Consider the following 72,089-nt stretch of genomic DNA (forward strand, 5'->3'; position numbering starts at 1 on the left):
TTGGCGGGGTGGAAAGTGGAGTAGCAAATATAACACTCATCGAGAACTGAGACAGTCCTCCCCTGGCAGAGTGAGCTGCAAGATCCCACGGTGGCATTTCTGCATTCCCTGGTGTATGGGAGCCTCTCAGCGGGTCCAAAAACACCAGCACAAAGACCCACATTGCTGACTAAAAATGATATTTCCCACTTTTGGAGATTGTTTAAGTCATAAAAACCCCTTTACATCACGAAGGGGGAGGAGCATGGAGAGAAAAGAAAGGTCACAAGTATCCACCCACATCTCTGTACATTACTTACACATTTTCTGTTTCAATTTACTGCAGTACACTTACCCTGGAATATGAAAATTAAATTGATTACAAATAAGACCATCTGTCTTACGCTTTCTTCTTCCCAAAAATAAAATACCACGAATTTGCAGTGTGCTTCATATTATTTTTTTTTTTTTTCCTTTTCCCACTGAACTCACCACCTAACAAAACATGTCGAAAGAAACCCAGCTGACTACTTCCGAAGGAAAATGTTATTAGAGAGAGCCCTGCGCCGCCAGTAGCACGGCTCTCAGCGTTGTACAGAGGGCAGGTACCTACAAACCAAATCACAGCCACCTCCACTAGGAGCTTCCGAACACAAGTTGCTGCTCAAGATACACGGGTAATGTGACGAGCTCAGAAAAACCTCACTTTTCAAGACAGCGTCAAGTCTACTCTTCCCCTTGCGGCAAGCAGCATGTTTGTGGCAGCCCTGAGTATGGGAATCATTTCACACCCTCACGTGCTTGGGGAAGATGTAGGCCAGATGACAGAAAATACTCCGGAACAGCACAGGATTGGCAATCTCAATGTATTTACAGGCAAAGAAGCATATCGCACCGTGATTTAAAGTTATTGCTTCTCGTGGACAGGTGTGGGGTTCCTTGACTGAGACACAGGACTTGTTCGGTGTTTGTTTTCCCCTTCTGAAGGGCAAGGACTTGGGACCACTGTGAGGATGTTTTTAAAACGAAGGTGTTGCCTGTTATTTCAGCTACGTCTACAGCATGGTTGCCTCCAACTGGCCAACGCAGCCGGTGACAGAAAGCTTATGAAGGTGAATATCCACAGGCGTTTTCAAACCCAAGCACTGGTCTCATGCTTCCAGGGTCATTCCTGACTCGGTCTATATTACAGGTTTCGAGAGAAGAAAACCTACCGTAGCCTTTCAGAAGGAATTTAGAAATACCAACAATGCAAAACCGGCCCTGTATCAGTTCCTCAAACAAAGCAAAGTACTGCGGCTCCTGCCTGCAACACCCCGCGTCGACACGACCACGAGGGGACAGCAGCGAGAGCTGCGGGGTCTTTGCACCACCTCCTTGCATCCGAACGCAGGAAATCCAGCTGCCCAAAACAGCAGTGAATGAACTAGAAACATGAACTACCCAAACCAAGCTGAAGTTGTAAACAGGTTTATAATATTTATCTACCTAATCCCCCGGCCGAAGACTATCTATGACCTTGGAGCACAGGACACCAACACGCTAACCTACCCGCTCTACATATTACAGGTGAGTTTCTGTAGGCGTGAAGCCAACAGCAAACATCAGATCAACGTGAACGAGGAAGCTCTCCTCACGGAAAACAGCGGGAATATAAAACATTGGAAAAGTGGGCCTCCAGGCAACACCGCTGCTCGAGCACTACGGGTGCTGTAACCCCTCCTACCCCCCAGCCCCTGTGACAAGACGAGGCGACACAATGACTCTCGGCTACAAGGGAATCTGTACAGGGAACTACTGTACACGTGGTGTGACTACAGGATTGGGAGTTGTGACAAAACGGCTCTGCTCCCGCTGGAAAAGAGAATACAGCAGGGCCCCGCAGCTACAGGTTCAGCTGAAACCAGCGATGCAAGCCCAAAAACGTAGAAACTGCACCGTCAATTAGGGAAATGATCTAGTTTGGACTCCTTTAGATTTGCAGCATAACAATGGCATTTTACAGTGCAACGTCCAGGGAAAACTGTTATCCAGGAAAGAATTGCTCTGCAAGCGAGACAGGAGAGCCGAGTAACACGCACTGCACTCGTTCTCCTGGATAGCAGCAGTTGCTCCTGCTCTTTGCCCTTTTTGATATGAATCACAGTAGCAACAGAGAGAAATATGTATTTAAACAGAAGAAGAACAGCAGAATTATGTATGTACAAGAAAAACGTTTGAAGTGTGCAATTTATTTTTGCTACTGAAACCCACTAAAACTGCTGTCAGGAATAAATATTCATAAACTCTTCCCTGTACTGTGAAGTTCAGATACTACTAGGATTAATTCTTGATATAAAAAGTACTCTTCTAAGCCCTGATATCTGTTCCAGTTTTTTGTCTTTTTTTTTTTTTTTGTCTTTTTTTTTTTTTTTTGAACTGTAATACCTTACGGGAACTAATACTTAACCACAGTTTTACTTGGTGTACCCCCCAGAGACAACCGGTGTTTCATGGAGCCCTGGTTATTCTAATATAATACAGTAAAATAATAATAAATTAAACAAATGCAGGTGCCTTTAAAAAAAAAAAAAGAACAAAAAACCACACTGTCAAATGCTAGCCTCCACATGAAGAGACCAATGGTTTAGATGCAAAGTACTACAAATCCTGCCATCAGATAAAACATTCAAACAAGGAAACAAAGAAAAACTTGCACGTACGTGTTTTAAAAATTAAACACAATTCCCACCTCGATGTTATCTCACCCATGCCTATTAAAAAAACAACATTCTTGCTGTGCCCACATTTGTAGTTATTCATTTCCACCTCAGGAGGCAGCCTGGAGATGAGAGTAGTACAATAAAATAATTACCTGAAACATTTTTAAAAAAATACCCGTTAAACAAATTACCTTAACTGGCAGCACTTAAAATTGGTAATTCTTCTTTTTTCCTATTTAAAAAAAAGTTGCATAGCTGTAAGATTTTGCTTTGCTGCATTTTTTTTTTTGTTTTGTTTTTACTCACAAGCAGTAAAAGAGAAGTTTTAGTTACTTAAATAGCAATACGATGTGCAGATTTCAACAATCCCTATAGCTTGATCAATATAAATTAGTTACCTGTCCCAGTTTTACTCTTTGGACTGCATTGTGACAAAGGTTTAGTTACAAAATTTTGAAATATAGTATTCCTATGCAGAGAAGTTTGTTTTCTGTTCTTGTAAAAGTGAAGAACATAAAACAGGGTGTGAATTCAGTAAATAAGGTCACACTGTTAGATTACATTTAATTTGCCATTTACTCTTCTTCAGCCAACGAGAAGGTGAAAACGTTCCCATTTGAGAATGGGGCCACCCTCCTGCAAGGGTCTCAGAGAGCACGTATCGAACGTCTCGGCTTCCACTTGAGGCAGCAGGAAACGTGTCCAATAACCTGCTTCTTCACAGAACCAGAGGTTGGGCTGAAATTAGGAACTTTGGCCTTCAATACAAAAGAGTGTCAATAACGTCTGTGGGGAGTAGATTGTTACAGAATGTGCAGCATTTTCAAAATCCCTGTGTGTCCTTTGCATGAGTGTTTGGTATACTGAGCACTACTGGTGTCTGCAATGCTTTTTCCATGTCGCTGTCCATCTTTGCCTCTTTCAGCCACAAAGAACAGTTAAGTCTCAAGCCAGGCACGCTGTGTTCAGCAAGGGAACCGCAGATCTCCGATGTTTTCTGATCAGTGGAAGCAGCTGTTGAAAAAGCAGAAGACAAAGTATCAGCATTTCAGCTGCTTCAATATATAACACACAGAAACAGCATGAACACAAACACTGTGTTTTCCTTCCCCTTTTTCCTAAAACCCCCAATTATCACCATCTCTGCTGTGAAAAGAAAGGGTTTAACGTGAGACTCCACATCCATGAACATCTGAAGAGACAAACATGCTCATAAGCAGTATGTGGGCTTCTTTCACCATTCATTTGTTGGGGACAACACAGGAAATGGGTTTATTTATTTCAGCTAACATAGGTCCTGAGGTTAAAGTAATCATCCCTGTAGCAGGATATCTTCCCTCATGTTTTCTCTGCTACCCCTTCAATGATCGTAGTGCTGCAATGTGACCTGCAACACAGACTTGTGAAGCAAGGTGAAACAAGTGAACAGATAAATGCCAACAATGAGGTCTTCAAACTTTTTTTCCCCCCTACATCTCTAGCAGAATAACAAAAACAAACCTTAACTTGCTAACCAGAATTCCAGATATCCATTCCTTTAAGAATTATGATGAGTGTTGGTGTTTTGCAATGCTTGAGGGCAATAGTTTAATGCAAGATAAAGATTTAGAACTAGTCAACTGAAAGAATAAACCTATCCTTTAAACCTTTGACACTGATTGCAGATCTGAAATGATTAACACCAAACATACGCTGGAAAAATGTGAACCTCTCTGGGATGGGACGGATGGGAACATGTTAACTTTTTTTTTGTTGTTAAAAAAAAAAAAAAAAAAAAAAACATTCTGGAATGCATTAAAATGAAAGTGGTTTTGAAAATACCTAATTTCAACTTTTTTTTTTTTTTCTTTTATGATTCCAAAAGCTTTCCATCAGAAATAAATGCCAGTACTTGTGGAACAATCCAAAATTAAACGATTGTATTATTTTGATCTTGTTTCATTTCCATGGAAAAAATACTCTTTAGAAGTTAATGTTAAAACTTCATTGGCACTGACTTGCCACTTTCCAGTACTAAAAATGAAATACACCATTTCAGACCACACCATATAAGGATGCAGAAACCTTTTACATATCGTAATATACGTCATTACTTACTGATTAATGTTGCTGTTCTGAGACACGGTAGCAAATTGACAAATTAAGAAAATAGCATCGAGAGTTATTTCAGATAATCAAAATATTTGTTGTTGAAATGTACACGTCTGAAAAGAAATATTACCTAAAAACATGAATCTTCTCTTAATCTGATGGATGCTCAGGGCAAGATCTATTTACTTCAAACCATTCATCTATGCAGCTGTTGGATGCAAGACAAAAATGAAAACAATTGATGTGAATATCACAGTAACATTTAGCAGTAATAAATGCGTATTAATAGGTATTTCATGATTTACACAAATAGTAGAATTTTATATTAACACAATTACATGTATATACACACATCCATGTACACACTCTATGTATTCACAAACAAGGAATATATTTAAACGTTCCTTGAAAACTTAATAACCTTAACCACAGGTGTGCTTGGATATTAAACACTGTTGAATAGTTAAATATCTTAAGTGTTAAAATCTGCTAGGGAAGTATTTCACCAATTATTTAGTCAACCATCCAAAACTTTTTTTTTTTTTGTTTCAGTTCTCCAAATCTCCTGAACATTTTCAATTTGTCAACTAAAATGAGAAACTCTTTAATCACTTTGGGATTGCTCAGACTTAACCAGAAACCCAACTTTCTTTTATCTATCTATCTAGTTATTTATTTTGTGGGAAATGGACGTTTCCTTTTGAAATTACGAATTTGGTGTCCAGAACTGCATTGACAAAACATTTGAGCAAGCATTTGTGACTTAATTCTGCGGAGGATGCCTATGGCTAGGAGGTCTTGGTGAGGTGCCCACCTCATGGCAGGACTCCTCTGTCCCCAGAACGGGTCCCACTATTCACACTCAGCCCAGGCTCACGGTGCCACGGGCAGCTGGTTCTCTTCTCCCTGGCACAGACAGGGCAATGCTGCTGGGCTGTTTGTGTTGGCCCAGCAGCCAACCCACCCTGTGTGTAGCGGGGAGTTTGTACGTTCCCATGGCAAGTGGGTGAAGGTCAGCTTCAGCTGGGCAGGAGGTGTCACACCTCCTGCTGCACCTTCCCTGGGGCTGCTGCCAGCTTTGTGTCAGGTGGTGCCTGTAGAGATGAGGCCCTTCCTTGCCTGAAACCCGCAGAAAACCATGGGGAGCAGAAGAGTGTCTGGGATCACGGCGAGTCACTGACGTGTCCCGTGGGACTATCTGGAAATGGATACCCATCCTCAACCTCTTGCTTCTTACTGAAACGCATACGTGGCTCTGATGATGGCTTGTGGGCTTCCATCAGCCAGGCACTGGGACGGGTTGCCCAGGGAGGTGGTGGAGTCACCATCCCTGCGGGTGTTCAAGGCAAGGCTGGACGTGGTGCTCGGGGACATGCTTTAGTGGTGACATTGGTGGTAGGGGGATGGTTGGACCAGGTGATCTTGGAGGTCTTTTCCAACCTTCATGATTTGAAGGTTACTGCCTTACTTACATCATTCATTGACATCTTACTTCCCATAGTTACAGGCATTTGTGACAGTAAGTATGAAACAGGTTCAAAATGCACTCCCTCTCCCACCTTCATCTTTAGGGTTGTCGTTGTTCATTTTTTGCTTGTTTGAAGTGTAAAAGGCAATTAGGTTTCAGTGAAGTTACCCCATAAACGTGACCTTCTGGGATTTTATCTACACCGTGAGGAATACTTGAATACTTACCCTTTATGATATATGCAGAGGCAAGGCAGCCGTGCTATAGTATCTCCTTGCTGCAGCTCTTCCAGGCATATTGCACACTCCCCAGTATCTTTACTCAGCACATCCTCTGAAGAAAGAGCACAAGATTGAACAGTTAAAAAGCAGGCTACAACAAGCAAAGTGTTCTCTATTCATATTATCAAGGACAGCTATAGACGATATCCTTATCCTGCAGAAAGCCCTGTCAAGGTGAGGTTCATTCACACATGCCAGGCAACAGAAGATTCCTAATGGGAGACTTCTTAACAGCTTAAAATATGGTTATGATTCAGTTTCTTGCCTAAACACAGCTGTAGCTCAAAAAGAAGTCCTGTAGGAAGACAACCACATGGAGAAGAAGGGTAGCTATCATTGACAGCCAGTAATCCTTTGGCATTTATACTCTCTTAGCAGAGGGACATCCACACAGATTGCTCCGATCTGAGCTGGGAAACCTGAGCTCTGAACCCCACAGCTGCTGCATACACAAGCTGTGCTGCTGACCCCAAGAGCCAACACTGGAAGAAGTTGGTACCATCGCCCAGATGGCACCTGGTGCCTCCAGGGCTCTGAGGGTTCATTCTGGGTGGGTTTTGCTCAGCTGTCCCCTCCTCTCCATGTTCAGTTGTCATCACAGAAGTTAAATCCAAGCTCAAAGATAACGTTTCTCTAGGCTAGACACTAAAGCTAATTTACTGGGTACAGATTTTATTAATTTCCTCCCTCTAAACACAGCCTGTCATTTGCTTTCTTCTACTACCCCATTCTTCTCTCTTCTATAAATCCGGCTTTCTCTAACTTTTACCAGCTTCTCCAGCACTCCTATTTCACACCTTCAACCCCCTCCTTCTCACATCACATCAGCATGTTCTACTACATCGCATCTACCTTTTCCTCAGTGTAATTATCTGACTGCTGGCAACAGGAATGAAAGCTTTCCATCAGGGAAATATTGGTGCTAAAGACCCTGAATTCCAGGCAATACTCATTTCTTGCAGCATTACCAAGTCCCGAAAGAAATGAGGAAAAAGTAAGTTACTAGGAATGCATGAGAGCTGGCGTTCAAACAGAAGTTTCTGGGAAAATATTTTTAATAAAAACCTTCTCTCTTGGACGCTGCTCTCAGCCAGAAGGCGGGATGCACAATGCAGCCTTAGCACAACACAAGGCAGGAGGTCACGTAAGGCCTGGTTTGCCAGAGGCAGGTTAAAAGTCTTGGTTAGAAGCGACCTCACGTGGTGCACTGTTACCAAAAGGGGACCACGCAGCATCCAGGCAATCCCTGGCAGATCAGAACAGCGCACACTTGGCAAAGTAAGGGCCCTGTGTTTGAATTGCTGCAGCTTCTGGGGAAAAGTTTCCTGTTTTTAACCAAAAGGAGCTTAATGGGATCGTTTGTGGAGATTCTGATTCCCTGGCACGACCAAGAAACCATCAGCTCTAAGGTATGCTCTCCGGTGTCTCCAATATTTGTCACTGTGACTTTCCAAGCAGACAGAAGATGACAAGCACACAGCTAAAGAGCCATCACCGCCAGAATAAGTGAAATGAAGACACATGAAATCAGGTCTGCCTTGTTTCTCCAGGAACTGCACCACGCTGTCTTGCAGGTGCTCGGGTTTCTAAAAGGGTACTCGTTTTGGTCTCTGCTATATTTGTTGGTTATGCTAAAAATACTGTGTAATGCCACGTGTGTGGCATCTTCATGGGGATATGTGAAGAATATCTAACATGAGGTGAACTGTTATAAAGAAAAAATACCCCCTCAAAAAATAATATACACATACCACAATGAAGAAAATTAAAAAAAAATGTATTTTACACGTTAACATTATCTGTAGGCATTAAGAAATTGCTTCTTTTTTTTTCTATCAGAAGTTGTAAGCATCCATGAACCAAAGAAGAAAAGCAATTTAAAACAATGCAAAAGCTCTTAAAAACTTATCTGTTGTTAGAAAATCCTGGCACTAAGAACCTGCCCTGAAGAAGGTGCTACAGATAAATACTTTCTTGACTATTTTTTTTGTATGAAAAGATGTGAAAACATCTGACAGCAGGAGACAAAGACTGTACAGACAGTATTGTCCTGGTACAGAGATATTAATCTTTGCCCGAGGCTCTCAGACACTACCCTCTTAGACTGCCTGTTTGTTCAAATACTTTGCCAAAAGTCCTATAAGCACATCTACTCTTCCTACAGCCGGGTTACAGGAAGAAGTGCCATAAATAATTCAAACACTTACCATATACACAGAGCTCACTTAATAAAAATCATTTTTTCCAGAGTTACTTTATCAGCAATTGGTGCCCAAAACAAAACGGCACTAAGACACCTCCAGTGAATTAATCCTCAGGCTCCTCTCCTCAGCGCTCTCAAGAGGGAAGCATTTAGACAAGCTTTGATGACAAAAATTAAAACGCTGTCCAGTAATAATACAACTTATAAAGGAAAACATTCCTGTGAGCTGCTTTTAACATCGCTCTCCATTGTACGTGTCTGGCTTATCACGCGCTCCCCAGACTTCACAACGTGTGGGTCAGACCTCCTGCTGAGCATTTTGACAAGACTCTGCACCTTTTGGCTAGCACCGGGGCGAGATGCCAATTCAAACATTTTTATCTCCCACCAGCCTAAGTGTCTGAGACTCCTTTTCTTTCCTCCAGTCTTCCCATACTCTCCCCGGTTGCCATTAGTCTCCCTCTTGCCAGTCCAGGCCCTACAGGGCAAGCCCCAGGCAAACACCTTGCCTCCCTCCCTGGCTTCAGCCCTGACTTTCTCACTGGGATGCTGCTGTTGGGTGCACACCACGCTTGTCCCAGTCATGCCAGGAGGAGCTGGTGTGAACACTGAATGTGGCTTCGGAAACCCAGCAGGGTTTTGTCACGGCTGGAGTAGGTGGGAAAGGTTTTGTTAATAGGTTTCAATGGTCTTCTTCCTCTTAAACACCACCGAGTTAGCACTCTGCTCCTCTTGTGTCACCTTGTGAATCCTGTCAGGCTGTCACGACAGAGGAAAGGTAAGTACTGAAGAAACTGGCACAAAATACCCAACTGTTATGAATGCCCGAGTGCAACTTGGCACTGCCTGCCAACTGAGCCCAAACTGATGCAACTGCTCTACAAAACCAAGACCAAGTTGTTGAAGGACATGCCACACTTTTAGACCGACTCCATTTCCACAATTTGATGCGATTCAGATCACCAGTCTCAGATCAACAGGAGGGGAAAAATAAGCTGTCTGACCTGGACCCAGTCAGGCTTTCTTCTGTACTTGCTTCACACAGCCCTCTGTTATGGAAAAATGTGTACACGATTTCACACAGAACCACTGCAGTCTGAACAATTTTGTTGTTTTCATAATTTCTTGTAGTGCAGTGATTCAGCAGATGCATACTATTCATTTTACTTTTTTTTTTTTTTTAGGAGAAAAAAAAAGAAAAAAGAGAAAGGAGAAAAAAAAAGAACAGTTTGAGATCTCACCGATGTTATGGTTAAAACATTCATATCAGTGTATTACCTAAATGGAAGTGGGAAGAGGAAATGAGCAGAAGCCACATTTTTCCATTTCGCCCACACATGCATACACACACAAACACTCACCGCACCCCCACATCCATCTGCCTCGCACCAAACAGGAGGTAAACACTCCTCCACCTTCCCAGCTATTGCAACAAGCACTCACAAGCCCGAGACTGGTGTCAAAGATGAAATCTGGCAAAAGAGCAGAGTACTTCCCTCCTGTGTCTGCTCAAATACTTCTTTCTCCTCTATCCCTGCTTAAAAGTACAAGTATTTTAACTTTTGGTTGTCAGTAATTTTTCCTTCCAGAATCATACTTTTGTCTTTACTGAAAAATAATTTCTATTCCGCTTGAGCACTTGTAGCTAGATAGGCAGTAATCTAAAATACAACGATCCTGGCAACTTTGCATATAAATTTGATTAAAAATATTTGCTAGAACTTTTGAAAAATACATCTAAAAATTACCAAAGCCGCCAGCTCAGTGGTGGCTAAAATTATAGGCAATGCCCGTGATGAAACAGCCTGTCTTTAAACTGAGGACTGCAAAAGCACATGCAATACATGCCCCATGCATGAAATCATTTAAATGTGTGCTACTGCTTTCTGTTTCTCTTTTGGAAATGCAGATAGAGGTAGCCCTAGACTCAGGAAACCCTCAGTCAAATCATGAAGGCTGCACTTGGGGAGATAGCACTTTGCAGCTGCAGTATGTTGTTTCTCTCTAAACATTCAGTGGAACACAAATTAGAAAGACCTTTGATCTAAGTAATTTTTTTTATTTTTTAAATATCATTTTTTTTTTCCCAAATACTTATAATCTTAAATTTGTGTGGAAGTTGCCACCACAGGTAGCTTAACAGTGAGGAGAACACTAAAGCACACCCTACCATGAACGTGACTGAAACTGTCTGGAATACACCTTCTGAACAGTATCTTAGCAGCACTAAAACTGGCAAAGTAAGAGCCTTAAGAGGTTTAAAAACCTTGATGAAACTTCAATAAACAGCATATTACCATATGTTACACATTCATTCATTTTTGTTACTGATCACTAAAATTCTTTCAGTGGTTTCTTGTTTTTTTTTTTTTGTGTGCTTTTTTTTAATGAAGGTAAGCACTACATCAAGCCCTAAGCATCTAGAATCCAACATTTCTTTGCACAAATGGCATTAATTCATTCACACTGCAGAATTTATTCTACACTTTTACTAATATTGCCTTCTGGGAAGATCCAAAGTATTTCCTCATCCACTTACAAAAACAAGCAGCCCAGCTGAACCTATACTTTCCACAGGGAACCATTTGGTAGCCAGCAAGTAGGTGTATATGGTTAACACACTGTTAGTCTTGTCTAGTTAGTCTAGTGCTTTTACTGGAGCCTCACATAAGTGGTTTTCAACATTTACAGAAGCAGAAAGCTGAGCATGTGGTAGTTAGTAAGTCCAAATGTTATCCTTGTTCTCCCTTTCCCTCTCATGTTCTCAACGCTGGTCCAAGACGGAGATATCTGTACAGAAATAAATACCCATCATGAAAGGCTTCCTGCACCAATACTGCCTATAGTCTTTGGCTTTCCCCTCTCCTTAAACACGAGCGTAGCACCGAGGCACCACACACAACGAAGGAAGTCATAAGAAAAATATTTGCAGTGGGATACGGCCTAGTTTGCGACACCTGCGTCACAAACACCTAGAGGGAAGCGGCTGTAGAAGTTTCATTGCTTCTCAGCTGCAGCCCAAATTTTAAGAACTGCATTTAGATTTTTTTTGTGCAACAGTCTCAGCCTTCAGAAGCCACTTCTCAGAAATAACTAGATGTTTCCTGTTGGGTCAGATAAGGATCGGGTGTGTCTGGTAGTGAAAAAATCTTCACGTTGTATCGAATAAAGATGAAAACAGGAATAGCAGTGATAGACATCATTTCTATTTGTCCTATTCCCCCACAAAAAAGTTTATATACTTCTGGCTACCTCGATACAATTCTAAGCAGGTGAACTAAAGAAAAAACAGGAGAGGTATTTGTGCACTGAGAGAAGCAGTTCTTTGGTGAAGTAGCTTACCTCAGTGGCCACAGTGGAAATCTATCTACAACTTCAAGAGATGTGGTCTCAATACAAGCTACCGTACCACAAAAAAAAACAACCCTTCAAGTCACAAGTGATACGGCTTTCAGACAACATCAAATTAACATGTTTGCACCCCAGGACTCATGATGCAGAGCTAGGCTTTGAACAAAGGCCAAGCCGTCTGGGAAATAAAGCTCCTCAACCCCAAACAACTACATCGTAACCACTTACTCCTAAGCTATGATGATCAGTGTACCAGCTTTCTCAAACCATATTTATGCTTTTGGCAGAGAATATTATGGTGAAATAGATACTCACACAGGTTAAATTTTATTAGCCTGATTGGACATGAAATGCCTTGTGCTCCTGTCTTGAGATTTATTGCCAGAGTGACTCTGCGTTTCCACAGTGATTCAAGATTTGCTCTGGAGACAGTGGAGACAATTATCTGATTGACTCTGAAAGATCTGCTTAATCTATAGTCTTTCCAACTTGAACGTAATCAGTCTGCTCGCAGTTTGATGTCCTTGAACATTAAATCATCTCAGGATAGCTAAACAGCCTTCTCCTCTTGTGCTAACTTCTAATGACAAGTTCTGTTCACCACATTTTTAAGTACTGTGTCTTTACACTTCCAAATTTTTGTCTAGATACAGGTACCTGTTTCACGGTAGAACCACAAACAGCCTCGTCTTCCAGAGTGATGCAAGAAGACTTTGTGCCAAACTTACCCATCCTACACCATCTCCATTGCAACTGAACTGATGCATCCTTATGTTTCGACTGACTCAAGGGGTAACTTCTTGAACAGCCTTCCTTGGGATGCCATGTTTGTCCCAGAGCTTCCCCCTCCCTTCAGAAACGCTATTCTTGAGAGATAAAAAATAATTCTAAATATTTCTCACCAGTAGGGGATTGAGTGAAAAAGCCTTGAACATAGCAGTACTAAACTAGTGCCCCAAGGCACACCTTCATCATCAATGCTGTGTCCAGGCACTCACCATTTTGAAACAAAAACTTCTTTATGGCAGCTCATGGAACAGGGAAGCTGCCTTTAGGCTGTGTTTTTTTTGGTGTTTTGTTTTGTTTTGTTTTTAAACCACATGATCTCTCCAGCTAGAAGTTATTAATCTTGTATCGGTCTTGTCAGGAGTTAAATCAAAAGTAGCATGTAAAGGGGCAAACCCACAAGAAATGAGAAAGCAGCAAAAATGAGACTCCTTAGGAAACAGCGTGAAGAGCTATCACTGGAGTATTCCCCTCTCCCTGGCTCCACTGCATAAGAATGATTTACACTTCTCAAGGCTGAGTTTACCATCAAAGAGGATCATATACCACAAATATGCTACAAAAAGGAGTGGTTGAGTAAGTGGCCAGAGGCAACCAGCACGTACTGCTGACAGACAACGAGTCTGCAGCAGTTAGAAAGGATTCTTATATAGCTGGGAGTTACTTGGGATGAATTAAACTTACAGATGTGGGCAAGAAAGAGCATCACTGCGAAATCCACGCATGCAGATCTTTTATCATTTTTATTCTTTGGTGCACAATGCTGCTTATCTTTGAGGAATAAATCAAAGAAAAATATTTAAGGGCTACTTATACATCCTTGACTATTTGTACCAGCGCTAAGAAACTGCTGCCAGGTGTAAAATGAATTCAGGTCTGTTGAGAAGTAGGGATTGCAATCCAGAGATCCAGTCCAAAAGTGGCTGAACTGTATGGCTCCTGCTAGAGCAAGAGGCAAGAAATGAGAGAATTCTGTAGTGTAGTTTGCTTTCTGCAAAGATAACTTCTTTAGCAAAGTTAATAAAAATAAACAAACCAAAAACCACCACAACCAACCAGGCATAAAACCCAGAGCAGTAGAGACCCATCTACAGAAGCATCTTCTTGTAGGAAGTCATGTGGAAATAGATACAACAAGGAAAAGATACCGCTGTGGTCAGGAGGAGGGGGAAATAATTCCTGTCATGCAGAGACAGTTCTCTGCAAACAGCTTAATGGTCAGAAGGAAGACTTAAATATGATGCTGGAGTCTGTTAAAGCAAGCAACTTTACCATATCAAGAACGGATGCTATTGCCAAGAAGGCTCACAAAGACTGGGAGAGGGAAACAGAGTGTGGATATGGCAAAATAGGTACTACAGAAGTTGACTGTCTCTGATCAAACTGAAGGAACGGTCTGAACTGGCAAAGATCTGGCAAATGCAAGACGTTGCTGTGACTGTACAAAAGGATCCCCACTAAGGCTGGGAAATCCCTCTTGCCTTGGCAGCTTTTAAAAGTGACTTTAAGCTTATTTTTCCCCAGCATGAAAGGAGACTAAAATGACTACAGAAGTGATTTTTTCCAAACAGTGAGGTTCCAGCCATTCATTGTCAATGAAACTATGGTCAGAAGCCAGACAACAAAGAAAGAAAGAAATAAAAAAAAAAAAAAAAGAAAATCATTACAAAGCAACTTGGAAGTTTCATTCTAGTAATGATCTGTAAGAAAATGAGAGCGTTGATGGGGACCTGCTAGCTTAATGAAAGGTACCTATGAGAATTGTCATTTACCACAACACAGGTAAAGCAGGCAGATTAGAAACTTTTATAGAAGGAAAGGGTATGAGAACAGTTTCTCTGGAGAGCAGAGAGAATGAAGGCCAGCTGTAGTGAGCTGTCCTTTTACTCTGGGCAGCATGGGTTACCTTAATGGTGACTTGTTTTGAAGTCAGCTGTAGGATTTGATTCAGTGTCTTGTTCGCTTTGTTCTTTCTCTGGTTCTTATTCCAGTCTTCCTACAGATGCCCTGATCACACTGAATTTTCCCAGCTCTTTTCTCCAGTCCTTTCACGGTGGCCAAACAACTGGCTCATTTCTTTGCAAGCTTGGGATGGGGGTTGGTTTGATCTGATGCGAAATGAATGCACAGGGAGCACTCAGGAAGATGGCACGAAGGATGAAGCCGTGAGCCAAAGATCAAAACAAGAAGAGGGGAGAAAAACCAGGCACGTCTGACTAAGATGCTATTCTTAGGGAGGATACGATGCGCTACTGAGCTCCACACGATGAAAATGCTGGTGCCAAAACTCAGCGTGCATAAATTCTGGTTTATTAACCCTAGTGCCAGGTGCTAGGTCGACAGGGTGCCATGCCCAGCAGGGTCTAGATCAGTCTCCTCCAAGCAAAAATTGCATGTCTGGTATCAATGTGCACACACAGGACAGGGATGTAATCACTGCATAATTTTCTCTTGTTTTCCTTTCCTGATCACAGCAGACAGACTGCTTTTTACGAGCTATTCCTATTTTAAATGCAATTAGCTTTGCTACAGAGATGGATCCCAGAACACATCTGAATGCAAAAACTTCCGATAACATCAAATATTGAGTCAGTTTTCAAAGTTATCTCAATTTTTCTGCTCTACACTAACCCATAAACCAGTAAAACAATTTATTCCAGCAAGCACAGAGAATATGGTGTTTCTGGTGCTAGCAAGTACCTATAGGATTTTACTGTCCCAGTAAGGTACGGAGTGTGGGGGTGTTTACCTCCAACAACCTTCCTTTACTTTCTAAAGCAAGCAGCATCAACTTCTAGATCCTGGTAATTAAGTCAAATAAAAGAAACATAATTTCAGCGTTCATCAGTCACGATCATTCCTAATAATAACACAAGATGATTAACCCAGGAGATGGATTTAAAAAAAAGAAGTCCCCGAAGACAAGTCCCCAGCATTTGTTCAGCTTTCCACAGACAATCTGGCAGTGCACTTCTACGGCCGTATTGAAGTTTTATTTCTCTCCTCATTTTTAAATCTCCAGCCTATCAAAGCTATTGGGCACTGTTATGACAACACGGTGTTTCAGCTAATAAAGCCATAGATCAAAACAGATTGCTTAGAACAGGAGGGAAAAAGATAAAAACATTAATCAAACGATTCCTTCCCCCCATCTCCCTGCCCCCAAGCAAATGTGCATTGTTTATGGGCTAAGAACTTATCACTGAATCCTACATTATTGCTTAGTCACATGAAGGTTATCCATTACCTAGCACTATACACAAAGGCTACCTAGACTTTGCACAAGAAAATAGGGGATGAGGAAAGCAGTAAAACTGATTAAAGTTTGACGTGGCTTTCAGTTTCAGACAGGCATTGGCGCGGGGTTAAAATGGAAGCCACCCTACGGTGTTTATGAAGAAATTTTAACAAGGTTTCATAACTGTTAACGTAGCTCACCACCAAACCTAAGTGAAGTTTTTCCTGTGCGGTAGAATTTAGGGTTACTTTGCAGCTGCAAAAATCTGCGGCCACAGAAGAGACGGTGACACAAACTTCAGAGAGTGAGAAGGTTCCTCCAGCCTTTGCAGCTCGGTAGCTCTGTCAGTATACGATCAGTCACTGTCAATAGGCAACTTACAAGCTGGTCTAGAATCACTGGATTTTGCTACAAACACCTGACTCTGGTAAATTTTTCTCTGTTAAGTAAGCAGTGACAATCATCCCCATCTTAGACGTGAGAGTACTCTAGCACACTGTGTTTTCGTTCAGCTTGTTTTGGAAGAGCTAGGCTTGCTCTACCACTGAACCCCCCTGCAAAAATTGTACGAAATTCCTTTAGCATTTTGAGTCTGCAAGTCAGAAGCGCAAGACTATTTAAATAACTAAAGGGTAGCAAGTTTTAAAGCAAGATTTTAATCTGAAGGAAAAACAAAAATAACAATAATGACGAAACAAAACAAACAAAAACAAAACAAAACCAAAGAAACCTTACAAATGGTATTTCAGGCTATATTTGCAATTGATCTGCCCTTGGGGCAGTTTCTGAGCAAGGAGGGAATGCTGCTTATTGCTTTGCATTTCCTTAGAAAAAAAAAAAAAATCCTGATCTGCAAGTCATCTGTCCTAGTTCCTGCAAAAGTGAATGGAAATTTGGGAAGGAAACACTGTGAAATTCCTACAAAGACCACTCAGTGCAATGCTGTTTGGCATTTATTTTTTAAAAACCTAAGACTTAAAGTACATTTTATTTCAAAATCCAGCCAGTGAAACATACTCTCTAAGGTTAGGGAAAGATGTGTGTTTTCAAGGGTATGGTTTCTGCAGCACAGCTACAGAACATAAGTCGGTTTGCTACTAACAAACAAGTAAAATCTCAAGGTTTTAAAGGCATCAGACTTAAAGGCTGCAGAATTACTATTCAAAACTAGGAACATTATTTTCCCCGAAGCTAAATTCCCAGCAGTCACAAGACTGCAGCAGTTGCAGACACGATTTATGACATCCTCCGAATGACCTCTCAAAGCTAAAGACTGATTAAGCGTAAGGCACGGAAGGTAGCTCCTATCTGCCCGGATCACATGGTGCAGAGTCACAGCACCGTGAGCGTTTGCTACAGAGCAAACCAAACTGCTGCTCGGCTCTCTGCGGCACGCAGCACCGCACTGCCTTTATATAACAGCAGCACAATGACATGCAGAAGAACAGAGCGAGTCCTAACCTGAGCTGAATCGCTCCTTTCCTCACCTGCAGCTCTCCTCTGCGGCACCAGTTCACAGGTGTATCTATGATTTTCTAGGACAAGAACCATTGTCATTTGACTTCAGCAGCGCTGTCGGTACCGAAGCAAGACAAGAGCAGCATCTCAGATTAGAAGTAAGGAAAAGAAACAACTTGAGCTATTCAGCACATGAATGATCCTGTTTTCCCTCCTTCTTTCAGAAAACAATCAGGCTTGTTCTACAGTTGTCAAAAGCTTTACTGTATTTATCCAGGGCTGCATAGAAAATATTCCCATGGCACATGTGTGCATTTATGTAATGGTGATTCCAATGTACTGAGAAAAAAATTGTTGTCTCACCCTCAGGAGCTGAAGTATGAGGTGACATTACAGCTAGGTTGGCCAAGAGTGATTTGTGATGGCTCTGTCGCAGGAAGAACTGTCTGGCAGATTTAGGCCTGGCTCAAGGGCAAGTATGCAGAGAATCACCCACCAAAATACCCTGCTCTCCAAAGGTTCATTAAAAAGAGCCAGTCCCGTTCACAACAAACCAGAGAAAAGTTTAAAAGATGAATGGACGTGATGTCCAATGTCCCAAAGTTGCGTGCTCCTCGGTAGGATGCAAACACGTTGACTCAAATTCACCATAGCAAGAAAATTTAGTATAATCTGTTGAGCGTCCCCAAACTGCACCAGGAAAATGAGGTGTCATAGCTGCTTTACAAACCTGTTCTTTGTGTAAGAGAAAGGGAAGCACAAGGTAATGAGCAATGCTGGTATCTAAGCCACCGCCACCACCACTAAGCCTCCAAAGATTGTATCTTACCAAGATAAATAGGGCCAGTTTGCAGCTCTGAGAACTGCTCCAGACATTTGAGGCCCTTTTCTCTCAGTTACACTGTGTTCCCATTTCAGGAGCCTCCTTCACAGCCACGCCATGAGAGATACACAACTTTTTTTCCTGGTAGCAAAGGGTTGACAGTTTGTGGGTGCGGAGGAAAGATTAGAGACTGCAGCCTCTGAAAAGGCTCCAACTCCACACTATCACAGACTGACCCACTTCATCCACTGACTGAGGCTCAAATGGGGTCACAGAAGCATGTCCCACCTCCTTTAGGAGCCAGGTCCACACTGCTGCTTGAACGTGGCTTTATTTAGAGACATTTCTCACCACTACTCTTTAAAATAAAAAACCTTCTCCCCAGCAAACCCTAACTGTAACAGGCTGGTTTTGCATGGGGCACCAAAACCTGTTGAAGGTGATTTAGTATGGTTGGAAGGAAAACAGCTTTACTGAATAAAAGGGAACAAGAGCTAGAGTTGCCTCTTCTTCTTGGCAGTCTGGTTTGAATGAGTAGCTACCCACAGCCTAGGCTGGTGAAAATCAGTGGAAGTTTTCTCCTTGCTGAAATGTTAAACAGTTCCTAAAGGGATGAAGGGCAAACTAGTCAATATACTTCAATCAAGCTCTTCAAACACAGTTTCCCTCCCTGAAATTGTGACAATGATTTGCACGACAAGCTATGAAATGTCCGAGTTGATGTTATACCAATTCACAGAGTAACAGCTGTGCAAATGTCTGAGATTAAACATTTATTTACAATAGTAATGCTCCTCTGCTGGCACATTAAACAAAATCTCCAAGTCCAACAGATGTTCAGCAGTGCAAGTTATTTTTAAGAAATACATTGGAAAACAGTTTTAAAGCATTAGGGAAACTGAATGAACCTCCTACATAATCTGGAGGGTTTTCATGGGTACACAAGATCAAAACAGGAGGAAATGTCACTATATAACTGCAGGCCCAGGCTAAGTGTCTGTTTACGTGTTAAATTATCCTGCAGGGTATGCTCTTTCCTCTGTCACACAGCACCCCTGAGGACAGAATGCAGAACCACCTAGGGCAGAGCAAGAAGCTAGAAACTCTTGGTCAATAACCTTGTTAAACTCCAAAACAGGAGAACTGAAAATTTCTAAGGAGAATCCTGTATCTCATGTGAAGTGGAATGAAAGAACTGCTTTGCCTTGGTATTATTTTGTACTACTTTGCTGAAAGTCTAGTCCTATTAAAGGATGAGGACAAGGAGGAAGGCTTAAGCTTTTCCTGGCAGACTGGCAAGATGCCCTTTTGCAAGGTCTTTTAGGGTATGGTCTCAGGAATCCTAGAAGAGAAGTGAACTTGAGATTAGTAATTCTCTTCAGCATGAAGAAAACGAAGTTTTGTGTGCCTTAGTCAAGACAGGTAATGGCATCAGCCCTGCTGAGTAAAACACCACTCTCCCCTTTTTAGTGAACAGAAGTGATCAAGGAAATTAAGCCACTGCAGTGGGGATAACTACCAGCATCACAGATCTCAGTGGTCCAGATGCCAGGCTGTGGTGCACTTCCCTTCCACTGAGCAATATAAACTAAGTTCTGACAAAAGTAGCTTGGCCCAAAGATTTCAAAACAGCCACAAATCAAATAAGCTTACAACTTGTGCTGGAAAAAAAACAGGTCAGTCCCATTCACAAAGCATGTCTCAATAATATTTTTGTGCAGTCCTTTGGGTCCTTTATGCATTGAAATGCACATGCTGTAGTTGTCATTTAGATTTTGAGAACTTCTACAGCAGGATCATTGCTCAGACAGATGCCATTTCCTGACTCTGAAACTCGCACGCAGGCCTCGGTGTCACCAAACATGCAGTGCGACCACTTCTCTTTTTGAACTGATTTAGAATTAACAGAGTATTTACACCCTCGTGACAAAACCCTGCTTTGCTTCCTTACTAATCTACATCAGAGCACTGCTGGAGCTTGAGCACTGCTGCGGTTCAAGTCACCTTGAGTTCAGTTAGTTGGCACCAAAATATTTGGCTGGCTGTGCCTGGTACTGGATTCAAACACCCTTAAAGACAAAGTATGTTGCTGAACAAGAAAAGCACGTCGAGTTTCACTCTTGTCTTCCTTCCAGTACACCTACCTTCATTTTCAATGTTCTGTCTGCAACAGTTTTGCCACGTACTAATCTTCCACTCAAAACAGAGCTGAATAAACTTTAAAAATAAACCATATATGTAATCAGTGCTGTATATGATGTTTGATCCCCTGCTCTTTTTTGGTGTGAGGGCTCAAAATTTCACTTACTGTAATTAAAAAAAATTGCGAAGTGGTTACCTTGAGGAAGGAAAACTCCTCTAACAGCTCACACACTCGCTGCAAGATGTAATATTAACTCTCTGAAATTAGACAAGCAAAAGTTTTTTCTCCAGGAAACTTGCCTCGCTCAGTATGTTGGCCCCTAACCAGACCCACTGCCGTATTTGAATTGAAGGCAGGGCGGCCTGAGCGGGAGCAGCCCCGATGTCAAAGCTTCCCGGAGGCCCGTTCAGAAAGCTTCCAGCAGGACGACGCTCCGACGCGAAGTGCTGACTTGCTGAAACCCAAAATATTCCGCAGGAATGTGCTACTTCAATCAAAAACTTTGGAGAGAGGAGAGGCCGGCTCGCCGAGCCAGCCAAGCAGTGCAGCGAGCCGACTGGCTCTCCCCAGCTCCACGGGGTCACTGGCTTCCCCAGCTGGCCGGCCGCCAGGCTGCTGGGCCCTGCTGTCAGAGAGGCCCTTCAATAATAATAATAAAGTCTTACAAAGTGTTCCGAGAGGCAAACAAAGGCATGGCGAGAAGACAAACAGAATTACTTCAGACACAACCAGCTGCGAGGTTTCTTCAGAAGGAACTGGTGCATTAGTTGCAGGCCCTCTAGAAGTAGTTTGCCTCGAGTCTCAAGCAGCTCTCTCAATTGTGTCTTCTTGGGTCTTTTTAATCATCTCCCAATGAAAAAATGCATCAATACCGTAAAAACACAAACTGAACAATAATTGCATTCGAAGTTCGCCACGTAAGCCTGATCTTCTGCTGTTCAGCAGTTGGTATTTACGTAGACTGACCCAACAGCAAGGAGGCCAAGCAAGTTGCTTCCAAAGCACCAAGCCTTGCTTGAGAGAAGGGCTCTGCCTGGCCAAAACACACCACGGCTCCGTGAGCAGCATCTTTGGGAGAGTCGGCCTCCAGTGGGCCCTGTGTGCCACTCACCATTGCAAATTGGAAAGACCTGGTGACAGGGGCCTCACGGAACACACTGAAGATGATGAACGAAATTGGTGTGGCTGTAGAGTATTTAGTTTAGCAATGGTTTTCAAAAAACATCCAAGAAACAGGCTGACTACCAAGAAACACACTTTCTCCACAAAACTGGCTTTCAGCAGCCCATGGCTAGCAAGTGCACAGGACCTATTCAGGCTCCTTGGCGACTCAGCAAGTAACGGTATGAAGGGTGTCCTTAATGGCTAAAAAAAGCAAGACTATGTAAGACAGTAACAGCAAACACCACAGAATTTGCACAATTCAGTTCATTTAAACAGGTTTTGTATCAAAATGACTATATACTGGTTCATGGCTGCACACCACAAGTAGTTGAAGATACTTGGAACAAAGTTCCATAGAAAAAAGAAAGAGCCCTTTTTACAGGCCCAACTGAGTAAGCAATGAGATCTCTGTTGGAGGCAAATCACATGATTTTAAAAAGAATAAGGCTAATAAAACGTACTGATTTACTTCTATGAAAATCAGCACAACTTGTAGCACACAACTGGGACAAGTTTGTGACCAGTGCCTTTCAGGAAACACGTGTAAATCAGGCAGCTGCCACAGACTGCAGTGCACTGGCCCTTCCTTCTGCCCAAAGGCAATGCACAAAGGTAGTTCAGAAAGCAGTTAGACATTGCCTGGGAGGACTTTCATAAACAAACAAACAAAACTTTCTAATCACAACAGTCTTACACCATTTTTCAGAAAGCCTTAGACTCCAATTGAGAAGAAAGAATGCTCGTCTTCTCAGAATCCCACAATAGGTACAATTTGCTCCGGACATTTCCTAGAAAGAGCTAATCTTCAAACAGTCACAGTATCACGAGGAAACATATCCAAAACAGAATTCGATATATGCACAGTTCAGCCCAACCACCTAACTTTTAAACATCCCACCGCTTGCAAGTGTAAGGTTCCCTTCAACTACTTGCAACGTAAATGTAGAGAGAAAAAGGAGGTAAAAGAAGATCAAGAGTTGATAGCAGCATCTTTTTTTTTTCTCTAAAGCAAAACATGAGATGCCCTTCTTATAGCTTACTGATCTCATCCTAGCAAACAGCAAAAATACAGGAAAATGTATGCATCTAGACATCCGCGTGCAATTCTGGGCCTGTAATTACAGCAGCATTCAGTCAAGTTATTGATCTGCTAGTTAATCCTCTTTATTTAGCCTCATTAAACGTATCACAATCATACTACAAAGTAACTACTAAGTGATGCACAACGCTGAAGCCATATCCTCAATTTCTCTGTGCTGCAGTACCTTAAGTAACCAACTATATTCTCTAATTTAAGATTCAGTCCACAACTCCAGGAGCTAACCAGCTGCCGTCAAAAGGATTAATGCACACTTCTATTAAGGTTTTATGAGAATGAGACTGTAATTCCAGGTAAGTGTCTCTCTCAAACCAATTTCTGCAATTTAGTAGTTTTCTCCTTTCAAGCTTCTATAACCACTTCCTAGAATGAGCATCCGAGGCTCTGTACGCTGTAGACACGCTCCTAATTTGACAAATTACATGATTCAGGTAATACCTTACATTGCATTGTCCACAACTGCTTTTGTTGTGTTGCAAATTATCAAGAGAGTGGCTTCATGGGCCACACAGGGGTTTTTATTTGTGCTCATTTACAGGGAAGTTTTTTTTTGTTTGTTTGTTTGTTTTTTTGCTTAAGGGACTGTACAAAAGTAATGAGATGGCCCAAAAGAGCTCCAATTAACAACATACCAGCTGGGAGAGACAATGCAGAGGAAGAAAAAAAAGTTTGAATATGGCACCACTGCAATACAAATGAACGTCACAAACACCACTGAGAGGTTGTGTTATGTGATTGCTATTTCCTTGAAAAAAAGTAAGTCAGCTGAATGTGCTCGTACATACATATAGGAAGCAGCAGGAGCATAGGATCTCTGTCAGCTTGTAATTTGTGCACATCCCACCAGCTGGATTACAGCCAGAGCTTGCTCTCTGCCAGCTTGCCACCTTCTGCTCCACCCAAACTGATCCCAAGTGCTTTACTTCTCCCTTACTGGGCTGACTAGCCCACTTCTCTCTTATGCTCAGCAGCTCACAGTACACAGAACCCTAAAGACCCACCTTGGAAACTGCTTCGTCCTAATTTAAAAGACAAAAACAAAACAAAAATACCAGAACAAAAAGAAAAAAAAAATTCTCTGCTAGGTAAAGTCAACCTTCTCAAATATATGGTGCAACACCAGGAGAAAAAAAAATATATATTTATTTTACCTGAGTACTGTGCTTTGAAATGGATTTCACAACTGCTGGTATATGATTTCAAATTATTTTCACAATTAACGCTGTTCCTGTAACCCTGATGCCTTATTGCTATCCAGACAAAGAATAAGATGGGCCCTACTGTCCTTCAAGACTCCTTCCAAGACAAAATTCAGCATAGAATACCATAACAGAAGGGAGACCACAAAGAGTCCATAACACTACCAGTTATTTAGACATTAACTTAAGTTGGAAGGGACCTCTGGAGGTCTTCTGGTCCCTCATTCAAAGCTGGACCGACTTAGTCTAAGTTGCTCAGGGCCTTACCCAGTCACTTTCTGATGAGGTTGCACAGCCTCTCTGGGCACTTGCTACTGTGTTGGACCATCCTCACTACGAGGACTTTCTACCTTACATCGAATCTGAATTATCCTTGCTGCAAATTGTGACCACTGACTCTCAACTTTTTGCTCTGCACCTCCAAAATGAGTCTGACTCCCTCTCAGTTTCCTTCTAACCTCTCACATAGAGCTGAGTGTTAGCCTAAACCACAGCGACAGAAGGGTTTGATCCCCAAAGTGGCAAAAGTTCTGTTTGTCTTGCATCACAGGCTGCTTACAAGGAGAGCTTAGTGGTATGAGAACAGAGCTACCACGGTTGATTCATTTGACACTGGGAAAAGTCTTGCTAAACCCATAAAGACTGAAGGTCTTATCTACAAGTCCTTATGCTATCACATAAACAATAGGCAGTTCCTCAGCTCCTTCAAGAAAGCCCCTTTTTTGACTAAGCTATAAATACATGGTGCATCAATAACAGCTCTTAGCAATGGCCCCAGTAGGAGACTGGCTTGATCTTTCTGATCACTCAATGCCATTAGATGAGAGGTTGTTTAAGCTACACCTATCTCAGTTGCACCCTAACTGGACAATGACTAGCATATGACCTTGTGATCAAAAATGGAATAAAACATACTCAGATAAGGATAATTTCACATTTGTAGTACAAGTCAACAGCATAAATTATACTGGCATACAACGTTAAAAAAAGAGACCAGGTTCTCAGAAATTATTTTGAAAAAATTTACTACAAGCCAAAAAAAAAAAAACATCACTTCTGAGTCCATTGGATTAGTTACCTGAATATCTTACTAAATAAATAATTATCATCACTCTAACGTTTAAAATGAAGAAATTATCAGCTTACTTCTTTCTTACCATTGTAGGTTATCCTTGGTTTTGTCAAACACATCACAAGGTGTAAATCCATTTCATCAGAAGATACAAATTTTGAACATACAGGGCACTTGAATCCTATGAAAAACAAAAACATGTAAGCGTGAGTACACTTGACCACGTAGCCAATATCCACATTTAAGCCAAAACAACATTCTCCACACATTCAAAGCAAAAATAATAATAATAAAAATAAATAAATAAATAAATCTGGCAGCTTTTCAGTGTTGACCTGACTTTTCTTCCATGAATATAATTCTCTTGATTTCAAAAGACCTCAGAAAGGACCATTGTTTCTGCAGATGGATCTGTTGCCAAGTGTTAACATGTCACCACCTCTGGAATGTAAAGTTTCACAACAACCTCAAGAGCAGTTTAAGACAGGAGAGAAAGGATAACACGGCTCTACCAAAACAGAAATTAGAAAAGTAGGGAGCACGTAATCATTAAAATCTGAACCTGGGCAGGAGCTCTGAATTAACAGCATCGCTTCTTTTCCCAGGAACAGCGTTGAAAAGTTAACAAAGGATCTCAGTTTTACATCTCATCAGGCAAGCTGCAGCATCCTACACCAGTCTGGGGCACAACATTAACTCAGGGGTGTCGCCTCACCTACTGAATCACTGATATTTCCTGTAGCACCGAATTTGTTTGACTTCTCTCATCCTAGCCAAGCTTGACCTTGTTTAGCTTGTGAGGTCACAGCCTGAGGCAACGCGGGATAAAGAATAATTAAGACAGTCTGGATTGTGATGCAACTGCATAATAGTCCATGACAAAACTACTTAATGCTTTAATTTATGTCATTACCATGTCTTCCAGTTAAGAGGACAAGATTGGTTGGACAAGTTTGAGGATCCACAGAAAAGTCTGAGTAGTAGGCTGATTTGGATCTGCTGAGTAATTAACGTGCAAGTGAGACAAAAAGCCACCCAACAAGGATCTTGATGCAGAAGAGCTGTTAAGATGTATGCCTACAGGACAACACGGAGCAAAAATATCTACATAAAAATATTCAAAATCCGTGCTCAATGCCAACTCTTTCATTGGCACCGTAGGAAAGGAATGACACAGGCGTGTATAAGTGGACATTGCACCTCCAGTATCCACATCCCAGCCTGCTCCCATTGTCTTTACTTTGCTGTCCCTTGCTTTTGTACCTCCAACCTCAGGAGCTCATGATGAATTGAGTCAGCCAAGGGTATCGAGTGACTCGATGTTGCACTTTCAAGTTACTGATGCCTGAGAATTTTGATCTTTTCTGGTAATTATTATCCAGAGGTAGATCAAGCAACCAGCCCTGAAGCATTAGCACTTGAAGAAACGCACTGAACTTGTGGAGGCAACAGTTGTTGTTTTTTTTTCTACAGCTAATAGGAAGCAAGTGAAACCAGACAGCTGGTAGCACACATGGGGAACTCGGAGCAGCAACTGAACGTGTACACTGGAAACCACTTCCTGAGATAAAGTACAGCTCTGATTCTTCCCATTTTAGCTACGAGTGCTTCATATCTGCTTGCTCTTGTTCCAGTCTTGCACTTTATTTTAAATATTGCTCCTCTCTCCTTTTTTGACATCCCTCCCAAACCCACATGGTTACTAGTCACGGTTACACCCACGGATTAATAAGCACAAAACAACCAAACGTGTATTTTGAAGAACAGGTTGGGAGGATTCATTTACTTGGAGGAGGCTCTGTCAGTGACCCTTCAGCCACCGCGTAACCTCTTTCCCGCAGGCTGCATCTCAACATGACTAAAATCTAAATTAGTATCTCAGTCCTCTAAACACCCCAAACCACCCGAAGCTGTTTCGTTATGGTTTTCTCCAAAAACTGGGCTAGGGGGAAGTTCTCTCTCAGCCATTATCAGCCAAATGCAGCTGATTATTCTCAAGTCTAGTCACAGTCCAAAAACCTACCAATACCCGTGCCTTATTCTTATTTATACGCTCCTAGCGGGCACAACTGACAACATATTTTGATGTAAAAAGGCACATAACTTCCTTACACGCTGCAGACCATGCCAGAAGGGAGCGTTTGTGTTACAGCAAGTTAGCAATTATGTTCATGGCTAGTTGAGCGCTGGGGCAGTCATTAACAAGTCGCCTCTGCTTTCTGGACAGAACTCTTCAAGCTATTCCCCAGGGTCACCAACACATCTAGTTGGGAGTGGCAGGGGCAGGGAAAACCACCACTAGGTCTCTACAACCACTTCTGAAGTTAACAGTGGTATTAAAAAGGTACCTATCCCAGGAACGTGGGGAGAGAAGCCCTGAATCCAAACAAAACAGTAAGGAGAAATTGTGTATATGGTAATAATAATAGCAGCAGCCTTTATCAGTGCAAGCAAGAAAAGGGTTTTCCTTAAAACCATGCCCAAGGATAGACAGCTGTGAAAAATCTTTATTGGTTATCCCACTGGAGTACTCAGCTGAATGTGCTCATTCGATCATGTGCCTGTCCTTAAGTCTTGTAAACAGCCCAGATTTTGACAATAGAGTACCTCGTGACGTATCCAGTGTCAAGGAGGAGCTGAGGTAACAGGTAAGCACATACAAATATCCTCCTGACACTGCAGGCCTGGAAGATGACTGCTGTAGCTGTATTCAACATGCAGAACAACACCCCACTTACACTTAACTAAGACTTACAGACCAATTTAGCAGCCAGTGGTAAAGGTTTCTTTGTGGAAAAAGATGGTTTTCCACCAACCAGCATCAGCTGAGTGCCAGAGACCAGCGTTACAACAGAAAAAGTGCCTTGAGCTCTCTATATCTACTGAAACGTTTTGCAAAGGCAAGTGAAATCCCACTTCTTATTCCTTCCCAGAGTTGTGCTGCAATAACCAGCTCCTGGTCTTAGCCATCTCCCTCAACAGATGCACAGTGCGTGTTTTGCGTGAAGGATGTTATCATTTCCAACTCCTTTAGCAGCCCCGAAGAACAAATTATCTTGAATGTAGACACTATTTTTAAGTGTATTTTCAAAGATAAGTGAGCTTCCAACACTGTCACCGACTTGGTGTTTTCCTTACCTCAAATCAGAAGGCAATAGTTTCATGACCCAGTTCACAATTAAGCGCTCTGCAGGAACAAAGACCCTATTGTACCACTGTCCAGCAGGCTAACAACATCGATAGCCCATGTTTGTTTTTACCACCAGTTTCAAGGAACAATTCTGATAAACTTTAAGAAAGTTCCACATGACTTCAACCATCAGCAACAGGTCAAAAATAACTTGTTCTCTACTTGACTTGTTTCCCTGGGTTTCGCAGATAAACACTGCTTTTGCAGATATGTGGGTGACAAAGTAGAAGTAGTCCTTGGATGAGGTGGCATCAGGTTAAGTGTCCTGTAAAAATTGTCAAATGTTATCTACAAAAAGATAGAGTAACAGATGACCTATAGTTCTAGACAAAAATGCAACTCTTATGAAGTTGGTGGTTTCTCGGCATCCCTTATCCTCATCCAAGATAAGCAACCATCACCTTTGCATTAGGGTCACCACATAGTTGCAAGGCTCTCCTTCCTTCTCACATTGCAGAGAGGACGTTGCCCGTGATAAAAAAGCATGAGCCACCTCTCATCACAACCTCAGTCACCTCTCAATCCCAAGCTGCAGAGCAGGAAAGAACTGAGCACGCACAGACACCTCGCTGACTTCTGCAAGTGCAGGCTTAAGAGACACCAGAGGCAAATTCTTTCAGACTCCATCACCTAGTTTCACAATCCTGAGTACAATACCGAAAGTAAGAGGTTACTTAAACCAAACCCACAATCCTGGAAAGAAGTGCAGTTACAAGAAAAGAGGCAGGACAGAAAGAAACAGAAAGTTACAGCAGAGCAACTAGAAAATTCCAAGATGGCACAGAAAGTTTGAAATAACTAAACCTGTGTAAGGGATTCAATATTCAGAAGTGAATTCTCTTTCTCATTTTCTCTTGAATGTATCACTTTATTCAGACTGCCATCTTTTGCTAAAGGGCCTACAGTTATCCAAGAAATCCTATTGTTTCCCACATCCCACAAAACAAAATCTCAAATCCAACAAATAACACAAACTCCTGGGCAATTTTTTTGCAAAAATATTTTGGTATTATTCTGGAATACCTTTGGGGTGGTCCTTTTGGTCAATGTTAATGTCATTGATGACAAGAACATCACCAAAAACACACTAAAAGTATAATGAAACTAACTGTCCTTCACAAATAAATATCGAATGCAGTCAAGTTTTTGTATGCTTGTGTTTTCAGTGAAGACAGATAAATCCATCTCGGTTTACATTTAAGCAAGTTGTAAATGAAGCTTTACATACACACACTTTTGCAAAATGTATTTGGCAATTAAGAAGGCTGACAAAAGTTACTTACATGCTTGCACTTGTTCTTCAGCATTCAGAGAAATAAGTACAGACAGTCTAGAAGCACAGCATCCAGTAAATATGACGGTATGCAGGGTGGTATGCAAGAATATTGTCACAAATCATGCCTGCATAATGATGCTAAAACCTATTAAACAAAACGCCCTTCGCCAATAAACAGGAAAGACCTTACAGAGAAACGTGGTTAGAAAGGATGTCAAGAGGTAACTGAGTTCATCCCACACAGGGCAACTGGGTAAATGCACTTAGAGGATTTAATCTGCCCTGAAAAATCAACTAGTGAAAGACTTTACAACCATCCTAGCCAACCCGCAATGCTGAACAGCCACTCCTAGAGAGAAAAATCTTCCCTTCTCTCTCATTTGGCAGCTTTCACTTACAAAACAAGGCTTATTACTTCTTATGGGTTCAGTGGACATGGCAAACAGCTGGTAACTGTCCTTTGGGTAAAAAAAAAAAAAAAAAAAAAAAGCATGCTCAAACTAGGAAATGCACCCTTCATCTTTTTCCACTAGCCTGCACAAAACCAGTTACTCTAATCTTTCCTTACAGGCTCTGGTATCTAAAACTTTTATTCCTGTAGCTCTCTTCTGGGCTCTGTCCGACATTTTAATATTGGATTGCCAAAAATTGGGCAGAGCTTGCAGGCCAAACCTCCAGAAGTCCTAAGCAGAAATGCATGTTACTTATCACCTTTTTCTGTTTTACCAGGTGTTGAGAGAAGGATTTATCCTTTATAGGTGTACACATACTCACCCTGTACACAAACCACTGGACTGCTGTCCCATTCCACTCACAACCACCCCTACATGTTTAGTACTTTCAATTTCTCTTTTTTAATCAATTCTGAACATTTTTCTAATATGTCAAAACTAATGATGAATGTCAGTTTTGCTTCCAGATCTTACAAGTCTGGCTCTAGATTCCATTTTTAAAGTGTCTCCCAAGAGGATTAAAAATGAACCCAGCATGGACCACTGCAATGCTCCACTTGAATTGCTTTCTTAGAACAGAGACAAGATTTTTCTAAACTATTTCTGCATCCACCTACTTATTTTTTAATCTAGACTATATTCTCTAAGTCTACCGACGCGAATATCAAACAAATAGCATCAACATTTTATGTTTCTGTACAATGCATCTACTTCTTCCACTCCTTCCTTTTATATTCGACTCCGTGAAGGACTATGAAGCGAGATCGTAAGAACAGCAGAAAAATAGGTGGGAAGAATTCAAATTCTTGCTGAAGTAACACTCCTGGTCAAGTCAAATTTTTGTCACACTCTTCTTTTGTAATCTAATTTGTAACTCTTAAAGAAAAGAAAAAAAAAGAGCTCCAGTCAAGACCACACGTCAGAGTTATTTGGCCACAGAATTCCCTCTTCTCTTCTCCTCAGCCAGCTGAAATGGAAAGACAGAATGAGTAATTCCTTAAACAAAAACCATGAAGCTTTGTACATGAAAGCACATTGCTTTACCAAAGCTAACATCTTACCTGGCAACTTTACCCCTACCATCAAAGGGAATAAGATTAATTCACACTAATTTAAGAACAGAGAACTGGCATTTTTTTTAACTGTCTTTAAGAAGTCTGAAGGTTTATAAAATAAAGAGAAGAAGAAGAAAGAAAAAGTATTACCAGTTCCCAAGGAACCCTCTGAATGAAAATTTCTAAATGCTGTAGCTCCCAATACAAGTGGCTACTTGGAGAAAATTTGTCATTTTATGTAGAGAGGTTTTTTTTTTTATTATTATTACGGGAGAAAAGATACATGTACATCTATTTGTTTGTCTTTCATCCTTCCTTACACTGCCAGTGGCCTAAGCTGAGAGAACCCATCTGGAAAGACCTCTGGAGATGAAAAGAAATAAGGATGTACCTCCCTCAGTTTGAAAGAGAGTAGGAAATCATATACTAGCAAAGACAACAACACAAAAACACCAAACTCTGTCATTTTACAAAACTCGACCAGATTATGCACAAGTATTTTCTTCTTCTCAGCACTTGTGATTTTGCGCTCCTAAACTATAGTGGTTTCTTCACCCGTCTTGTGCCATAAAACTGAAATAAATACACTTGTGAATTCCTTGATGAGAATAAGGGACCTTCTCCTGTATTTTTTTTATTTATTTAAAGCTCGCACAGCACCCACAGGAGAGAGAAGAACAAATGAAATGGGGAGAAAAAAAACAAAACAACAAGACTGAAATTTATTTCAGTTAAGGATAAACTCACAGGAGACATGGAATAGTTTGAGAAGATGCGTTTGGATAATACTTCCTTCACCTCCTAAGCAAAAGCTGAAGAAGGAACACCTCACTATGTAACTTCTTTAACTCCCTTCATCTTGTTAATTGGGTCTTGCTAATTGTTATCTTCAATAGCGATCACTGAAAAATAACGCAGTACAGAACGAAGAGCAGGAATTGAACAAGACATTTTCTTATTCACGAGTAAAGCCTTTATCAACTGCACAGCTCCAGGTGTCTAACACCAATGTAAAACACATGATAATGACTATAATCGACAGCTGTGCGTTTTTAGAAACTGAAGAGCAATAAATACAGCCACGAAAGTAGAGGTGGGGGGAAAGCCCCGCGCTAAAATACCTTGAAAACCAGAAGATACGACTGTAGGTGGGAAAGACTTGTGGAAAGGGTGATTTTGTCTCTTAATACAAGAATAAGAACAGCTGTTACTAGAGTGACAGCTTTTCGGGAGCGCTATTTTAGATCAAAGCTAGCACTGAACACAAGAAGAAAAGACCCACTTGTGTGTAGGGGGTGTGTGGTCGGGTGTTATCCCCCCAGCCCACCATCTGTAGGGATCTGTAGTCAACGCAGACGACAGACTGCTCGAAGCTCCTTCGTCTGAACTCCTCCTGAGTCTATGTATTTTCAAATTCACAAGCACGGTAACAAGACAAATTTTTAAAGGAGCATAAACTTGTGTTGGAAGTTGCTTTCAGTAGGTTTAAAGGTAAGAACAAGCCTCAGCTGTCTTGTACAAAAAAAAAAAGGGTCCACATGGACTCTAGATCCAAATTATTAAAAAAAAAATTAGCCTCCTGTGTATGATGAATGCTGGAAATCATAGAAATCATGCCAGAAAGCATGGTCAGTGATTCTGGGCACAAGTGTATTTCATTTGCACGTTGTAGGCAGGATTAACTTGGCAAACAAGCTTAGATTTTCCGTTACCAAATGATGCCAAATATCTCAGTGCAAGGCAGCTTGGAGGTCTGAAAACTTCATGCAAATGAAATGACTTCAAACTCTTACTCGGTAGACATTACATATTCCTATCATTTTTTCCTACCTCACCCACCACAGTTCAAGTGCAGAGTATTCTTTTTTCTCACTCTTATTCTCCCCTAAACCTAGGTGTTTGGTTTTTTTGTTTTTCTTTGTTAATTTTCCTACGCCCTCACTTTTCTCGCATTCCCTGGAGCCACATTTTCCTCCAACACCCGAAAAAAAAGGTCTCTTCCCATTCATCGCTTCACAATGGGAGGTGGAGAAGACAGGCAGGATAACAGTGTCCCACTGTTCTGCTGAAGTAGGCTCTTCTGGAGTGACTGAGTAATTTGGCAAGACAGCTCCTTATTCTTATGTAGAGGGAACCAGTGTTTTTTTGTTGTTTTTTTTTTTTTTTTTTTTACACCACCACCACCCTTCTCCACAGTGCCCATAAAGTCAGGACTTTCACAAATCCAGCAGGATTAAAGAAAATACTTTCAACAGAAATCCCGTAAGTATAGGAAGAGCTGCTCCAAGATGAGAAGAAAAGAATGAAGTCCTACTTTTTGAAAATGCACGGACATAAATATCTTGAAAACTCGCACTGCACAACGCAACAAATCTGATTAAAATTACACGAAGCATGATAGTAAGAGAGGGGAGGGTGGCTGTATCATGCTGAGAGTGTATTTAATGAGAGCTAAAAGGAAAGAGGTGTGATGGGAAAATGGCTGAGTAATGGTTGACGAGGATGACTAAACCCAACACGTGAAGACAGAGCACCTCGTCAGACGCAGAGAAGTCTTCTGAGCAAACTAGCCAAAATGCATAGAAGGTCTTATGGAAAAAAAAAAAAATAAAAATGGGAGAGACAAAGTAAACACTGCACTTGAAACGCAGCAGACGGGAACAAGGGAGCAAGCCCCAGGAGAAGGCAGCATCTTCGAAGACAGCACAGATATGGATGCTGCTCGACAGCATGCAGAAGACAAAGTCTCTTGGAGAATCTCAAAACTAGTATTCTACTACACAAACAAGGCGGTAATGGAGACCTGAGGAAGCACAGCATTTACAGACAACTGGTCTGCTGTCTACAAAGTTTTTACCAAAGTAAGTGAGGGTAAAAGGAAAAGAAAAAAAAAACGTCCTCACTAAGGCAAAACTTTGTAAGGTCTGGTTTAGTTGAAATACTTACCAGTAACCTACTTGTTCCTGCAGAAATAGAGGTAGCAGTGACAAAGAAAAAAGGGGAAAACCAATCAATGACAAAAAAGTCAATACAAAATATTAAAGAGTACAACTGGGAAGAATACATGTAAATAAAAAGTTTAATTATTATATGGGATGTTCTCAGGAGTTTCAATATTAACTTTGATAAAGATGTCTTATTTTAACAGCATCATTAAATTATATATCGAAAGTAGTTATGGTTACATTTATCATTCAATGTAACAGAATTACACGTAATAAAAGTTCAGTTTCAAGAGAGTCAAGGATAATCGTTTCACAGCATACATGTTTTCTCATTGTTTTCATCCCATTTTTTAATTATACATACAAAAATTTTTAATGACTAGCACAACAGCAGACTTTCCTACATCATTATATGCAGTATTTTCCCTCCTGAGCTCTCAAAATAGCAGTCCTCCACAAAAGGCACCATTTTCTTAAATCTGCGGGGAAACTAACCTATGGATATTCATTCACTTGGAACCAGTGAAAGTCAAGCATGTTTTTTTTTGTTTTTTTTTTTGTTTTTCCCCAAAACAGAATAAATGATTTACTAATGAGGCCTGAATTCAGTAGCAAGGCCTGGGCTGAAAAAAGTCATTCACCTTCAGCACAAAGGAATTTTGCTTTAGGAACAGCTCGTAAATATTATTGATATCTTCACTTCTCATAAAGCTGCCTTCTTGGTTGTAATTGGAAAATTTAACTAAGTTCACTCTCCAGTGACTGCTCTAGTCTTCCAACTTAGAAAACGAGTACCTTAGTATACAGAGTTACAGAAACTAGGATATAGGTTTATAAGAAGCTAGATTTTTAATAGAATCATTAGAGAACCTTTCAAAATAGGGAGAAGACCAAGGGTTAGAAAATGTTGTAACTTCAGAAAGGTGTATATTGGAATTAGATTGTTAAATCTGTCAGGATTAACATCATTTAACTGTTAAACATGAATTCTGTGCAGATTTTAATAAAATGAGAGCAGGTTCTTAAGTTGGAATGATATTTAAGTTTTATAATTACTAGTTCTGTAAAAGCTCTTATTTCTAAGACAGGACCAATTGATAATATCTGGGGAAATAGCAAAGTGAGGAAAGCATGCGAAATGACTGATAGGAGCAACAGTAGAGAGGATACATAACTGCTTCAGAAAAAGGTAGAACTGAACCCATGAACAAATAACTCCCCTAACCAAGATTTCTCAGCTGTTGTCTGTAAAAGCTAAGGAAAATCAAGCTGGTGACTTGCGTGCTGTAAACATGCCAGTCATGACAGATCTGCCTCCATTTCCAGCCTTTTGCCTTGCCTTCAAGAGAGCACACAACTGCAATATTCTGCAAAATCTTACTCACAAAACATCCACGAATCGCAAGCCAACCTTAAAATCCCGTGCCACATCACTCCTACCTCAGCAACCAAGTCAGCAATGTGATTCTTGCTCTTTTCATGTGGAAGATACTGCTGGTCAAACAAACTCTTAGGAAATATTTTGTGCATTACTTGAACTTCAAATGATCATTGTAGAGACTGCTACTGATTATTTTCTGGTTTTCTTGAGTTATAACTGCTGTATTGGTCTATCAGTCAAACCCTTAGAGCAGAAACATCTCGTTTACATTAACCAGATCATGCTAAGGAGATGCACATATTCATGCACACACACACACACACACTAGACTGTAATTGGAACAAATTAATTCAGATGACAGATGTTTTGACTTTTCAGCAGTTTAAATAATGACATGTTAACTAAAATGCTTTTACTTATCCAATTATGGCTTCTATTTATTACAGTACATGCTTTCAGTGCTTTATTTATCCGTGACACTACTGAAGCTAAGAGCAGTCGTAACTAACTAGTATGGCTTGGTCTTCACCATTCATACAAAATCACGATCTATCAGCTGATACATATAAGCACTGTATATTAAAAAAGACACTGTCTTGAGTTTGTTTGGATACTGAGGTGACATGAAACTACAACATGTCAAGAAGTTATATTTTTATGTAAAAAAAAAAGCCTTTTTTTTTTTTTTCCTGTTTTAAAACAACAGAATAAAGACCAATCACAATTAGTATTCATATTCCTGGAAAGCCCTTACAAGAGCAGGGTCATAGCGTGCCAAGTGCTGCAAGTATGTTTGTTTGCATGTGTGTGTTAGTCTCTCCTCTTCGGAGAGACTCCTCTAAAAAGAGGAGGAAAAGTAATGGTACAAAGGGGGCAATGCCTTCATTATACACTCCAGAAAGGCAGTAAAACTTGCCTCAGCTTATACAGCAGGCCAGGCGATTCTCCTAAATCACTAGGCATTACCTTATGTAAAAATGCCTAGCTGCCCACGATGACATTGAGGCAAGGGTAGCAGAAAGAGCAACTCATGGCATAAATTAGCGCTGCCTCCCCACAACAGATTACCTTCTTAACACAGAACAAAACCAAAATGACAACAAGAACAAAATCAAAATAAAAAGACTGGCGGCTTCTGGCACAAAAGGCAAGAGAATGAAGAAAGCACCCTAAAGGTGTGCTATGTACATACTTCAGCAGCAAATGATTTTAAAGAAAAAAAAAAATCCATAATGCACTCTACCTAACCCAGTATATATACTCCTGCTCAAACAACTAGGATTTCATTTTCTTCCAATTCCTGCTTTTATAAAGGGTAAGGCACTCATTAAAAATAATTTATGAATCTTCCATCGCTACTTAGACATCTAAAGTCTGGAGGTAAGAAACACTACCAATAACCTGATTCCAAAACAATTAGAGAGACAGATTTACTTCCAGTTTTTCACTGTAGCCTTTTGCTCTAGGTTGAAAAAAAAAAAAAAAAAATCAACTTCCCAAAATCATCTGCGAAACAAACAACAGTTCTCAAAAATGCTTTCAGTTAAAAAAAGAAAAGTCCTCCAAGCCCAAAATAATTTGTACCCTTAAATATTTGGCTACAGAACAGGTTTTGAGAACTGCAAAGAATTAACATTATTTGTAGGCATTTTTCCATTTCAGATTAGATTGCCTCCTTCAACTAAGGGGCCCATTAGTCTCTTAGAGAGACTTCTCGTTCAGCAGACAGAAGACATAATTTCAGCAGCTTATAAAACAAAAACCTCCACGATGCCCTTGATGGATAGCTACCTCACTCTTAAACCCTGTTGCCAGTTTTCCAGGAGGTGTTCTCATCCTGGGCTTTAGGAGAAGAGGTCAAAGTAACTGTTTTCCCACATGGACATCTACCTGAATCTACTCCTTACCTGGCAAAAGGCCCCATAAGGTAAGCCCACTGTACATCGGTGAGTACAATAACAGCAACTTTGAGAAGTCTCACAGCGTGGCCACCAATAAATTTAGCCAACCATCAGCTATTTAACTCTGGTAACAAAACAGACTTGTTCCAGTTCTTCCACAGTAAACTCTATCTGCGTTTAGGCACAGGCGTGTAAAACACAATTGGTGCCTCCAGGTTGGTTTTTATTGTTGTTGCTGTTGTTTTATAAAGAAACTTGTTTGTTGTTTTTAATTTATTTTGCTTTTAACTAGCATTTTCAGGAACACCTCCTAAAGGCTCCTGCAAGAAGCCTAACAGTCCTGTCAATCATTACAACAGCACACACTGTCTTCAGCAAAGGTTTTGCTGTACCAGTCTTTTACAGCAGTTGTACCAAATCAAAAATCAGTAAACCAGGAGATCTGCCAACAAAAGAAACCTACTTCTATTCTTTTTTCTTTCTTTTTTTTTTTTCTTTATTTATTTATCCTTGAGAAGAAGCAATATTGAGTACAATTCCTGGCACTGTGTGGTAAGAATACCCTTTAAACTTGTTTCTTTGCTTTCTAGAACTGTGCAGACATTGTACCATTCATTCTATTAATCCCATAATCTACAACAGCAGTTTCTGTTTTGGAAGACATCTCCCCAGGGCAGTATGCAGGCTACAGAAGACTAACAGCTGCCTAATCTTTCAGGGAGATCCTCCAGCTCAAGGCTGAAGAGTAAGTGAATGCTAGACTTGTTCTGCTAACAAAAGGCCTTAGTCCGACACGCTGTCTGTCTGGTACTTTCCGCAGAACGTGGTAGGACAGATTGAAATTCTGCTCTTGGTGTAAAACCAGTCCTTAGCTAAAAGCGTATGAAAGCTGCCCAGGAAAAAAACAGATGCAGTTGGAAGGGCTGTATCACACACGTGGGAATATAAATATTTACACACAAGCATATGTTTTTGGGTAGAAGTCAAGTTAAGGAAGGGAGTTCACAGCACTTAACATCTATACAGTGACCTTCAGAAAGTAAAATAAAAACTTCAACTCATCCATCCAGTTTCTACGTGCAACAAAACTCGTACAAGTTGCACTATATATATATCTTGAAACAGACTAATCCTGGTAGACTATCATCTAGTTACTCTAGAAACATGCAATGGCAACATTTCAAGGGTAAAAAAAAGTTCATTTAAGCCCTTCAGAAAAAAAAAAAAAAGTTTCAGATGTGTTTATGTCAATTCAGCACATTACCTTCAACATAGGTGGGATCATAAATCCTGAAGTATGTTGTTGTTGCTCTTGATCCAGCTAGGTATCTCATAAAGTTGAGGGTAGTACAATCCAGCAAAATAAAATAGCAAGCCTTTTGGAATAAATTCAAAGTACTAAAAGAACAATACAGTCCTCTAATCTATTAATATTCTGGCAAGAGCATGTACACACAAGTCTGACTCTTTTAGATCAATTTACACAAAAATTCTGTTCTAAAATGCATTAATATGAAGCTACAAAGCTTTTTCTTTTTTTTTTTCTTTTTTTTTTTTTTTTAATAGACAAACTGTTTGTACACAAGCAATTTATAAAAGTACCAATTATGATAACATTTATTATCAATCTCTGTTCCCTCGGGGACAGTTTTACAGAAAGAACTTGAAAAACAAAGCCAGGAAAAAAGCCTCCTATAAAACTACTAGTCTTTGTCTTGCACTGGCTAGTCTGTTAAAGCAAGTTTTAAATTTATTAAAATGTAAATATAGATGGTGGGTTCCATATGTGTCGTTCTCCCTCCCCATCCAAGCAAGTATTAGCAGTGTTTCATTCCCTATTCAATCTTCATACATTTCTTTAGCTACTCAGGAAAAAACTCCGTTTCTTTTACCAAACTTAAGGAATCACAATACCAGGGATATAAATTTTAGAATGTGACTTCATTAAAAACCATGAACTTATAAATAAAATCATGTTATATATGATCCCTCCAATGAAGTTAGTTTAAGGGAAAAAAATAATAATCCCACAAGTGGAAGGCACCTCCAGCAACTGTACAATAGTTTGCCTCAATTCCCAGACATATGGCAGAGACCCAACCTAAATAAAGCAGAGTTAGCCATAAGTTAGAGACAACTGATTTGGAAACGCAGCTTTTCCAGGACAATGAGGAAACTCTAATACTAATTTTGTTTAACGATGGTATTTCCACATTTCATTTACAAGTTGAAATGCATGTATATTGTATATAATGTATAAATGTCTATTCCAATGATCGAAAGAGCAAAAAGAGGGTTTTCTTCTCCCCCTGAAATACACTATTTTTTCTCATGGGAAAAGAGTGAGTAAGAAATGCACGTGGTTTCCTCATTTATTTGTTTGCTAGTAAACTGAGTGAAGGTGCCAAAGTTCTTACAGAAGCTAGTGGAATGGTTTCGGTAATATACCGAAAGCTCTGCAGCATAAAAAGGAAATAATATTTACTTTAGGATTCCCACCCCTAAGGAAAATCCAGCAAGACGTTTGTATAAAGATAACAGTAAGCAGGGGGAAAAAAAGCATGTATTATCTTAAATAAACTGCACTTAACAATAGGGCAAAAAACATTCAATCCACATAGCTCTCTGCAGGCAGGGGCATAAAGAGAAAGGAAAAAGGTCACTGAAGTATTTACAAACCCCGTTTTCACACATGAATCAGAGTATTACTGTGTTTTCCATCGCGGCCTTGAAAGCTATTAAGTGAAATTAAATATTTACATGTTTTGTTCTTTTCCCCCCTACGCAAAAGATGGATCTTATCTTGTTACCTCAGCACCGCCGGACGCAAAACTATTTTTTTTTTTTCACAAGTAAATATTTCAGAACCCCAGCTTGTAGGTTTTCACCTCTCGTCAAGAAAAACTAACGTTATTTCCAAAGGCTAGCCTCTGGCGAGCCTCCTGCTGCTCAAGCCTTCTCCCTAACCCTAACTCCCAATGTATGCGGTTGGCGGTCCTCGAAACCCCTCCGGCTGCCCCTGTGCTCAGCAAATGGCCACCGCTGAGGTGAGGGCCCCCCAGCAGCCTCTTGCTGGTGGGGTCCCAATGTGTTGTTCGGGTGTGGGTGCTGAATGGACACCAGACACCAGCACCGGCCCTGTCTTGAGGCCCTCAAGGGCCCAAGGTCCTGGGTGAGCTCTCCATGACAGCCCCCAGACACTAAGTACAGCCCCACAGTGAGGAAACCGATGGCTGTAGGGACACTGAAGAACGTCTTCTGCAGGTCCTTCCAGAACCAAGCCCTTTCAGTGGGCTTTACGCTTGGTGTTTAGGCAATGCTCACCACTTAAAGAAGCAAAGATGTTACTTTCTGTTTGTGCAAAGGACGACGAGACATATAGGGGCATAAAGCCACTGCAAACCACCTCCACTTCCAGGGCCAACTTGCATAGGATGTCACAGCCGTACTTCGGTCTGTGTCACGGGAAGTCCTCGCAGCCCCATCAGACGCTTTCAGTTTTACAACCCAACCACAGCCAGCTCCCATGTTCGTACAGGAAGAAACAGCTTCGAGTTTACCAGCTAGCACAATTTACCAGCTAGCACAAACATTAATACCACACAACTCCCTAAGCACGTTTATTTTTAACAAATTCTGTTATCCATCAATCCTCCTGAATCTTTCTAGGCAGACAGTCAGTCGGTGACAGAAACTGCAGCTTCAGTGTTTCAACACAGTTACTTGGTTGTTAAATGTTGTCTGCCTCATTACCATCCTGGTCCTTCTTTGTCAGACATCTAGCAAATGAGAGCTTTCTACAAGCCTGTTACAAAGAAATTTAATTTAAAAATAAAAATGAGATACTAAGCCCTACCAGCTTTCAGCTACATTTCAAGACTCTACACACTGTTTAAATTATATCTAATAACTAGAAAGAGTCAAGTATAATTACAGAGGAAAAAGAGCCCTTGACATTTGTAATGAAGAGAACTATGTTAATAAAAATGCACCAATTTGCAAGTGATGCATTCAAAATTGGGAACCGGCAGTGAAACAGTAGGAGGAACTTGCTTATTAGGGAAAGTTTTCCAGTGGTAACATTAATTGTCAAACTGAAACTCAGAAGTAATGAGGTGGCTTTCCATTAAGACATGAGCAAAGAATAGATGATCATCATCTGCTCAGAACGGACTAAACCTAGCTGATCACTGCAGTACTGGGAAGCAGCTGTTAACCTCAAGGTATCTTCAAGTCCTATAACCACCAAAGAGACCTTCATCCACACATTATCATTACTTAAATCTATTCCTGTAACCCCTTTCGTGTACCTGTTTTAGGGAAAAAGACATTATATGCCTACTAACCTAAAAACAATCATGAAAATTCATCTACAACATTGAGAGAAAGGCCTGTTGCTTTCCAGTACACCATGAAAAAGGAAAACGCGGTGTTTAAATACTGTATACGACAGGAGCAGACTGTAGAGCTGACAAAGTATCTTTCCTCTCTTCTTATCCCTCCATGGACAAGTACTTTTGGGGATATTCCTAAACCTCACTTGGAGAGTCCATTTTTTATACAGTTTGTTGGCTTTCAGAGTTAGAAAGGCACCATTAAAATTAGCTTACAATTTAGAACTTCCTGGAAAGGGACTAGAAATGTCTTAATTTCAAGGGTGAATGCCGAGATTACAAAATAGTTCCTTTCATGTAAGCAGAAGAAAGAATTCTTGTCAGTGACATATGACAATTCCTGACAAATGGGATTACGCTCTTCAAGGCAGATTTGCGTGTACACCCAAAATTTTGCACGTGCAAGACTCACAGACTTAGTTACAGCTGTCCTCACAGTGTTTTAGCTGTTCAAGTATCTTAAAAACATTATACCTAGTATGTTTATCACTGACTGAAAGAAAACAAAGGTAAATATTTTAGAGATAAAATACAATAGGGAAAATGCAAGAAAAACAAGGTATTGACTTGATGCTTTCCTTCCCTTTGTAACTGTGCATCAAATTTAACATGACAGAAATTGACTTACAACTGTGTCATTTGGTAAATTTGTGCGTTTGGAAGGCATAAACAGAAAACTGATAGGATTAGGATTTCATGTGTTGACACTTGAATTCCAGGCCTTCATGACTCGTGCTATATGTACACACACGTACCCAGTTGGATCTCTGAGGAAGCAAGTTTAATCAAAATAATTTTTAATTGTGTGCATTTCAAAAATATTGCTAACAAAAAGGAAATGTTACACGGCAATTTTTAAGCTAGGGGAAATGCAAGTTAGAAAAACTGAAGATAAGAAAATACCAAAAAATTGATACCCTAAAATAAAGAATTTCATCAAAATGACCTCTCTTCTTCTTGATCTACAAATTAAGGATTTCAGTGTATTTCTCTCCAGCATTCCTCCCCCATTAAAACTAGGGGTACGGATTAAAAGAAAACTCACACATGCACATATATATATAAATAAAATACCCACAATTATTTCTTTCCACAGGAGAAAAAAAAAAAAGAAGTTCTGAACTAATACACTTTATTTATTTATTTATTTATTTGATTTTAAACATAGGAACAATTTAAAATCTGGCTAAATTAGTATTTCTGCAGATTTATTTTTTTTGTTCCCAACAGCACTTCCGTATTGGTGTTTAAGCTAAATGACTCATCCGCACAGAAAACTTCAATAGGGCAGAAAAAGGGAAATAAAAAAGGGGAGGCTCTCAATAAGCTATACACACATGACTTTTGTGTGTTAAGGACCACAGTTTAAGAAATTGGTAAACATTTGTATTAGCACACTCACAGCTGTGCACCCTGATTCCCCCTAAAAAACAGTAATATAACAAACACCACCATTCCATACAAGTATTTTCCTCCTCCTCTTTCTTGCTTACAAATTTGGTGTATTTTTACAGGACTCCCCTTTGAAGCTAACATTTTCTGGGGTGCTTACGTTTTTCACTCAATTTCATTCTGAATCTTTGTGGATAGAGTCAGGCCAGCCACATTTGATACAAACATTTGATGTTAACATATTTCAAAGATTGTTTGCATGCTATGGCTAACCAAGTTTCAGAATTAAGAACAGGCTACTGCAGGACACAGCTGTTAAACAGCTGAGCAAGTCCAAATCCATGACAGGACAAGGACGAAAAATAAGAGACCTTAGCGATGAATCTTATAAAATTAGTATAGTTTTGTAGCACTTGTTCTCAGAATATTTTACAATCATCACTGTTAAATCAAGTAGAGACATTTTACTACTTGCAGGCAATTAAGAGTCTTCCTCATGTTGACAAATTATGCATCACTTTTGCTTGTCTAACCTGCAAGCAAAGAGAAGAACCTGAATATCCCTAAATTTATAGCATCTCACGTGGACCAGAATACCTTCAGGTTTCCCATTCCCAGCTCTTTATATCAGAGCTGCAGCTAGAGTAATTTCCAGTATTAAAAGGCAGCTACATTAGCCCAGCACCCTGTTTCTCAGCATAGCTAGGAAGCCAGAAGCACCACCAAACCGACAACATGGCCATGGAGCTTTTCAGACTTGAAAAGCCAACAGCATTCAATGCCACATGCTATGCTGTCATTCAAAACCATGCTTACACCTGCCACTTTCATTAGTTAACTAATGAACTATCGTCACAATTGAGGAGATGGGAAAAATAAAATTATCTGTGGATAGTAAAATGCAAATGCCACCACTCCAGCACACTTTTTGGATACTTTTGGCTACTCCTAGCTTTGCTGTGGAGCGCATGTTTTGCACCAGCAAAACATAATGATAAAATATAAAATTTGTATGCCAATATTTTCATCAGTATGTTAAAATTCAGCTAAAATTAAGGTCAATATCATTAAACCACTATTAAAAAAAAAATCAAGCAACAACAACACATAAGCAAGTATTTTGCAGAGAAAGACTGCCATGTCTGTGACAAACATAAGGCAAGCCATAGTGAACATTTATAAAGACTGTTCAGAGTATATTTTTTTCCAAGTGATGAGAAGAATCCTTAGGAAAGAACTTAGAGAAATTCATTCCCACTGACTTTTCTAGTGCTACTAAAAGCAAGGACTGCAGCAGAGCCACTGGAAATGTTTTGTTCTGTCACTTAAGAGAAAAAACAGGCAAATACTTGATGAGTTTTATAAACAATTCAGCCAGTAGTCAAAGTTACCTTGCCCAAAGATTAAAGATGGCCAGATCCTTAAAGAGAGCCAATAGGGGGCAGAATTTAAAAACTAGAAAGCTTTTGACAGACAACCACTCCAAGACCTTAGGTTTCATGACAGCATAAGCTTGATCCTATCCACACGGATAAGGCAATCTCAACAGTGCTGTCAGCCCAAGTGGTCTTCATAAAGCCTAGTTCCTAGTCCACTTTTCACAGATCAACAGCTGTCATGAACACATTAAACTGCTTAATGTCAAGAAATGGCGTAACGCAAGCTTAAAACTCTTTTGAACATTTCTGAAAGCAAAATGTTCAATCATTAAAGACATTTAGAAGGTTGATTGCTAGCACGACAGACACCTGTAGACGAAAAGTCACAACATAGCCACCAAGCCCACAAGAAAGCCAAAATGAGAAGGCTTGCCCTGCGGCTCCAAACGTGTTGATCATTTCCTTTTGACTCCATCAGCTGAATGCAACTGCGTGCCTCACAAGTGGAGAGGCACAGCGGGGAGACAAAGGAGAGCTGAACACGTCATCTCCCGCACTTGCGCAACACAAGCCCCAGTATTTGCTTTAGCCATCTTATTTCTTTGTTTGCAGCAGAACCAGCCCCACATTTGCGATGAACACTTCCTCACCGCATGAGTCGCTGGATCTTGGACTTATCGAGCGCACAAAAGCCAGTTTATTTTAGCACGTGCTTTATTATGCTAGCAATATAATCTGTATTTCCTCTAAACTGAAAGCTATTTCAGCATTATAGTTTCCTTCAAAAACATTTTAAACGCTTTGGCTTTTCACATCCATGATTACAAAGGAGCCCAGTTTCATCGGTCTTTGAAATGTTATCAGTCACAAAACAGACAAATTCATGGATATGAGACATTTGGATATAAACTAATCCAAGGCTGAACTGACGGAGAAACACAATTAAATCTCACTGAAGAGCAATACAGTTTGGTACTTAAAAAGCCAAGCAATTGCTGTACACTTGTCATCTAGTATTTAAATGTTAGGACAGCTGAATTAAACATTCAAAGGGAATTTCTTTCATAGCATGCAGCCCTTTACATACGTGAATTTCAGGCTGTTTTCATTGGCATGTGGATCCAGGAATCATTTTCTCATCAACCAACAACAGCTTTATGGCTTTATTGTGATGGTGGAGTACATACATGACGCATTAAATATATAGAAGTAGTTTTACAATTGCATTTTATTATTTTGGAACTGCAATACGTTAATAAATCCACACAGCTTTAACAAAAGGGTTAGGGCTTTTGTTGGTTTTTGGTTTGTTTTTAAAGTCAGACAAGCAATCTACTTGGCATACATTTAATACTGACCTGAATATCGAAAGCAAACTAGCATCTATCCACACTGATCTGACTGCCTCTAACAACTATACCCATATGCAAATAACAGGGATAGGAAAGCTAACCCTAATCAGCCACTGAGGTTGCAAAATCACAATGCTGAGAAACGAAAGGAAAGGTGTAACGCACAACCCTATCTTTGGACAGTTCACACCTAAGCCCAGTAATACCGTCTTTCAGCACCCTTCTTCAAAATCACCTCTGAAGATGAATCATGGTTATCCGGAGTAAGAGGCTGCAGGAGCCCTGAGTCACTTGCTGCACATCCAACATCCAGAATGCAGATGTGTGATTTTTACACTCATTCTTGGCAAAGAATAGCAAAACTCCCAAGAAAAGGGCCAACAAATCCTCGAGTATGGCATCTTATGCTACTTCAGTCACCCTTGACAGAGCAATTAAGACTGAGAAGAAAGAAGACAGCCTCCAGGTGAAAGCAGTTAAATGACCAGAGCGCTGCGTTTTGTTACTGCCGCCAGTCTTTATACTCCGGAGATCCTCCACCATTACCTCTGAAATTTACTTAACTGACAGTGCACTGCCCTATCTGGTAGGGCCACAGGATCTTCTGAAGCCAGGCAGGATTCCCTTCCATGCCCACGCTCAGGACTCAGGTAGGAGCGATGCTGTTTCAGTCCACAAGAAGTAAAACTCAGGATAGCCGCAGAAATCAGGATTCAACGGTGGCGTGATTTTCAGGGCACTGTACAGTGCCCTGCAGAGATTCTTGGCAGGGAGACAGTTGATTTTGTAAGTTTTCTGAAAGACTATCACCAGATCGGTCCAGTTTTCATTAAAAAATAAAGTATTTTCAGATTCTCAAAATACTGTCTCTGTGTTCTAGGAGCGTGCACAAAGCACGTCAGGGCTGACTTCTCTTTGGCTGCACATGGAAAACTTTACCAGTTTTAAATTCCTTTCATGAGGGCCACAGCTATTAGTGTGCACTATGACACAGTTTTTATTTTAGGAGTACAGAAGAACTGCATTTAGGTTACGCTTGGCAAAATTCAGCACAAATCCATCCTTTATTTTGGTGTCAAATTCAATATCCTAAGACAGATGCATCTATATTTTAATGAACCACAGCTCTCCCCTCGTCCTGCACTGAGTCTTAATAATTTCAAAAAACATGTTGGAAATGCCTTAGCTATATTTCAACTCAAGCAAATGTATGTACACCTATACTTCAGGAAAAAAAAAATAAATCCAGGAGAATCATAACTAAAGCTTCATTTGTCTCCAGAGAATAGCCATTGTGCATGTTCAGGCAACGTGCTAGCACTGACATAGCAAAGAATGTAATCACCTAGCATTGATAATGCTCCAGATGCTCAGCTAACCTCTCACATCCAACAACTCCACCTTCAATTCTTGAAACAGTAATGAAATCACAGCATAAATCAACCTGACACAGGGACTAATTATGGCAGCCCAACTAGGAAGCGTTTTGGAACACCACTAGTTTCAAAAAACATTTAGAGCCGGTGTTGCTAAATAATTGCTTTATATAAGTGACACTCGGTATGGAAAGCCAAATAAATTGTAACAGCTCATTTTTTTCTTGCCATTATTCTTAGGTGAATTTATTATAAGTTACTAGAAGACATGCAAAGTGCATGCCAGATGAGAACTCTGTATTTATAGCACGCTAAGTCAGTCAGCAAACAGAATCTCCTAAAAATATCCACAATGGTATGCAGCACGCCCGCTCTTTGGGGACTGCTCAGTCTGCGGTGGTCTGAATTTTAGACAGAGCACACAAGGACGAAGAAAACACCCAGGTAGGTCAATTCCTGGAGGAGTATACGAGTAACGGAGGCGATTCACATACAACACTATTAATTCTGTTTGGCAGGCACTCAAACATCCCAAGCCCTACAAGACTTCCCTGTGTGCTTCCTGATCTCTCCAGGTCAATACGATGCAATTTACATGCAGGGCACAGAAGCGTGCACCCAGGCTGAACAAGCCTCATTCCTACTGTGGCTTAGCCTCCCATTTTTGCAGGTGTCAGGAATCTGAAGCCTATCAAATAACAGGCACCAGAGAGCTCTGGATGCACGCTGAGACATCCTTGAGAGAGTCACGATGACGATCATTTACAAAGAAAGGTGGCCTTGGGAACTCAGGCATTTGCTTCGGAGATAATTAAGAAGAGAGTAGAAAGCAAAAATAATTTCTTGTATGCATATGAAATGCTGCTCTGGTTTTACTCAGGTTATTTTTTTTAAAAGCACAAATCATTTATTTTTGATTTCTGAGGTGCATGCCTTTAAAGATACTCCAAAAATAAAACCCCTTAGCAATCAGAGGTTTCTCGCTCCTCCTTTGCATAGGTTCAAGGACAACACGCTCCTTTACCACAGTAAACGGATACAATCTGTAGAAATGAACACAGGTCTCTCCTGAAACTAATTAAAACATTAATGAGACACGCTGCAGAAAAATCTTGAAAATAATATAAATTTGGTTCATGCATCTGCTAATAGCAGGGAGAACCTCCCCCAAAACCTTGGTGATATTGTTCCAAACCTGAAAGTTTTGAGCAAGACTAAAACAGCAAATCAAGAACATTTACATGATGAACTTCTCCGTGAACAGCTGGCAAGAAGAGGAGAGAATGTACTCAAGCAGATGGGTAGGCAACATGTTTTAAAAATAGGTTCGAATTTTTAGCAGTGACAAAAGGCTTTCTTCACAAGACAAAGAAATGCCTTGGAAGGTTGTTGGAGTGGAGTCTGCAATTACGTGAGAGAACGCAAGGAGAGACACGCTGTCAGGATATCACGGCTGGATTAGAAGAAATTAAAGAGGAAGGCCTTGTTTGAACTGGCACTCCAAAGGCTCGGTCAGGTGTTAGCGCCGTCTTGATAGCCAAAAGAAATATTTATATATGGCATTACAATTAAGCCAGCTTCCCTTTCTTCAGATCATTAACTATTTAAGTTTCTTCCCTAAACGCAGTACTGCCATTCTTATTATTTGGCTTCTCCCTAACACCTTTTGTTTACCAGGCAGGAGATCTCTCATCATCGCAGAGCCCTGGCTCCCTCTTCATCTGAAGGAAACCAAAAACAGGTCCCAAGGGCTTCACTAGAGCTGCTGGCAGATCCAGACAGTGCTCCTTTAGTTCTTTTAGCTCATTTGTCTGGACATGTAACATTTGAGACTAAAAGCACTCTTTGAGCTGGGGCAAGTGGTGGCAGACCTTCTACTTCTTTTTTCTTGTCCCCCATCTGCTCCTTAGGAGCGTTTGTGCCCCTGCTGCTCACTATATGTAAGCAGCAGGAACAACAGCAGAGCCCACTAAATACAGAAGAGAAAGACCCTAAAAAGGGATCAGATTCCCCAAACCCATCTGTCATAAAAAATATTCAGGAACTCCTTATCATTCGATTTGTCCTTGGACTGCTTTCCTAGCACAATGAATTTTTATTATTGTATTTTTTTTAACCTGCACTGTAGTTAATGGGATGCTAATATGTTTCCAAAACCCTTCATCTGATTGAAACATCTTCAATAACTGCTAACAAGACTCTTCTCTTTCACTTTGGAGTCAACTCGTAGGTATAACTGAAGAGAAAATGAGGCACACATCTATCTCCCTCACAATCTGTGGTTGTTGTAAAGGTGCGTGCATCTGTACAGACATGTCTGTATTTCTCCCAACTTGCAAACCTGTCTCAATTTTAGCCTTCTTCTACAATCAGCAGAAATCAGTCAGCCTTTCATAGTTATTGCTCTCATTTCCCAAAGAGGACAAACATGGATGTGATTGTGTTTCACTGCTGCAGCCAAGTGAAGAGGAAGAAATCAAAACAGCCCCTTAGTTTTCACTGTACTGCATCTTGGAAGACCTATGAACAGCAAGAGCAAGACTATCTGAAAACACACATGGGATTTTTTTGTGTGCTTACAACTGCAAACAGCAGTGTTACAATATCTCTAAAGAAAGGCAGAGTTTGTATGGAAAAGCAATAACTTATTAGACAAAAACCTTACAATCCTTCCTCATTCTGAATGGTTGGGAAGTAATTTAGAGAAGTATATCTTGTACTGAATATCTGCTGGCCTTCCTCAAACATTAAAAAACAGGGTGAAGCTTCAACAGCAAGTCTCACTGCTTCTAAAATGCTACACACACACACAGATGAAGGAGGATATCCCAAATAGTCTCATAGCAAAGCATGCTTCCCAACACTTTTCCCAAGTTGGGGGGGGGCAAAGACATCAGAGCTACAGCTTTGGCTGGCGAAACAGGAACAGCACTGAAATCTGAAGTGTTTAAGTTTCACACTCATGGTTTCGCAAAGCAACTGAACTTGCGTGACACTGGGAGAGAAGGGCAAGGAAGTGACCAGAAGATATTTGATGCCCAAAAAAAAGGTGTGAGAAAGATGAAAGCAACCTTCTTCCATAGCAAGGAGAAGTCATTCATCACCTCCACCAGCTATTGTTGCAGTCAAACACTACTATAAAACGCATACAAGATACTACCCATACAGCATTACATACATTCAGTGGCTGGCAATAAATCCTGCACTGTAAGATACTTCATGAAATAGCCTGATAATTATTTGGCTTGAGTAGAATGCAACAAACTTCCTTCCCCTAATAAAGTTGGAGAGAAGCAACCAAACATCTGAATTATTACTCCAAGTCTTGAAGCAGGCCTGAAAGATGTCAACAGTTGTATCTGAAATTATATATTTAAAACCTGTCTATATATGCACATCATATAAAATTGTGTATGATTGTATGTAAGACAACATGAGGTTTTGTATAACACTGCACTGCTCAATCAACCTTAATGAAGAACTGATGTGGCAAATTTTAAAAAACATTTGTTTTCTACAGCTGGATTCTTACAAATTTGTTTCTAAGAGAAATCACATAGAAGTATGTCTTTATTCTTGCCTTCTCTCAATGCCCTCAAGAAGCAATTTAAATCTGAACACTGCAAGTGTATTTCTAGCAGGTGATTTCACCAGGAATTCTCCCTGTTGTGACCACCCAGGAATAGGATCACGAACATAAAGGGAGCTCTAAGGAGCTGTCAGCATTTCAAGTGACAGAAGTAACACACCAGCAGTTACCCAAAACAAAGAAAATTCTGAGAGATGGTCCAGTTTGAGCCAATTGTGGCACGTGTCATTGACAAAAAGAGGCTACATTACAACTACAGCAGTAGCTTCGCTGTAGTGGTGACAGTCGATGAAGAAATACTGCCTTGAAAGAGTGGAAAAACGAAATTAACCGTGGATCCCAAGGCCAGCTCTTTTACAGGCTGCTCTTAGAGAAGTAAGCATGTTTACTTTGGGGCAGGGAGAGAGGGGAAGTCCTATCTGTGGAGGACCAGAGCAGGAAGCTACTGGTCACAGCTCCACAGTTATCACCCTACAGGCGCCGTGTCCCCTTGGACATCACGTGCAGGCCTGGCCCCTACGTCTGGGAGCACCATAAGGTCTTAGGAAATTTGGCCCTCGCTCTGCTTTCTGCCCTCAGCTTCCCCCAGGAGTGCTTGTCACACATTCAACTATGTTGCATGGGTTTCTTTTGGTTTTATTCTGTGGGACCAAGGCCTCAAGTTGTCAGCAAACCCAACTCTGAGCTAACACGTACGGTGCATGGCCGTATTTCCTCCATTACACTCTGATCCTAAGGCCTGCCAGGACCACGAGGCCCTCAGAGCCAGAAGAGGCTGCCCTAACTACGACCTAACTACGACTAGACAGACTACTACGAGTAGGTAGACTCCTACCGAAGGAACAGAGCAGCTAACTCATCATACTTTCCCATACGTTAACATCCCACATCATAATACCTTCTATTTTCTAGCACATTAATGGCATATTAATAAGCACTGTATAGGCTTCAGTGTGCTACGCTACAGAATTAATATTTATACATTACTTCTGTATGCAAAGCTGCTCAGTAAAAGTGACAATGGATTGTAATTCACTAATGGCAAATTAATTACAGTAACTAATGTAACGCCCACACACCGCTGATTGATGAAGCCAAGCAGTATGCCTGAAAACACAAAGAGCCAAAGATTCAGTGCAACTTGTTGAAGTTACTCCTGCTCTTCTTTAATTTGAATAGAATTGCTGTGCTAATTCTCGAAATTAATTGAGGCAGTTTTCAAGACAAAAAGGAACAATTCAGTCAATTTGCAAGTTACAACACATGGGAGGGAACTTCAAGCATGCATTTAATACACAAGTTAAATGCCAGATACCACACCTAGACAAGCTTGAGCTAGTTACCATCAGGACAAAAACAATCCTTCAAGTTATTTTTCACCATGCTGATGCTACCAATTTGTGATCTTCAGAGGGGCTACTCATTCCAAGCACTACTTGTTATGAGGAATCAGGAAGACAGACACAAAGCATGCAACTAGATCAGGATGCCTACATTCAATGTGACGTGGAGTTGTATCACTGATATCACAGAATATTTAAATTGAGGGGGAAAAAAAAAGTGTTTCAAGTAAGGCTTTTTTCCACAAGTATTGCAGTATTATGATTAAACAGCTACTCATCCTGATAGGAAATACTAAGATTTTTAGAACACAAAAAAAAAGAGCATTTATGATCATCTCATGACCACCAAAGGACAGTGCATTTTAACACTTGCCACCCAAAACCTCAACGTATGGCATTCCTTATTCATTAGTGAGTAGATGAAGAGCATGCGCCTCTCCTGGTGCTTTTCCTCCTGCACCAGCAGAAGCAACAAGCTCTGCATCATCTCAGCCCCTATCCTCTTTAATATTCCAATTTCAGAGATTTGTGAAAGACAAAATATGCTGTAGTACAGCAACTAACACATTATGACCTGTCATAGAAAAGCATAATCAGAGTTACCCTGAAGAGACCCTCCTGCATCTGAACAGTTTCCTAGATTGCTGCTCCTTGTCAGTGCACTCACATTTAATCCAGTCCCTCCTTGCAGCAAGTCGGGTTGTGAGACAACAGTAAAGCAGGGAGAAGAAATAAGTTCTTCCTCTGAGCAAGAATTGCCTACATGTTTTAATGATTCCCTCGTGCTTAGTACGAACTGCACAAGCCAGTGATAGGGCATCCTTTCATCACTGAAAGGAACGCATGTACCTTCTTCCCGCAAGCTACTGCGATGCTATAGCAAGCACCCCTGCAACAAAGCACTACTATTCGGCAGCTTGGTACTATGAGAACAGTTGTTTTCTCTCTTAAGGGCAAATACTCCTTCATTATGATAGGGCTTGACAGCTCTCTGTTGTGTCCAACCAGTGCGCTGGGAGGAGACGGTTTCAGACCCAGGCAGGAACAGCTCTGATGCCTCCAGGTCAGCACAGCAGCGATGGATGGAGGCTGGCACGTGACAGCAGCCCTGCGCTCCCCGCAAGGCTCGGACCGAAGGCACTCCTGCCTTGGCTACCAACAGGTCGCCTTACAGAGAAGAAAAAAACCCAGTCGGCTGCAGACGGCATTCACAAACCCATTAATTGAAATACAGCAACGGGGAAATTTCACATTAACCCTCCATCTTCCAAAAATAAAGCTTTTTTTTTTGGAGGCTGGCTGGTAGTTACAACACGTACCTTCTCTGATATGCATTAGATTTATGGAAAGAGTGAATCCATTAAAAAAAAAAAGAAAAGGTCACCTTGGACCTTAATGTTTGACTTGTAGGAACAATGACCTTTAAATAAGCAGCACCCGAAGCACTCTGCAACTTCCGTGCCGAGTGTTTCTGACTTCAAGGTAAAGAACCCAGGTGGCGAAATGCAAACCTAATTCATCTAAATATTGCAGGAAAGACAAAAAGACTGCTCTGGGTTTAGTGTGAGTGTTTAGAGGGCCTCTGCTTCTTGGTGAATTTGGGGTGGCTTCGCCTCCTGCCTCGACACCTCGCTCCTGTCTCTGCAAGGCTGCTCCCTGGAGCCATGGACAGCGCTGTGCCCAGAGAGGCACAGGGCGAGGCACAGAGCTGCTGCTCTGCTCTGTTAGGGGGGGTAAAATAAATACAGAAACTTTCTGAGCTTCTGCTTTCCCTCGCCTTCCCCAGGGCCTCAGCGTGCCCCGCAAGCGGAACGGGCAGCTCCTAACGGGCAACTGCAGCGGGTCGGGGGCAGGCACATGATCCAATTAAACCCTAATTATGTAAGCAGCCGGCGAGAGCATTTACACAGCCACCGGCTCTGCGCTCCCCCCAAACCCCCCCCCCAAAAAAAACCCTTTTCCCTTACCTCCGAACAGGTGCGGCGAGAGGTGCGCGGGCAGCGAGCCGATGACGAGCCGGGGTCCCCCGGAGCCACCTCCACCTCCACCACCCCCGGAGCCAGCACCGGAGCCTCCACCTCCCCCGGGGGCTCTCTCCCGGCCGCCTTCCTCCGGGGTGCTGCTGACCGAGTCCTGCGAGCCGTAGGGGCCGCTGCTGTGGGGGATGCTGAAGGCGGGCTGCGCTGCGCGGCTCCCGGCGCTGCTGGAAGCAGCAGCAGCAGCGGCGGCGGCTCCCAGGGACCTGCTGCGGGGCGCCGACCCCGCGGCTCCCCCCGGGGCTGCGGCTGCCGCTGCCGAGCCGCCGGGAGCGGCGTGAGGAGCCGGAGCCGCTGCCGAGTGAGCCGCCCGCCCGCCGCCCGCCGCCCTCCCGTTAGTGCTGGAGGAGGAGGAGGAGGAGGGCAGGTCCCCGCCCGAGTACGCCCGGGTGCGGCCGTTGGCGGCGGTCGGGCTGCTCTGCTTCGCCCCCATGGTCCCTCGGCTGCCCTTCTCCTCCGCCGCCTCCTTCCCGGCGGCGCTGGGAGTCCGGCCCCGGCGGGGGCGCTGCGAGGAGCGGGGAGGGGAGCAGGCGAGCTCGGCGGCGGCTGCTGCTGCTGCTGGCTGCGGGGAGGCGAGAGCCGCCCGCCGCGATCCGGCTCAGCGGGCGGCCCCGGCGCGGACTCGGCGGCGCCACCATGAGCTGCTCGGCACGGCGCTGGCTGCCCCAGAGCGGCGGCACCGACCCGCTGCTGCCTCTGCTGCTGCTGCCGCTGCCGCTGCCACCGCCATCCTCCGCCGCCCAGCTCTGAACAGGGCACCGGCGGCGGCAGCAGCGCCGGCCCCGAGGCCGCCCGCCCAGCGCCCTGTGCCTGTGGCGAGGGAGGCGGGACGGGACGGGACGGGGCGGGCAGGGCGGCGCAGCCGCTCCTCCGCTCCCTGTCGCCATGCTGGGGGCGGCACCGCTGCCGGCCCTCCTCACGCCGCCAGCGAGCTGCTGGGGGTTGTGGGCTGCTGCCCGCCGCCAGGTGCCACACGCCACCCCAGGACTCGGCCCTGTACCCATCTATTCTACAGTTACCACAGTAAAATAAACCAGCACCTTAATCCAGACACAAAGCGCCGCTCTGGTGCACCTGAGGATGCTCGCTCAGACGTGAACAAGCACACAGGCCTCCCTTTTCCCCCTCCTTTCCCCATCTCCGTTACACCTGCGTGCAGCTGGAGCTGACACTTGGGGATGTGGTTTACTGGGTGACACTGGTGGTTGGACCAGATGGTCTTGGAGGGCTTTTCCAACCCTCATAATTCTGTGCTTCCATGATTTATCTATTTTTTGGCGTTAGTGCGGCTCACAGTGCAGTTTGCCAGAACAGGTACCACCGCTTGGGATGGCAGAGGAGGTTACCAACACTAACTACTCATTCCCACACTGGTTTCCTGAATGGCTGGGCTGCTTTGCAAGTAATCCAAACCCCATTCAGAAGATCCTGCTGTAAACTGTTGCTGGTTTCAGTACGAGGCAGCGATTCCGCAGCTGTCTCATGGACAGGTTGTTTGTGGGGCAGGGCAGACACCTGGGGTCAATAATGTGCTGTCCCATGCTATGCCATCCCCACTTGCTAAAGTCTCTGCTAGCAGGGGGAGATACCCCAAGGTAGACAAGCATGGACACTTTACAGCTCAGTTTCCTAAAGAAAGTGTGATCGTGCTATCTGCTATACCGCCAGCTCCTTTTGAAACCCTTGGACAGCCTGAGCCAAATCTCTCAGAGATGCCAACAGTATAGATAGCAAGCAGTCATGCAGAAGCTACCTTCTACACGACAAAGGTCCTATTAATGTTCCCACAGAAGGAAAAGCTACAGTAGGAGTTCCTCTCTTGCTTGATCCCAAGAATCCAGTTGGGCAAAGGATGTTGCAGACATGACTGATAATTTCTGCCCCTCACTTAACACTCATTGCATGTTCAGCCCTATCAGAGAAGGTTTAGAGGACAATGTGTTAATAGGGTTATGGAGTTATTAAAATTCCCACTAGTGAGTAGTAGTGGAGCTGGCTGGCTGGTAGGATAAGCAGCATTTTGAAAATGCTGCATTGCTACACAGTACCGTCTGTAATTTCCCTACAGTGGCTCTAAGGGTTGAGCAGGTATTAAATACAGATTTTATTTGGCTATGACTAACCTTTTATTCAGTTTAGAATTAAATAGTAAAGCCTATGGGGGGAAAAAAGCCCTCAAGACATCCAAAGAGTTATTCAGTGTTACAGTCAGCAAATTACCTTTAACAGCACAGAATATTTCACAGAAGAGAAGTCAGCTGCAGAAAGCAAGTCACAACAACAGGACAGCCCTGTCTCCTTCTCAGAGAGTATTCAGAGAGCACTCAGATGTGATTTTCTTTCTTTTCTTTCTTTGGTTTCCATGCATTTCGGGCATTTAAATTTAATATTTGCAGATCTCTCACTATCAAGTGTGAATCTAAACAGGACCCATACCTCAGAGAATGCCTACATCTTCAGAAAAGTGATGTGGCATGCTTCTGAGCCAGCTTTCTCCCCTCCATCCTTCCTGGTCCCTCTTGTAAATGATTGAATAGAATTTCTTCTGTGTATGGAAATTTGCTCTCTATAGCCAATAGTACAGTTAGGTTTTCAAACTAATGTTTCTTCTAACAAATGACTCCACAAGCACCAAGTCCTGTAGAGGCAAGTACCTGGCACTGTAGCTTCCACCCATTTGTTCATTACTATGCTCCAGAAGTAGTTTGCATAAAATTTTCAATTTCCTACCCAGCACAGAAAATAATCACTGGCAAGAGGAAACAGTGCAAAGAGAAAGCAGAACATATTGCCGCTGACCAAATTTCCATAGATCTCTGGGACTCGGCAGAAAGTACATAGCTGTATGAAAATTAACTTCCACGGGCCTACGTGGATGAATGCTCTTATTATTCCTGTAGAAACATATCTAGGGAATCTTATTCGTAATTAAATAAGCACAAAGTAGGCACTAGCCTTCTTGTTCCTTGTCCAGGATACTGGAAAAATTACTGGTTTAGACAGGCAGATACACTTGCTGTTCTTTGTTGTAAGCTGTATACCTCCATTTTAGTTCTGGTTGCACTACCTTGTCTATCAGCAACTGAAAATAATAAGCTTGTTTCTTCACCAGTTTCCTTAAAAATACCAAGTGGCAGGTGTGCCCTAAGAACACAAAATTGGCTATAAGTTCATAACATTGCACATCTTGGAAACCGTGTGCTGTATAAATGGAACAGGGTCTGAATTTTGGTTAACGGTAAGCTGTGCTGATGGATCATCCTCCCTCTCCCCTCCTACTCACTTTGGTGTCTTTTATAGGGTGACTACAACAATGTTTGAAGGAAGGTTTCATCTCTGGCAAAAGCATCTGACCCTGGTCTGAAAAAGCCAGCTGGAAGTTCAAATTCTGTTTAGAGTGAATCAGGTAGTCCTTTTTGATGGACAGTGGTTAAAAAAACAATAGAAAACATAACATAGATTTTAATTTTCAAGTAACTAAGATGGGCTCCTAGTAGGACATGGGGAAACAAGATTTTCTGTTCAGATACCAAACTAGGGGTGCATGCTGTGGTTGGAAAAGATCAGCGAGGTTTTTACATTACTGTACATTGCAGGTGTTTAAAACAAATCACACTGCACAACAACTCTCCACAGATAGTGAAAGCAGTGTTCAGTTGCTCAAACAGAAAGCAAAACAGAACTGCTTCATCCCTGTAAAATACGAGTTTTGTAAAATACACATGCCTTGCATCTGCAGGTCGTTTAAGCCATCTGGCTGACCAAACTGTCTTCAGGTATGTTCACATCTCTATGCTAAAAGATAAAGGCCCTGTATTGCTATTAGTGTATCTACAGCTGGTAGCTGATCTCCTGAAATACGTAGCAGACCTTATTATTCAATATCTTAGGTTTTTATTTGCACTGAGTAACCCTTTACACATGTTGGTTTTAATCCTGCGAAGATTTATGCATATGCTTACACTGGTGCAGTAAAAACAGTCCTGCACTATGCTGTCATCAGTCTTCACCAAATAATAATAAAAAAACTAAGCAACTCTGAAAGTCTTTCCAGGTTTGGGTCCTAAAATTATCCTGGATATATGCAGTTACTTATGTTTTTAATGAGAGGAAGTTTATCCTTGTTTTTATAGAGATTGTGTTTAGAACCTTCTGCCTTTTGTTTGAAGTTTATGCTTTTCTGAAGTTTCTGTCACACCATAAACAATATGCTGTATTTTGTACACTGGAGTCACCCCTGTGGAAAGATAATGTTCACCAAAAAAAAGATAACCTAGCCTTAAAAATAAATGAACATTGTTCCTTGTCTTACAGATCGACCATTTTGTACAGGAAGAAATACGTGGAAATAATCGACTTGAAGAAATGGCAATTTGTGCTGTGCATGTCACTACATCTGCTATGAAGTAGCATGATAAGAAATACACTTTAGTCTAACAATTCTAATGGGCAAGTGTATTCACCATAATAAGTTCTAAACTGTTCTACATTCAGAGTTGGATTATTGGAGCCAGTGAGCACCACAGTACTCACCAAGGCCAAATGCCATTCACTTGAATTTGCCATTTGAGTGCATAATCAGGCAGTAACTGGTTCTCCAATAAACTGCATTAGTTCTACTTGTTAGTGGGTTTTTTTTTGTTTGTTTGCTTGTTTGTTTTGTTTTCATCTTTGCATGCAGTATCCCATTGTATATACTTCCTGACCTTTCATGCATCTAGAGCTCCCGCAAAGCTGTATTTCTTCAAAAGCTACAGCACAGACCTCTTTTGTTATGTGCTCAAGGAATAACTGAAGACAAGTAGTGTCTTAGACCATGCCCATACCTACACTAAAGGCGTTTGCACCAATTCATAAATGAAGTGACATCAATCTGTGTTTATTTGGGCAAGGCGTTAATACACAGATCTGTGGGTATGGGAGTGTGGGGGTGGATTAGTTGACCTATAAAGGTCCCATCCAGCTGATTTTTCTGTTTCTGTGATTTCTAAGAAGAGGGGGTGGAGGACAAACTAACAGATGGGAAGTGTGTTTACTCTCTCTTGTTTTCAGATCTCGTATATCAGCGCCCAGCGATGCCAGCTGAATGTGGAGTTGGGGGGGAGGAGTGTTGATGGCTTCAGCCCTCTTTATTTCTGCAGAGGGAAATAATACAAGTCTTTTAAAGTTTATTCCTGAATGACATTGTTTTGTCTTGCAGTTCAGAGTGCTAGACCATGAATCCCTTCTGCACCTAGAGAGGCGTAGTCTTTACAAAAAGCTTGGTCTGAACAATTCATGAGGGTTAATAGAGAAAGCACTCTGAGTCCTGACACACTGAATATTACACAGGTAAAGCAGTCTTCAGGAGCTGATTGCAGACAAGTTCTTTCACAGGATACATCTTTCATTAGCAGTACTAATTGCTTGAATGCTAGACATCTACTGAAAGAGATGAGTAAAAGGAAAACAGAGTTACAGAAACAATAACAAAATGTAGGAATGACAGCAGGTGGTAGAGCCATGTGACATTAGATTTGCCAAGTACAATTTGTATTCTCTCAGGTTCTGTGTTTTCTGCCAAATATGACCTTAAATTCTCAGAAGCCAAGAGAAAAAAAATACCTTTGTCTTAATTTTTGCATGGTATGTGGTAATATTTTCAATTGATAGTTGTAAGTATTGTTCTTTTAATATATTATATCCTCCTACTTACAGTCTGCTACTGATAAGCCTAATAACAAGAAACAAAAACATACCAGGTAGCTATTCAAAGGGCCTTTAAGCACAGCTGCTTGGGCAGTCATGCTTGCACTGCCGGGACTTGCAACAAGTCAAAGGGACAGTAAGGACTTCTAAGTACAATAAAAGCAAGGTGCACTAGTAAATGTATCAAGGTAATACTTCATTAATGAGTGGACAATGAAGAATATAAAAGCTTGTAACTGGATTTTTCTGAAGGCCATACTGACTCGGGAGGAATGTCAGAGAGCTCCACTTCCCATTATCTGCCAGAAGCGTTTTTTGCCTAGGCTTCTGTGCATCATGCCTGGTGTAAACCAGGCACGAGGGCGGTGTAAAAGGCTCCATCTGTTGTGCTGGCTCCGATCCACTTGGCAGAAGACAGAACCCATGAAAATAAGAGATGAGGAAAGGGAATTGTGAACCCACTTCCTCCTCTCCCCGCTCTATCTGTTCCTGGTATATTGACTAGGAGCAGGAGGAGCAGTGTCCTTGCTCTTGTTTCCTTAAAAAAAAAAATAAAATAGCGGAGTTGGGGTGCTTCATGCCTCTTGCTCTGCCCTTCGGTAAGAGCCCAGGCACCATTCATGGTCTGGATTCAGAGGTTTACATTTCTTAAAGAAGCAAAATGTTTTCTAAAGAGTGAAAGAAAAACAAGAGTCATTTTACCATTTTGGGAACCCAGCATACACTTCCTGGTTGGTTGCTCTGCTCTTAGCTGGTTTCGTTTCTGCATTGAGAAAATGCCAGGCAAATAACAAATCAGGTTCAAGTTAGAACAGTGCTTGTAAGAGTTTGTTGTAGCAAAACATTTCTAGATGATGAAATGTCCTAGACAATGGGACTGCATGAACTCAGCCTCATCAGGAGGTTCTCATTGGGATGAGTACTGCTAGTTACAGGATTAGCCACTTCTGTAGAGTACCTGTACCCCTTTAGCAGGGTCACAATTCATCAAGATAATTCAGAACCTTTTCTTTGTCCCCATTACTTCCTAAGCAAAGCTTTTCCTTCAGAGTCATGGTAGCTCCTCTTAAACTCACACGCAATGTGATCACAAAATGAAGAGGGCCCCTTTACAGCTAGACGAACCCATACCAAGGACAGACAGCTCTACACATTTCTTGTGAAGGTCAAACAGGAAAGGAAAGACCTGTTTGGTTGGAAGCACATCACGAGGCTGGGGAGAGACTCGGTTTCACTCTGAATAGCAATTCTTCCTCGCTTGTGAATGGAAAAAATGCAGAGCAGTCTGGTATCATATGTCCACACTGACATCTAGTGCTGAAAAAACTGCACTAGCCAGTGGGGAAACAAAGGCAAAAAGGTGTTGGACTGGAATGAGAAATTAAAAAATATAGCAAAGCATTCCTCCTGCTTTAGGAAAGTGACTGCCAGTGAGTGGCCCTCCCAGTGGGAAGGAGGTGTCATGGCTCTATGAACCTGGGTGCTTTGGAGGCACCCCTTGGAGAAGCATCCCTTGGAGAAGCATCCCTTGGAGAAGCCCACAGCCAGATGCTCCATGTGGCAACCCCTTGGTGTCCCTGCAAACCTCTCTTCAGGACGCGAGGAATCGTGAGTCTGTTTTGCAGCCACTGGCACTATGGGACTCAGCAGAGCAGTGCTGCCAATGGCCCAGTAATCTCGATTTTTTCAAATGAAGCTTTCACAGGTATAAAATGTTCTTACTTCCCGATCCAAGAAGAGAATTCAATTCCCTGGTAAATCAGAAAGCATATCTCCCTCTCTAAGCTTTTTCTAGAGAAAGGCATCATTTGCTTAACAGTGGCTTTTAGTCGTTAATGTTCTCTTACCTCCTATTTCAACACAAAACATTCTCGTTGCTTTCCCACATGCATACAAAATTGCCCTTTGTAATATTTTGCTGTGCCTTTAAGGGCAGGCAGAGGCTGAAAAACAAAATATTTGTGATTTTTCATTGTGATTTCTATCTACCGTGGGGAGGTAAAAAGCAATAATAATGTACAGAATAATGAGTATTTTTCAATGTCAGCTGCCAGCATACTTCTTCTCCTGTCACCAGGGAAATTGTGAGATTAAAACCAAGTGCTCTGTGTGCTTCAGAAGTGATATATGCATGTCAGCATTGGATAAATCATCAAAGGAGAAGAGCAGAAAGGACGGATCCAAAACCGCTGAGATCAATGGACTTTTTTTTTTTTCGTCCCCCATTGAATCCCATGAGCTTTGGATCAGGTCCCAGGGGAATGTCAGAGCTCTGCCAGCCCCACTGAGATGCTGCTGTCCAAATGCCGGCGTGCTGCTTGGCAAGCCCCGGCAGCAAGGTTCAGCAGCGGCTGGCAGATGCATGCTCCACAGAGGGAATCCTCTTGTTCATAAACTGAATTTCCCAGCGGGACCCAGCACAGTGTGCTTGTTGTTTCTCTGCGTGGAGGCAAAGTGGGTCCTGACCTACCAGGCCCTGCTGCTCGTGATGACATCCTCATCCTCCAGAAGCCCTGTGCTGGTCTCTGTGGTGCATTGGCAAGCTATCTCCTGCCGTTTGGTGCCACCTGAGAATAGCTTTTACCTCCTCCTCACAGCACAGCAAGCAGCAAATGTCAGGATTTAGCCCTGACTGCTTTGTGAGTGTGCAAGCCTCGAGAAGAAATATGGCATGTATCTTGTCATTAGTACCCTTCCCATCCTTAGAGTCAGTAATCCCAAGTATTAAAGTGCAATTTCCTCTTTTAATTTTGCAGTTCTTTATTTATTCTTTAACGATAATCACAAAGAAATAAGCATATTGCAACATCTAGGCTGCATTTTTTCCCATCTCTTGTAATCAACAACCATATGCAGATTTTAAAAAAACGATTCAGATTCTTGTGTCTGGGATGGACAGATTGGGATGAGCAGGGAGGATTGGCAGGCCCAATTAGACAATGAGTAGCATAAGTAGCTGTCAAAAATAAGGATAGAGCAGGAGAAAGCATGTGGCATCTCTCACTAGATAAGCTGTAATGATTGGCATGCTCAGTCAGAAACGTTCTTTTTCTGATTTAATGGGGGCTTAGAGTAGTCTATAGATGAATTGTCTCACAGCTGAGACCATGCAAATCAAGCATTAAAAAAGTAAGGTTAGAGTCTGATGTCAGTTTAAATTCCATTAATATCAGTGGAATCAGGCCAAATTCATACACCCAAATTTATAGGGTGCAAAACTTGGCCCGTATTTATTACTAGGAGCAAAAGCATGTGAAACTGCATCACATGTTGAGTATCTTCTTGTAGCAAGAAGTAATACCAGAGGGAGAGGAAGAAGGAGCTGGAGAAGAAGGGGTAGGGGAAGGAGAAAGAGGAAAAGAGCGAGAAGGAGAAGGAAAGAGGGAAAAGGAAAGGGAAAGGGTAAGGGAAAATGAAAGGGAAAGGAAAAGAAAAAACATAGGTATTTAAGAAAATCGATGAAATTTAAAAACATGCACACAAAAAAAATATCTACAGTAATAACACTGAATTAAAACACTTCAACATTGATGTCATCATATCATGTCTTGTCCATCCTTCCCCTTCCAACTTTCAGGATGGCCAATAGGAAATTAACAGGTTAAAGGTGACCAGGTTGCAGATTATATTTGGTGCAGTGGCGGAACATCCAGAATAAATATATTCGGCTGCCATCAGTCCCTAAGCTTTTGGGAACGTTGCAGTGTGTAACAAAAGCAATGCCTTTTTCGGTACGAGACCGAGCAATGATGGATGTAATCCCAACTAGGAGCATGGACTTGCTTTGGGCTACGTGTATGAAATCTGAGTTAAATTTAGGGGAGCAGTGAGTTAGGCTGAATGGCAATAATTCAGCATAGAGTAATTAATATTAAATTCATTACAGGCCTGGTTCGCCAGCGTGAGCACCGGCTGCCGCTCAGGGAGGCCTGTGGGACCACCACCGAGGCACAGTGCCCGTCCATGGCCTCTTATTTACTCAGTGGCTCAGGGCTCTTACAAATCCCCTGCCTGGGGTGCAGGAACAGCCCTTGTAGAGTCGGTGCTCTTGTAGGCTGTTTTACAAACAGTTGCTACCCGTGAGCGGGGACTGACAGGATTTTGGCAGCGTACGGCCTCCTGCGGTAACAGCTTAAGCCGAGGAGGCTGACACAGCCACCAGCCCTGCCGGGTCATGCTGCCCTTGTCCTAGGGGCTGGCACCCTTGCCTGGAGCTGCCAGAAGGATATGGAAAGCTCAAAAAATGTGAGCAGCCCTGCTTTCATCCAGTGCCGCCTGCGTGCTCGCATCCTGTTCTTCAGATTTGGCTACCAACAGCTCCCAGCTCCAGCTGGCCGTCCTCAGAGACAAAGGAAAATGTAAATGCAGGAGGGCAGTTATGGAGAGCAGTGCTTTAGTCTGTGATAGTGAAGGAAAATAATGCTTTAGAAATTTCACAAAACAAAACAAAAAAACTTGAACGGAAGAACATTTTTTTTTTTTTTTCCTTCCTTCCTTCCTTCCTTCCTTCCTTCCTTCCTTCCTTCCTTCCTTCCTTCCTTCCTTCCTTCCTTCCTTCCTTCCTTCCTTTGGCAACTTCATCCTTATATTTTGAATAATTGTCCTTTCTTTTATCTGAAAACGACTGTTTCCAGAATCCTTTTGGGCTTCATATTTCAATTAAAATCGCACTTTATTGTCTGATAGTTTGCTCTGTCCAACAAAATCCCAGTGCGGTTGTCATAAATGGTAACTCACCTGAACTGAAGTGCCTCTGCTGCTAACACTCACTCTGTGTCTTTGACTCAGGTTCCTATTTGCAATGGAGATCGAAGGAAAGATCTTAATGCACTTCTGGTTTTATAAAAGGCTTTATGCAAAGGCAGTTGAAAAAGTAAAACTGAATAAGGATGCTAAAAAATAAAAAAATAAAAAAAAAAAGTGTTGTTGAATCCAAAAATATTCACATCAAGAATTCTTTCCCAGTGGAAGAAACTGGAAAGAGGGTACAGTGCTTGGAGAGAAACAACATAGATCATGAAGAAACGTGTCCTTGCTTTTCAGCTATCTGGTTTGATTGTTTGGGCAACTTATAAGTCACTTTGTTTCTTGTTGATTCAGTTCCTCCCTTTCTACCTCCTACCTCTTTATCATCTTGTCAGGTTAAAACACATTATGAATTGTAAGAAGCTCAACGGGCAAGTTAAAAGGACCTTAATAAGCATGGAAGGTCAATACGTTTTATACTGGATCCTGATGATAAGAAGAGCTTTGGAAATACAGAACTCTTACAGAAGTTATCCAAGCAAATGCCATTTACACACACACACACACACACACACACACACATACACACGTTATTGATGCTAGGCTGATAAGCAGAACCATGAAGCCCACAGCATGCAATAAGCATTTCTGCAAAAATACCCCATAAGTTCAGATACAGCAGGATATATCTTAAAAAATGAGTCCCAGAAATACTTTATTATGTAGGGATTGTAGTGGCTAAAGAAGCCTCTTTTGAGTTCACTTGGGGATTTATAGTTATGACCTATACTTGAGTACAATAGATAAATATTTTGTCAATCAGCAGCTGACATAAAGTAAATATGTTTGACTGCTAATGCTGCTGTCAAAATTAATCACGAGATCTCAGGAATCAGATACTACAGCACCTACTGTTTTTCATTAACATCACTGCACGGTGCGTATTAGGGCTTTCTCAGGTAGGGAATGAATTCTTATTAAAATGTCTTGCAGGCATCAAAACTGAGGTAATGAGACAGGAATAAGCTGGGAGCCCAGAGGCAAACGGGGGGCTTTTATGTAGAACAGCTTCTTAAAAATCAATTGAGGGATACTCACAAGAAAGGAGAAGTATGCCAAATGGAAACATCTTTGCCTGCTGCCAGAACAGAGCCTTTCACACCATTTTTAAGAGGTAGGGTGAGATATTTTTAAGGTTGGTCAGTCCCAAAGGCAGACAGCAAAGAATTTTCTCTCTTTCTCTCTCTCTGTTAACTGAGTTGATTGCCAGCTCACACTGTTGGTGGAAGTTTAATTATCAGCCCTGTTGTTTTCATTATAAACTGCTCTTCCTTGGGGTTTTATTATTTCTGTTCTTAAGGCCTTTCTACGCATGGTTTGATCATGGAAGCAGCAGAAATAGATCGATGGAGAAACAGATTTAGTCAGACTGGTGCTGAAATTGTGTTTAAAAAAGCCTGAAATACCTCTTCACCTCTTTTGTAACATACATGCTAAAAATCCTGCCCGTATATTTACCAGAGTCCAGCATACCTGGAAGCACACCAATAGTCTTTGCAGAAAAAGCTCAGTGAGACACCTTTCTAAGAGGCATATGATTAATCTGGAATCTCTTAATGAGACTGCAGCCTAGCACATGTCTAATGGGCAGGTCAATTGGTCAACATTTTCTGAATTATATCTCAAATTTTGGTTATTACAGAGCATAAAAATCTTTTCGCCATCCTCCTCTTCCAGATCTGGGATATACTAACCTCCCAGTTCTACTGATTAATAAAGGTCTGAAAGCACAGCTGATGATGCAAGGCTTGGATATGTTTTACATACCAGCAAATGGATGTATTTCAGAAGTGAGAACCTGTAAAGATAGACAACAGACTTTGGTAAACAATATTGCCTTATACTGATTTTTGAAGAAAAGTGAAGGTTTTTGTTGCCACAAACCAAAGAGGATTGAGAAGAGGTGGTTAGCTCCTCTTCTTCTCCACAGCAGGCAGCATTTCCGAAGTCCTTCTAGAGTACTTGTCATCAAAGTACCTGTTAGCTACCTCTTCAGGTGTTTAGAGGGTTACAATACATATTTTGGAGGGTGTAATTATACAGCAGTAAACCCATGTTATGTGGCCATTTGTGTAGGCAGACATTGCATAATACTTCCAGAAAACTTCCCCATGGTGGCAAGAAACAGGTGGGAACTTACTAACTGAGTTTTACAAGGCCAAAGACAGCCACTCTTCGTGTTTGCCCTTCAGGATGTGTCTTCCCTGCCCAAAAAGGTGCAGTCACTGTGGAGCTGTATCCTGGTGTCACCATCCATCTCCATCCCAGCCCCTTCCCAAGAGAGAGCAGTGACGAATGGAGGTAGAAGAATTTTTTTATTTTTTTTTTTGTAGAGCTGTTAACCCTATGTGTATATATATATACATACATATATACATATACATATATATTTTTATTTATATGTTTATTTATATCCCACAAATTTCACCATTATACTAATCCAATCTGCTCTGTGATCCCTTTCCACTAAACCACAGGCCCATACCTAGGAGGGCCCACCACTCTAAGTGATTATCCTGCAGAATAGTTCTCTATAGCTTACCACTGGGACTGCAAATAGCACAAGGATTTCAGGTTATAACCCAGCCCACGCCAGCATGAAGGAAATACTCAGATGAGGTGGTCCAAATCTGTGGACAAAGCAGAGATATGGGCGTAGCACCTAGCTAAGAGCATGAGCGAATCCTCAGGGAAGGCTGGCCTTTGAGTCACACACATGGCAGACAAATGGGGGGTCATCTTCAGTCCCCTGTTGTAATCTGTCTTCTTGTCACAACGGAGGTGCTTGCTGATATCCTACCCTTCAAATACGTCTGCCATGCCCCAGGCAATGCCCCGATCTCGGGCAAAATCTATAAACCATTTGCAGATACTGAATAAATCCATTTTAGTGTATGGGGATATGCGTTATCCAGCCTGTCCAGTATGAATTTTAACTGGTGTGTAGGCAACCTACATTCATTGTTCTGCATGGTATTTACGGGTGTTTTTTAAAGATACCGCCCCTGCCTGGAGCTGCATGGCTGGGGTGTTCCTTCATCTTATGGTAATGCACCCCAACCGGGGGGGGGGCCCTTTCTGCCAGCTCCCTACCCAGTCCTGCTCCCTGGGGTAGCCCAGTAAGGCCCACAGCCCCTGGGGAGCAGAGGGAGACTGAGGACAAAGAGACCCTCCCTACCTATTCAGGGAGAAATCTGCATCTGAAAGTGCCTACTGGAGATGGGCAAGGCGCCAAGCAGCAGGGAGAAGGGCCAAGCTATAGAATATAAACGAGGGCACACTGTTATATTTTTCCGTCTTTAAGTCAGTGTTATCTGTTAAAAAAAAAAATAGGAAAGAAAGGAAACAAACACATGGAACCGCTTCATTTGGCAGCAAGACAAGGTTTATTTTCATATCCAAGGCAGTACAACATCCCTTCTCTCCCACGGACCTGCTGCCTCTGTGACTTTTCTCCTCCTTCCTCCTAATCCCACAGCCGTGCCCCTGTCCTACCTCTCCCTCTTTAACCCACCACAGAGCCTCCACCAGCAGATAAACAGGCTGGATCTGCAATCACCCTGGGAAGCAGCAGTCCAGGCAGTGTTTTCTGAGGATGTAGGTGACCTAAGCACTTGTTTTCAGGGATCACTGCCTTTGTGGCAGTGTAGGTTGCACTGTTGAAAAGCTCTGCTTCCTCCAGGAGACCCTGGTAGCCTTCAGGTCCCCGTGTTTAGCTGAAGGTATGTCAAAACTCTCAGCTCACCTCATAAAAGAAACAGAGAAGCATCTCAGCAGCAGGCTACAACAGCAGAAAAGTTCATCAGCATTCACACTCACAGAGGACAAACTGCTGCAGGAGCCTGGACAACGTGTAGAAACAGCCTGTGTCAGTGGGTGCTATGGACCAGGCCCCTGTAGTCTTCCTCCTCTGCTCCTCTTTCAGTAGCTAGACTGATAGACAGCAGCCTTTCTTATGGGAAAAATAAATAATAATAAAAACAGATCTCAGAGTAGAAGTTCAACTGGCAAAGACAATCTTCCCCCAGCAGCCCATAAGATATGCTTCGCCCTAAAACAGATTTTCAGCACCGTGGGAGGAAAGCTTTGGGCCCCTTGGTGCAAGTTTGATAACAGGATGTGATTCGCATGCCAGTGGACCTGGGCTGAGAATTTGGTGTCTGAATCTGAGCTTCCCTGGTGCCAGAAGCATTCCAGCTGGGGCTCATCCAGGATTAATCTGCAAAGACTAAGAAAAAAGAAGGAGCAATGATTGACATGGTAATACAGCATCTCCCATGCAAAATGCACTCACCCCCTCCAGCATTTTCATAACCAAATACACACCTTGTTTTGCACTATAAAGATCATGGGAATGAGATGTGATAATGAGACATAACGAGATGCATGTATGAGACAAGCTGTGGACAGGCAGTGAACATAAAAAGAGAAGTGTACATGTGCTCACAGGGAGGAAGTGGCAGATAGACATTTTCTTATAATCTAGCAACAACAATCACGATAATAATTAAGTTTTGTTTTCATTTTCCATCCCTTGCTCACCTCTGTGTCTGTTGAAAAATACATAATGCCAGAAATGTGTAAGCAAAAGGTAAACTTTCTATTCAGATTCTTGTAACTAGACTCCAGTAAGCTCTGTTAAAAATGTCTACTAAGATCCATATAAATCACGAGACAATTATACTTTAACTGACTTCCTGCCCTTGTGTTCTGCTTTTTTTTTTTTTCCTTATTAGCAAAGACAAAGCTGCATGGAAAGCCTACAAGGGTGCATTTTACGGAGAATTTTGGAAATTATCAATTTGGAATTCACTGGCACACCCAGTACTGAAAACTGCATTTACCTTATCAGGAATCAGAAGCAATGCCAGACCTGCCTCTATTTCCAACACTTGCAAAATAAATGCGAGCAAGCTTCAGATCAGAAAGGATTTGGAGACATTGTTTGGCAAATATTTACAAATGATAAAAAATAGGGGAAAAATAAAACTCTCTGGACAGTGCACCAGCAGAAAAAGAGGCAACATTTGTTTACTAAACTCTCTTCTACTTATTGACATATTGCAACTAATCAGCATGAGAGGCAAGAAGAAGCTGTAATGTCCTTATCTTTTTGGAGCGTTTCCAGTACTAATTGCACCAGAGGAGGGTTCCGGGCGGGAATTCTCCTCCTTTTCCAGTTATTGCTTAGAGGAACTTGAAGCGTGCACAAAGCATTACAGGTTTTCTGCCTTTTTGTAGTAATATTTTGTCCTTCTGCCTTTTTGCAAGGCCATGGATCCACAGCAATGACCCTTTAGCTGAAAGCCTGTTGCTAGCTGAACCAATGGTAGCAGATGCACAGAGCAATTTCCTTCGGGAGAGAACATGAAGACAGCCCAAGAGCAGCAGTGGCAAGGATGAGTGACGTTCATTGCCATTACCAGTATTGGGTATAAATGTCCCTAAGATGTCACCGACTGATGGCTGAGGTTGAGTAGTGTGAGTGTTGTAGCACAGGCTGTGTTCCCATGCTCTCATCGCATCAAAATGTCGCTGAGTGATCATCTACATTGGGTAGGGTGTCACTGCCTACGCCGTGGCACCGAGCTCTTGGACAGGGCGTGCTGGGGGTGGGTGAAGGCAACTGGAAACAGGCATGCCACGATGACCAATGTTCATTGATTCACCTCCTATTAATGTTCTGCCCAAGTGGAAGTTCCCTCTGTCTGAAGCAGAAATTGTCAATGTATGACGAGAGCTGCACAAACATTAAAATGTGGGCACGATTAATTCCTGTGCATGGAAGCAAACCCCTGGCATAACGGAAGCAAGTTATTCCCTCTCTCCCTATGGTGTCAGGGAGATCTCTGTAACTGGCTTTGGGGATTTCTAGTCCATTTTTTCTCCACAGTTGAAAGAAAACCTTTTCTTTGATCCCCATGGTGCAACCTTGCAGGAGCAGTTGTGCCGGCTGCACACCCTCTTTAGGACTTAGGACAGAGAAATGTGGATGCCTTATGACACTGCAGTCACCCCCTAGGCAAATTTTTCCTCTCAGCAATCCTGCCAGATGCGATCTTTTGGCCCTTTATGCCTTAGGGTACAGGGAAATTACTGGTGGGACATAAACAATGAGGGGAATTTCACTAGCAGAAACATCAGCCGGCTTACCTTTGTTACTTTTTACTCATGCCTGGATCGTCTTGCAGCAGTTTCTATGACAACAGAAAAATTATTTCTTAACATAAATTAAGTTTGTCAGACTTATGCTTGTGCATAGCACTTGCTGAAGGCTAAATAAGCAAATCTGAGACCAAAAGCAGATAAACTGATCTGCTCTATAAAAATGGAGCTATCACAGCTCTGGTGCAGAGAAGATCCCATGCTTTCCTAGAGAAATTTGAGTATTGAATGTTGGTTTTTCTTTTATATTTTGAGAAAGAGAAGCACAAGAAAAGCAAATATCATGGATTAATACAGTGATCTTTTAAATGCAGAGACTTTGTGACTAATCACCTCTGTCTCTAAGAAAAGAAGTGCAAGTATTCAGTGCATAAACAACATAGGGAAAGGAAAAAATTCATACAAGCTCCTCCTTAGGAAATGTAAAGGAGTTTGTGAAAATCATTTTCTGGGCCTGTTTGATACATGGTAAACTATAATAGTTTTTGGTAACCTGGTCATTCGAGTGCAAAATCTTAAGTTTACCTCTTGTTTATACATTTATGCTCTTCTCTGTCTTCTGGCATCATTTTATTAGACTCTAGAAATATAGTTATCATTTGCAGGTTGGAAGGGTTATTTTGCTAACACCTCATTCCTACTGTATGTGTTTCTTCTGTGTAATTATGAGTTTTTTGTTTTGTTTTGTTTTGTTTTGTTTTCTAAAGGTACTCATTTATTTACAGAGTGATGTGCGGTCGCTTCCCGTAACTATTTAATCTATAAGAATCATAACTTTTAGTTACGACAAAACCCTTTCAGAAGTTTAGTGCAATTTTGTAGCTCTGATACAGCTATGGGGTTTATGTTGTGAGTTGCTCTTGTTAATCTGAAGCAGCTGGTTAATAGGCTGTTTTAGTTAAACTGTTTCTGATATTAGGGATATCCTGTCCATCCTGTGGAGAGAGCAAACTGCATGTGCCTGGATGTGGAGGATGGGCTGTGGCATGGGTCTACGCAAGCATATTGCCTTCTGTCCATACCGCAACTCTTGCTAGTCTCCAAGAGAGCTTTATACAATGTGAAAAGGCAAAATATCATCTTTTGCTGCAGCAGGTAATGCATTGTTTATTGTTCTTTCACTCTGTTAGTGTTCAATTCAACAGAACTCAGTGGGAGTGATTTCTCTTCCCTCCCCATCTTCCTATCTCTGTTTCTGCTCCACTTCCTCCTTGGCATCTTTCCTCTCTCCATTCTCCTCCTTCCAGCAATTCAAAACCCAGCCTCAACTGCATATTGGCTTCATTTCTATTCCACTCCATCTGCTAAAATG

At 41.8% G+C, this 72,089-nt stretch overlaps 1 protein-coding gene across 1 annotated transcript; it reads right to left on the reverse strand.

Moving 5' to 3' along the window:
• Positions 1-453: 453 nt before the first annotated feature.
• ZNRF2 (zinc and ring finger 2) lies at positions 454-54,631 on the reverse strand. The gene is made up of 6 exons (XM_032181471.1): positions 54,161-54,631; positions 54,050-54,118; positions 25,143-25,238; positions 6,468-6,573; positions 4,903-4,980; positions 454-3,695 (listed from the first exon to the last, which is right to left on the reverse strand). Exons 1-5 carry the CDS (start codon positions 54,549-54,551, stop codon positions 4,923-4,925), a joined length of 720 nt encoding a protein of 239 aa, XP_032037362.1. The 5' UTR covers positions 54,552-54,631; the 3' UTR covers positions 454-3,695; positions 4,903-4,922.
• Between the last annotated feature and the right edge of the window lie 17,458 nt (positions 54,632-72,089).

Source organism: Aythya fuligula, chromosome 2 (genome assembly GCF_009819795.1).
Source record: "Aythya fuligula isolate bAytFul2 chromosome 2, bAytFul2.pri, whole genome shotgun sequence".
Taxonomy (NCBI): Eukaryota; Metazoa; Chordata; class Aves; order Anseriformes; family Anatidae; genus Aythya; species Aythya fuligula.

What these genes read in the sequence shown, in the direction of transcription:
- ZNRF2 (XM_032181471.1), bottom strand. Translation starts at nt 54,551, where the DNA reads ATGGGGGCGAAGCAGAGCAGCCCGACCGCCGCCAACGGCCGCACCCGG. An exon ending in GGAGAGAGCCCCCGGGGGAG is followed by an intron (nt 54,119 to 54,160) that starts GTGGAGGCTCCG and finishes GTGGAGGTGGAG; the next exon opens with GTGGCTCCGGGGGACCCCGG. An exon ending in CTCTGCATATATCATAAAGG is followed by an intron (nt 4,981 to 6,467) that starts GTAAGTATTCAA and finishes TGCATCCAACAG; the next exon opens with CTGCATAGATGAATGGTTTG.